The 72,089-nt window shown below is 47.0% G+C and overlaps 1 protein-coding gene and 1 long non-coding RNA gene across 2 annotated transcripts in view; both read right to left on the bottom strand.

Annotated features, from left to right (window-relative positions):
* Positions 1-39,209: 39,209 nt before the first annotated feature.
* LOC123099971 (uncharacterized) lies at positions 39,210-40,744 on the bottom strand. The gene is made up of 3 exons (XR_006448318.1): positions 40,616-40,744; positions 39,933-40,120; positions 39,210-39,283 (listed from the first exon to the last, which is right to left on the bottom strand). It is a non-coding gene; the product is annotated as an uncharacterized lncRNA (long non-coding RNA).
* A 25,097-nt stretch (positions 40,745-65,841) lies between these two features.
* The window catches only part of LOC123097693 (acetate--CoA ligase CCL3), a 6,526-nt gene continuing 278 nt past the window's right edge, over positions 65,842-72,089 (bottom strand). Inside the window, exons 1-3 of the mRNA XM_044519506.1 lie at positions 71,897-72,089; positions 68,797-69,387; positions 65,842-66,964 (exon numbers count right to left, since the gene is read on the bottom strand). The exon at positions 71,897-72,089 is cut by the window's right edge and continues 278 nt beyond it. Coding sequence (XP_044375441.1) covers positions 66,068-66,964; positions 68,797-69,387; positions 71,897-72,089 — 1,681 coding nt within the window. The 3' untranslated portion in view covers positions 65,842-66,067. The remainder of the gene's footprint in view (positions 66,965-68,796; positions 69,388-71,896) is intronic.

The raw sequence follows: 72,089 nt of genomic DNA, 5'->3' as shown, positions 1-72,089 counted from the left end.
GTAATCCTTCAAAGTTTGCCTCATCCATAGCAATTGTGCACAACAACTTGCGGCGGCTACATACTCGGCCTCGGTGGAAGATAGAGACACACGATTTTGATTCTTTGAAGACCAACTCACCAAAGAGCGACAAAGGAATTGGCACCCTCCGAAAGTTGAATTCCTCTCCACACAATCTCCCGCCCAATCCGAGTCCGAATAGCCCATGAGATCAAAGCTTGCTCCTTTGGGGTACCATAAGCCAAAGTTTGTGGTATGAGCCAAATATCGAAAGATTTGCTTGACCGCCACATAGTGGCTTTCCTTAGGTGAAGCTTGAAACCATGCACAAATTCCCACACTCAACATGATATCCGGTCTAGATGCACAAAGGTAAAGCAAGGATCCAATCATGGAGCAATATACCTTTTGATCCACCGCTTTACCATTGGGATCACTGTCAAGCTTGCATTTGGTGGGCATGGGAAACTTGACGGGCTTGACATCTTCTAGCTTAAATTTCTTGAGCATGTCTTGGGTATACTTGGCTTGGTTGATGAACGTTCCTTCTCTTCTTTGCTTAACTTCGAACCCAAGAAAGAACTTCAACTCTCCCATCATAGACATCTCAAACTTCTCGGTCATTAGTGCGGCAAGCTCATTAGTGAAGGATTTGTTAGGAGAACCAAAAATAATATCATCACCATATAGTTGGCATGTGAACAAATCCCCTTTGACCCTCTTAGTAAAAGAGTGGGATCAATTTTCCCAATTTGAAACCCACGATCTTGTAACAACTCGGTAAGATGCTCATACCACACACGTGCGGCTTGTTTAAGGCCATAGAGCGCCTTCTTAAGTTTGTATACATGAGTGGGGAACTTGGGATCCTCGAAACCTGGAGGTCTTTTGACATATACTAACTCATTTAAAGGACAATTAAGAAAGGCACTTTTCACATCCATTTGTTGCAACTTAAAATCATGATGCGATGCATATGCAAGCAACATGCGAATAGATTCAAGATGAGCAACGGGGGTAAAGGTTTCACCGTAGTCGATAACCTCGACTTGGGAGTAGCCTTATGCCACCAATCTTGCCTTGTTTCGAACAACCACCCCATTCGCATCTTGCTTGTTCTCGAAGATCCACTTAGTTCCAATGACATTGTGTTCCTCTGTTGGCCTTGGCACTAATTCCCATACTTGGTTGCGCTCGAACTTGTTGAGTTATTCATGCATGGCTTCAAGCCAATCCTCATCATCGAGCGCCTCATGTACCTTTTGGGGTTCAACACACGAAACAAACGCATGATGCTCACAAAAGTTTGAAAATTGTTTACGAGTAGTTACGCCTTTTTTCAAGCTTCCAAGCACATTTTCCATGACATGTTGTTGTCGTTCGAGCTTGGAAGCCACCTTGGCGGCATGACGCTCCAAAAGTTCCTCGATGGGCATTTGAGGATCATCTTGTTCATCTTGAGCACCGTCTTGGGTTTGCTCTTGATCTTGAGCACCATCTTGAGCTTTCTCTTGATCTTGAGCGAGCTCGGGGGCATGAACTTGATCTTGGACATCATTTGGTGCATCGCCATCTCCACGGGATTGATCTTGCCGTTGATCTTGCTCATTGGGTCGAGGGCCTTCACTTTGTTCTTCAGAAGCGTGTGGGTCTAGCGTAGGTGATGGCTCCACTTGAGTAGAGCATTGTCCTTCTCCTTCGGCCACAAGGGGTTCCTCAATGGGGAGTATTTGACCAATCTCCATTCTTCTTATGGCTTGGGGAGGAATTTCATCACCTATATCACAGAGACCACTTTGCTCCACTTGGGAGCCATTATTTTCATCAAACTCCACGTTATGAGTCTCCTCAATGAGTCCGATGGACTTGTTGAGGACACGGTAAGCATGAGAGTTTGTAGCATAACCAACAAACGAACACCTTTCTTGAGAATGAAACACTTACAACTGAACACCCGAAAGTACTTGAGGTTGTACTTGTTGCCGGTAAGTATTTCATATGGAGTCTTGTTCAAGCCTTTGTGGAGGTAGAGCCTATTAGATGCATGACATGCGGTGTTGATGGCTTCGGCCCAAAATTTGTACGGAGATTTGAACTCCGCCATCATGGTCCTTGCCACGTCCATCAATGTCCAGTTCTTCCTCTCTGCCACACCATTTGTTGAGGGGTATAGGGTGCGGCATATTGGTGCTTGATCCCCTCATCACTAAGAAACTCATCCAATGTGTAGTTCTTGAACTCGGTGCCGTTGTCACTTCTAATCATCAAAATCTTTGCTTCATGTTGACGTTGAGCTTCATTTGCAAAGTTGATGACGGTTTGTTGAGTCTCACTCTTCCTCTTGAAGAAGTATACCCATGTATATCTTCAGTAGTCATCCACAATAACCAAGCAATACTTTCTTCCACCAAGACTATCAAAGGATGGAGGACCAAAGAGATCCATGTGAAGGAGCTCCAAGGGCTTCTTTGAGTAGATGATAGTCGAGGGTCGGTGAGCCGTTTCATGAAGCTTTCCTTTGATACAAGCACTACAAGCACGGTCTTTGGAAAAAATCATATTTGTTAGTCCACGGGCGATGCCAAAGCCAACCCACATCAACTTTAGCCATTAGGCAAGTTGCGGTCTTAGTGGGTCGCTCCGAAAAGTTCACCACATAGAGACCGTTCTCGACATGCCCAACAAAGGCTACTTTAAGAGTCTTGCTCCATAAAAGGCCACAATATCAAGATCAAAGAATGTTGCAAAGCCCATAAGTGCAAGTTGACGAACGAAAGTAAATTGTATGCAAGGGACTCAACAAGCATGACCTTCTCAATAGATAAATCTTGAGAGATGACCACCTTGCCAAGTCCCAATACCTTAGAAGTTGAAGCATCACCGAATTGGACATGGGTGGGCGTAGATGGAATTGGATGCACGTCCACCACCAAGTCCTTGCTCCCGGTCATATGATTTGTTGCTCCACTATCGAGCAACCATGACACCCCACTGGAAGCAAACTCCTACAAGAGATCAATGCTTGGATTTAGGTACCCATTCTTGAATGGGTCCTCTGAGGTTAGTAGCAAGGGTCTTAGGAACCCGAATAGACCATTCAATGTACTCATAATAAGAACCAACGGATTTAGCATAAACATGCCCATCACTAGCACGACATAGAACATAAGAGGGGTTAAAGTCGCCAACTTTGTTGATAGGGGAGGTTTTGCCCTTCTTGGCACTACCACCCATTTTTGTGTTCTTCTTCTTCTCATGAGTACCCTCACCCACCTTGACAAAAGTTTCCTTGAGAGGGAGAGGTAGCTTCTTCTTCTTCTTCTTCTTTGACTTGGGAACAAACCCAAGTCCTTCCTTACCTACAACTTCCTTTTGGTTACTCAGAAGATCATTGAGGTTCTTTTCGCCTTGTATGCATGTCAACAAAGCCCTTCTCAAGTTGCTCTTTCAACTTGGCATTTTCCTCCAGAAGATGCACATGCTCACAACAAGGGTTAGTAGCATGGGCATTATCAATTAGAACGAAAGGAGGGCAAGTGGAAATCTCCTTGGTTAGATTCACTTGGAGTTGATCATGAGACTCTTTGAGAGAAGCATGAACACCCTTCAAGACCTTGTGAGCCTTGTCGCGTGTATCAAATTCTTCCTTGAGTTTATCATGGCCAACCCCAAGTGCGACTTTATCGGATTTAAGCACACGAGTAAGAACAATAGCATGATCAAGATATTTTTGCAATTTAGCATGATCAACATTGTGTGACTCCTCAAGAGTCAAACGGTGATCTCACTCTTCCTCTAGAGCAATGGAAAGATCCGCAATCTCATCGGCATAGTCACGACTATGCCCCTCCAACTTGGAGATAGTATCCTCATGCGACTCAATGATATCATTGGCCTCATCAAGTTGTTCCAAGAGAGCAACAAAGTGCTTCTTGGATTCACCCTTGAGCTTGCTCACGAACTTGGTGAACTCATTCTCATCAACTTTCTCCACCTCACTATCATCAACACAATTTAACAATGAAGGGGTAGTAATGATGGTGGTTTTGATGTTAGGAGTTACCTTGTTGATACCTTTGGCCATGAGACACTTGGCAATGGTGTTTTCGTTGGGGGCACCGAAGAGAGACACCTTGGAGGGGGAACATGTAGCAATGGCAATGGTTGCCGTTGCCATTCCTTCTCCACTTGTATCTTCCTCATCATCATCAGAGGTGTCTCTTCATGTGCCACCAAGCCCTTTGGAGGAGTCTTCTTGGTGAAGTTGTTATTGCTGGGAAAGACTTGGCTTTGTCTTTGCGAATGAGTTTGCCACCATTGTCTTCCCTCTTCTCGTAAGGGCACTCCGCCACAAAGTGACTCACATTGTCCCAATTGTAGCAACTCCTTACTCGTTGATTGTTCTTTGACCCACTTGAGTTGTTCTTGGTGAAGTTGGTCCTTGAGTCCCTCTTGTTGCTCCAAAATTGCCTTGAAGCAAGAGCCATGTGCTCATGGTAAGCATATTTGGTGTCCTCGGGGCAACACTCCTCTTCTTCTTCCGGAATGGCCTTGACCTTCAAAGCAAGGGTGGTTGAGCTTTTCTTTGACCGGACATGAGCAAGAGCATTGTCAGCGGTCTTGCTCGTGATGTTCATGGCAATAAACTAATCCAACACTTCACTTTGAGGTTAAGGTGTGAAAGTTCGGCCTTTGAAGAATCACGGAAGACATGGCCTTGTTGAATGGCATGATGGCCTTGAGAAACTTGCGCTTGATCCAACTGTCATCCGTATCCTTGCTCCCATGGTCTTGGAGAGCAACCGCAAGAGTAGTCACCCTCTGGTAGAGATCACGCGGATCCTCGTCTTCTAGCATCATGAATTCATCAGCCTCATCAAGGACCACTTCAAAGTTGGACAGTTGGATGCTTGAGCTCCCTTTGTACATAGATACAATGTGTTCCGAACAATCCTTTTCAGGAGTGAAGGGGCGTAAGTGGGATAGATCTTCGGGTGGGACCGCATCTTGAAGGATGAACAAAACGGAGTGATTGTATTGATTGTCCACTTCTTCTCTTGGGGTGAAGTTGTTTGGATCATGCGGGTAGAAGCCTTGCTCAATAATAATCCAAAGTTTTGTTGAGCTGTGATTCAAATGAGACTTGATGCGAAACACCCAATTAGCAAAATCACCTTTAACAAGCTTGGGAGGAGGACCATGATTATTAATGCAAGGTGTAGGGACCGGTCCTCCATAGACCGGGGGAGGGGGACCGAGGCAAAGGTTTCCGTCCCATTCTTGTCATGAGGGGAAGAAACATGAGTACCTTTAGCCGCTTCCTTAGCGGAATTGGCCTCCGACTCCGATGTGGTAGGATTAACCACAAGCAAAGGATCGGGAGAAGCTTTCATCCCCTCAAGAAATTCTTTAAACATGGACTTGACTTCGGTCGTCATAGACGTCTTAAGTGAAGCCATAGCTTCATTTCAGTCGTCTTGTGTGATCGAAGTCAACTCCACGGCCTTGGGCACTTCATCCTCAGTGTCAACCATACTCTTCGGGTGGTGAAACCCTTAGTAAAGAGACGAGGCTCTTATACGAATTGAAAGGATCGATATGGTTGACTAGAGGGGGCTGAATAGGCAACTACCAATTTTTAGCTTTTCTTCACAAATTAGGTTTAGCAAAAAAAAGGTTGTCTAGATGTGCAACTAGGTGAGCAACCTATATGATGCGAATAAAAACAACAACAAGAGCAAGCAAGAATATACCACAAGTAAAACTTGCACAAAGTAAAGGTAAGAGATAACCACAAGTGGAGTTGGTGAAGACGAGGATGTGTTACCGAAGTTCCTTCCCTTTGAGGGGAAGTACGTCTCCGTTGGAGCGGTGTGGAGGCACAATGCTCCCCAAGAAGCCACTAGGGCCACCGTATTCTCCTCACGCCCTCACACAATGCGAGATGCCGTGATTCCACTAGTGGTGCCCTTGAAGGCGGCAACCGGACCTTTACAAACGAGGTTGGGGCTCTCTCCACAACCAAATTGGAGGCTCCCAACGAAACCACAGAGCTTCACCACAATGGAATGTGGCTCCGAGGTGACCTCAACCGTCTAGAGTGCTCAAACACCCAAGAGTAACAAAATCCACACAAGAAAGTATGGGGGAATCAAATTTCCTTTGGTGGAAGTGTAGATCTGGGTCTCCTCCTTCAATCCCTAGAAAATCAACGAGTTTGAGTGGCTAGAGAGAGAGATCGGGCAAGAAATCTTAAAAGGCATTAATGGAGGAGAGAGAGAGAGGCAAGAGGTAAGGAGGTAGGTGGAAGAAACCCCCTTTATATAGGCATCCCAAAATTCCAACCGTTACAACAGTTTTTACACTGCAGCAGTACAACCGCTCCTGACACCGGTACAACCAGGATTCACGGGTAAGCTGCAGAAACCCTAACAAGCGATACAACCGGTCGCACGAGCGGTAGTACCAGTTAACAAGAATAACCGGACTAACCGCTCGCCTACCGCTCAACAACTGCCTTGAACCAGAAGGGAGTCACCCCTACGGGCGGTGGTCAAGCAGTAGTTTCACCGGAACTACCGCCTGGCCCTAGAACCGGAGGTGGCTAAGTCCCAAGCGGCAGAACCGCTCTGGACACCGGTAGTACCGGTTAGCAGAGCATAACCGGGACAACCGGGCCACCACAGCCCAAGGACCGCCCCATCAAAGAAGCAAATCCGGTGGTTGGGCGGTACCCGGCTGGTACAACCGCCCATGAAGCAACTCCTGGGTTTTCCAGTGTAGAGGTGGTACCACCGCCCGGGGGCAGCGGTACAACCACTGGGCATGTACCTGGGAGGTGCAACCCCAGGGTATCACCCCTGGGGCGTTGGTTGAGCCGATATAATAGGTCGGCGGACGGTACAACCGTTATGAGGAGAAAGCACTGTTTCAGAAGGGAACTAGGGGACCTCTCTCTACTCAAACGGAAGGGAATGGTGGGTGAAGACAAGTGTGTACATGCATTGATTCACCCAATACCTTCCGATGTGGATTGCCTCTTAATAGTATGGGTTTCCTACACCATAGAAATAAACACTAGAAAATGCCGTCTTCGATCTTTTCCGTCCAGAGGGAATGTTTAGCCGATTTGTACCTAAGCATAGAGTACCTGAAGAACTTGGCATACGATTAGACCACTAGGAGAGTTGTCATCATCACCCAAAACACAAAGATGGGAAATGCCCTAACAACGTGGATATTAATAATTTGGACATTTCTGCGCTAGAGAGTTTTTGCGGCGGATTATTGCCTACTTCGGATGCTGAAGGGGAGGCACGGGGATTGGAGTCCGAGGGACTTACGGACCCACCTAAGTTTGTGTCGGATGCACGAGAGGTTACTAGCCATGTGGATGAGGGGTTGGTAGTGGATAAACCCAAACGTTCCTCGAAGAGGAAGATATATCCAACCTCGGCTATGCGTAGAAGTGCGAGAGTCAAGCTCAAGAAAAAAATCCATGATGACTAATGAAAGGAATCTTTTGGAATAGCAGTGTCGGCGTCCTTGGAACGGGAGTGCCTAGACTTGCCTGCCTGCCGCCCACGGCGTGGCTCCACCAACAGCCCGGTACGGCCCAGCTTCGGCAGCTACTACTCAAGACCCTCGTGAGGGGCCAAGCCTCGCGGGGTGGACGACACCAAGGCCTCCCGAGGGGCGGCCTCACTAGGCTGGCTCCCGAGGAGCGGAGATATCTATGCAGGGGGCACCTCGCGAGGTTCACATGACGTGAGCCGTGACGACCAAGGCCAGGCGGGCGCCAGCGGGCGCAGTGTACCAGTTTCCTCTTTGGTGCTAAAGAGGCAAGAGCAGACAAGGAGTCCCGAGGCATCAGGCAAAGGTTTCCATATTGGTGCAAAAAGACCAAGACCAGCAGGACGGCAGGAAGGAGGTCATCGCGGAGCCCACAGCAACGTCACCACTAGAGCCTTTGGCAGGCGAAGACCACTTTTGTCAAGATAGCTTGTACTAGTTGTCTCCCTTCAAAATTAGCCGTTGTGGGATCCCTTCCTGCCTACATTTGGGAAGAGGACCAGGGCCTCTATAAATAGGACTAGCCACCACCGTAGGAGAAGACGGATCTGGGATCGAACCCATTCCATCCTCACACCCACAGGCTCATCAAGCTCAAGAACACCTCTCCTCCTGAGGCTGTTCATCCACTGTACTAGTTCATCCTTAGCCCTCTCACTACTGGAATCAGCTAATTTGCCATCTGCCAGCTCTTTGCCGTCTGCTAGCTGACGGCAAAGAAGCTCTTTGCCATCAGCTACCTAAAAGCAGACGGCAAAGAAATGGCAGACGACAAAACAGGTCTTTGCCATCTGCGAGCTCTTTGCCGTCTGCTAGCAGACGGCAAAGAATCTTTGCCGTCCGCTGGCAGACGGCAAAGAGAGAGGTGGCCCCCACCCCCCGCCCGTTTGGAAAAAACTTAACGCCCCACCTCTTTGCCGTCTGCTAGCAGACGGCAAAGAGACAAAAAGGCGGACGACAAAGATTGGTGGACGGCAAAGAGGAGAGTACCTAACGGCCCGTACCCCTCCCCCCCCCCGCCCGTTACTCTCTGTTCTCTCCTCTCTCTCCTCCCCGACGCGCCCCGCCACCACATCCCACCCCACCGCCGCCGCCGCCCCCGCCCCCCGCCGCCGCCCCGTCGCCCCCTCCGCCCCGTCGCCCCCCACCCGCCGCCCGGCGCCGCCCCGTCGCCCCCTCCGCCCCGTCGCCCCCCCACCCCTCCGCCCGGCCAGCGCCACCCCCGCCGCCCCTCCGTCGGCGAGCGCCACCCCGCCGCCCCTCCGTTGGCGAGCGCCCCGCCGCCCCTCCGTCGGCGAGCGCCCCACCCCTGCCGCAGGTGAGCCCCACCTCTCTTCTCCTTTTTTCTGTTTTTTCTGTTTTTTAGTTTAGATTACTTTTAGTTTAGTTTTAGATTTAGTTTAGTTTAGTTTTTTAGTTTTAGATTTTTTTCTGTTTTTCTGTTTTTTAGTTTAGATTACTTTTAGTTTAGTTTTAGTTTTGTTTTAGGTTACTTAGTGCTAGGTTTAAGAAGAGGAAAAAGGAGAAGAAGAAGAAGAAGAAGAAGAAGAGGAGGAGGAGGAGGGGGAGGAGGAGAAAGAAGAAGAAGAAGAAGAAGAAGAAGAAGAAGAAGAAGAAGAAGAAGAAGAACAAGAAGAAGAAGAAGAAGAAGAAAGAGGAGAGGAGGAGGAGGAGGAGGAGGAGGAGGAGGAGAAGAAGAAGACCACCGACACCCCGACCTCGACCACCGACACCCCGACCCCGACCACCGACACCCCGACACCTGACACCCCGACCACCGACACCCCGACCTCGACGACCGACACCCCCCACCCCGACGCGACACCCCGACACGACACCCCGACCCCGACACGACACCCCGGCACGACACCCCGACACGACACGACACGACACCCCGACACGACACGACACCCCGAGCCCGACATGACACCCCGACACCACACCCACCCTTACCCCGACACCGAAACGGCACCCCGACCCCGACCCGGCACCCCGACCCGACACCCCGACCCGAGACCCCGACCCCGAGCCTGACCCGACACCCCGACCCCGACACCGACACGGCACCCCGACCCCGACCCGACACCCCGACCCCGAGACCCCGACCCCGACCCCAAGACCCCGACCCCGAGCCTGACCCGACACCCCGACCCCGACACCGACACGGCACCCCGACCCCGACCCGGCACCCCGACCCGACACCCCGACCCCGAGACCCCGACCCCGACCCCGACCCCGAGACCCCGACCCCGAGCCTGACCCGACACCCCGACCCCGACACCGACACGGCACCCCGACCCCGACCCGGCACCCCGACCCGACACCCCGACCCCGAGACCCCGACCCCGACCCCGACCCGACCCCGACACCCCGACCCCGAGCCTGACCCGACACCCCGACCCCGACACCGACACGGCACCCCGACCCCGACCCGGCACCCCGACCCGACACCCCGACCCCGACCCCGACACGGCACCCCGACACCGACACGACACCCCGACCCCCGACACCTCCCGAAAAGGTGTTCTTTGGCCTTCGAGAAGCCGACGAGGTCATATATTTGTGAATTATTAGTTAGGTCATATATTTTTGATTTTGTTATGAAAAACATCATATATAATTGTGTTGATCGGGTAGTTTTAAATGTGCAGTTGTTTCATCGCTGCGAGGTTTGGTGTTCGACGACCTCGCCGTGCGTTTGACGAGCTCTGCCCCTTCGTTCGTGGGTGAGCACAAATGACATGTCCTCCTCCCCCATTAATTATTTGATCTATTCCGATGAAACTTGATAGCTAGCTATATATGTGTCTTGAATCATCAGTATGCATAACCAATATGTGTCTCCCGTTCGAAAGCGTCATAGTTATAAATATGCATGCATTTGCATATTTATAACCTTGATTCTTTCGAATTGTCCAACGCTATCCATGGACAGCCCGAGTATGTTTAGATTGGGTTCGTTTTCCCATATGCTTTGCTCCGGATCCGACGCATAAATTTCGTCAGTGCCTCCCCTGTTGTTCTCCGGGTACACATCCTCTCTGTTTATTGCAGAGACGTGTATCAGGAGAACAGCGGGGAGGTGCTGCCGAAATTTTGCGTAGGATCCGGAGCATAGCATGGGAAAATGAACCCAATCTAAACATACTCGGGTGGGATTAGGACCTATCATTACCTATTAGAGTGTAGGTTGCATGGACGTAATAAAATTTACAATCAACTGATGAATATATACATGGTGAATTTTATATATATATATTTGTTGTGTGTCTAGTAGCTCTGAAAGTCAAGATGAGTGATCGTGCGTGGATGTACACCGGTCACACTGGTCAGAACAAATGGAGCACTGAATGGTTCACAAAAACCAAGGGGTTTGTGCGAGCCGCATTTGCAAATGGCCAGAGGAAAACCTGGTACCCCTGTTTACGGTGCGGCAATTGGGAAAAGAGGACAGAGGCTGAAATGGGCAAACACCTGCAGAAGAGTGGTTTTACGCCCGATTATACGGTGTGGACATTTCATGGTGAGTCTGCCCAACGTGACCGAGCTGAGGTGGATCGTCGTCGCACCGACGAGCATGGTACCGGGATGGAAAACATGGTGCAAGACTTCAATGATGCTCGGGATTTGCCGTCAGCCGCCAGGAAGCAGACGGAAAAGTAGCTCTTTACCGTAGCCTACTTTGCCGAAGCCTTTTGCCGTCCGCGGCTGACGGCAAAGGTCTTTGCCGTCCGCCGTTCATGCCTTTGCCGTCCGCCGGTGCAGACGGCAAAATAGCTGATTCCTGTAGTGTCTAGGCAATCCACCACCACACTGGAGTAGGGTATTACACCACACAGTGGTCCGAACCAATATAAACCTGTGTCTCGTGTTCTTTGAGTTCGTGGAGCTAGGCCGGGGAATTGTTGGGTAGGCAGGCTGGGGAGAAAGAGTCCTTCGTGCGCACCCCAGAGTACGAACCTCTCAAGGGTCTGCGGAGCCCCGAACCCGACATTTGACGCGCCAGGTAGGGGTGCACCGAAGCTTCGCCTCTCCGTCTGCTCTGCCTCTCCGCCTGCTTTGTCTCTCCGTCCAGCTCTCATGGCAGGTGCCGGTCCTCTGGCTGGATCGACGAGCGCGCGCGAAGGCGCCATGGGCCTCCGGGCCTTCACCCCCGCCCTACGACAAGTGCAGTGTGATACGTCTCCAACGTATCTATAATTTTTTATTGTTCCATGCTATTATATTATCTGTTTTGGATGTTCAATGGGCTTTATTATACACTTTTATATTATTTTTGGGACTAACCTATTAACCGGCGGCCCAGCTCAAATTGCTGTTTTTTGCCTGTTTCAGTGTTTCGAAGGAAAGGAATATCAAACGGAGTCCAAACGGAATGAAACCTTCAGGAACGTGACTTTCTGAACAAACGTGATCCAGAGGACTTGGAGTGGACGTCAAGCAATCAACGAGGAGTCCACGAGGCAGGGGGCGTGCCTACCCCCTGGGCGCGCCCTCCACCCTCGTGGGCCCCTCGTAGCTCCACCGACCTACTTCTTCCTCCTATATATACCTATGTACCCCGAAAACATCAGAACAGGAGCCGAAACCCTATTTTCACCGCCACAACCTTCTGTACCCGTGAGATCCCATCTTAGGGCCTTTTCCGGCACTCTGCCGGAGGGGGCATTGATCACGGAGGGCTTCTACATCAACACCATAGCCTCTCCGATGATGTGTGAGTAGTTTACCTCGAACCTTCGGGTCCATAGTTATTAGCTAGATGGCTTCTTCTCTCTCTTTGGATCTCAATACAAGGTTCTCCTTGATTTTCTTGGAGATCTATTCGATGTAATCTTCTTTTGCGGTGTGTTTGTCGAGATCCGATGAATTGTGGGTTTATGATCAAGATTATCTATGAACAATATTTGAATCTCCTCTGAATTCTTTTATGTATGATTGGTTATCTTTGCAAGTCTCTTCGAATTATCAGTTTGGTTTGGCCTACTAGATTGATCTTTCTTGCAATGGGATAAGTGCTTAGCTCTGGGTTCAATCTTGCGGTGCTCGATCCCAGTGAAGGTAGGGGAAACAACACGTATTGTATTGTTGCCATCAAGGATAAAAAGATGGGGTTTATATCATATTGCATGGGTTTATCCCTCTACATCATGTCATCTTGCTTAAAGCGTTACTCCGTTCTTATGAACTTAATACTCTAGATGCATGCTCGATAGCAGTCGATGTGTGGAGTAATAGTAGTAGATGCAGGCATGAGTCGGTCTACTTGTCACGGACGTGATGCCTAGACACATGATCATACCTAGATATTCTCATAATTATGCACTTTTCTATCAATTGCTTGACAGTAATTTGTTCACCCACCGTAATACTTATGCTATCTTCAGAGAAGCCACTAGTGAAACCTATGGCCCCGGGGTCTATTTTCCATCATATTAATCTCCCGCCAACAAGCTATTTCTGGCGCCGTTTATTTTGCTTTCTTTACTTTTAGTATTTATCATGAAAATACCAAAAATATTATCTTATCATCTCTATCAGATCTCACTTTTGCAAGTGGCCGTGAAGGGATTGACAACCCCTTTATCGCATTGGCTGCAAGGTTCTTATTTGTTTGTGTAGGTGCGTGGGACTTGAGCGTGGTCTCCTACTGGATTGATACCTTGGTTCTCAAAAACTGAGGGAAATACTTACGCTACTTTACTGCATCACCCTTTCCTCTTCAAGGGGAAAACCAACGCAGTGCTCAAGAGGTAGCACAATGGCCGCACAAGTTCAAGCCGGAGATGCCGCCTCGCTACGATGGTGCGGCAAATCCAGCAGCCTTTCTGCTGGTGTACGAGGAGGCCGTTCTGGAAGCCGGAGGCGACGACAGGGTCATGGCCAACTGGTTTCCCATGGCCCTCGCCGGCGTGCCACGCGCCTGGCTGCTCAACCTGCCAGGATCTTCTGTGGCCTCCTGGGAAGAGCTACGCGGTCTTTTCATCGCGCGCTTCGCAACGCCAGCACGCCTCACCGTTGCGGCCCTCCTCGGCGGCTCGCAGGCACCGCCCTCGGATCGCCACACCAAGCAGTTCTTCCGCCAAATGGGCGCCGCCTCTGTGCAGCAGGGGGCTCCTCCGGGGATGGGCGGCGCCCAAGGCCGACCTCACCTTCGACTCAAGGGACCATCCGGCGACCACCGCTAGCTCGGGCGCGCTCCCGATGCTCTGCACACCCACCATCTGCAACGTGGCGGTGACCAAGACCCTCATCGACGCGCGGGGCTGGCCTTAACGTGCTCTTCGTGGAAGCTTTTGGCTTGCTTCACGTACCACACGGCCGGCTCCGTCCCACCAAGCCCTTCTCCGGAGTTGGCAGCAGTTCCACCAGCCCCCTAGGGCAGATCCGTATCCCGGTCACCTTCGGTACCCGCACAACTACCGCACCGAGCTTACCAACTTTGACATCGCCCGCATCATCCTCCCGTACAATGCCATCCTCGGGTACCCTGCCCTGGCTCAGTTCATGGCGGCGATCCATCCGTCCTACAACCTCATGAAGATGCCGGGAAGCAGCGGCATCCTCACCGTGGCTGGAGACACCAAGGAAGCCCTGACAGCCCTCAAGCTCGCCCTCAGGGCCGTAGTGGCAGCGCGCCCGGCCGACGTAGCCGCCCTAGGGTCTAAGGGGGCTGCGCCGGCAAAGAAGAAATAGTTGTTCTCTCAAGATCGGGCCAAGATGAAGCAGGTCCTTGCTTCGTCGTTAAGGCTAGTCCTTTATCTACTCCTTTGTCTCCCGAGTTCGAAGTTCTTCACTTCAAACGAAAACAAGGAGAAAATCTAAAAGATGCTTGGTATAGGATGATCGAATCCTATCGTGGTTGCACTATAGAGGGAGATTTCAAGGTTTTACTTCGCAATTTTTATGTTGGGCTAACCGTATCCCATAGACAACTCCTTGATTTTGCCGCCAAAGGGAATTTTATTGAAACTGATTCTAGTTTTGCTTATGAAATTATAGAGGGGATAGTAGGAATACTTACCCGACAAAAGGGACCAACTCTTACTCAAGAGGGAACCCAAATCTTAGAAAAACTATGCGAATTGCAAAAGTCTCTTGAACCTCTTAAAAATGTTGGAGGAAACCTTAACCGCATGAATACCTTGATTACACTTTGCAACAAACGGTTGGATGCTCTAGATATAAGAATCTCCGAGTATGAAGGGAAACGTAAGGAACCTCCCGGATTCGAGCATAACTCCACTAAAAAGATAAATACCAAAGACGGCAATACCTAGATTTATCCTCGCTTTTATGCCTAGCTAGGGGCGTTAAACGATAGCGCTTGTTCGGAGGCAACCCAATTTTATTTTAATTTTCTTGCTTTTTATATCTGTTTAGTAATAAATCTTTGATCTAGCCTCTGGTTAGATGTGTTTTTATGTTTTAATTGGTGTTTGTGCCAAGTGAAACCTATAGGATCTTCTTGGATGATGGTTATTTGATCTTGCTGAAAATTCCAGAAACTTTCTGTTCACGAAAACAATTGTTTAAAATCACCAGAACGTGATCAAATACTGATTCCAATTGCAGTAGATCAATAAACAAATTATCTAGGTCGTCCTATTTTGGTAGATTTTTCTGAGTTCCAGAATTTTGCGTTAGATACAGATTACTACAGACTATTCTGTTTTTGACAGATTCTGTTTTTTGTGTGTTGTTTGCTTAGTTTGATGAATCTATGGCTAGTAAAAGAGCTTATAAAAGTTGGAATAAAGTAGGTTTAACACCAATATAAATAAAGAATGAGTTCATTACAGTACCTTGAAGTGGTGGTTTGTTTTCTTTCGCTAACGGAGCTCACGAGATTTTCTGTTAAGTTTTGTGTTGTGAAGTTTTCAAGTTTTGAGTAAAGATTTGATGGATTATGGAACAAGGATTGGCAAGAGCCTAATCTTGGGGATGCCCAAGGCACCCCAAGGTAAAATTCAAGGACAACCAAAAGCCTAAGCTTGGGGATGCCCCGGAAGGCATCCCCTCTTTCGTCTTCGTCTATCGGTAACTTTACTTGGGGCTATATTTTTATTCACCACATGATATGTGTTTTGCTTGGAGCGTCTTGTATGATTTGAGTCTTTGATTTTTAGTTACCACAATCAACCTTGCTGTACACAACTTTTGAGATATACACACATGATTCGGAATTTGTTAGAATACTCTATGTGCTTCACTTATATCTTTTGAGCTACATAGTTTTTGCTCTAGTGATTCACTTATATCTTTTAGAGCACGGTGGTGGTTTTATTTTATAGAAATTATTGACCTCTCATGCTTCACTTATATTATTTTGAGAGTCTTAAACAGCATGGTAATTTTCTTTAATTGTGAAATTAATCCGAATGTGATAGGCATCCAAGATGAGCATAATAAAAACTTCATATTGAGTTCATTGAATATCATGAGAAGTTTGATACTTGATAAGTGTTTTGAGATATAAAGGTGGTAATATTAGAGTGTGCTAGTTGAGTAATTGTGAAATTGAGAAATACTTGTGTTAAGGTTGGCAAGTCCCGTAGCATGCACATATGGTAAAAGTTGTGTGCCAATTTTGACACATAAGGTGTTCTTTTATTGCTTTCCTTATGAGTGGCGGTCGGGGACGAGCGATGGTCTTTTCCTACCAATCTATCCCTCTAGGGGCATGCGTAGTAGTACTTTGCTTCAAGGGCTAATAAACTTTTGCAATAAGTATATGAGTTCTTTATGACTAATGTGAGTCCATGGATTATACGCACTCTCAACCTTCCACAATTTTCTAGCCTCTACAGTACCGTGCACTGCCCTTTCTCGCCTTGAGAGTTGGTGCAAACTTTGCCGGTGCATCCAAAACCCGTGATATGATACGCTCTATCACACATAAACCTCCTTATATCTTCCTCAAAACAGCCACCATACCTACCTATCATGGCATTTCCATAGCCATTCCGAGATATATTGCCGTGCAACCTTCCACCGTTTTGTTTATTATGACACGCTTCATCATTGTCGTATTGCTTTGCATGATCATGTAGTGGACATTGTATTTGTGGCAAAGCCACCATTCATAATTTTTTATACATGTCACTCTTGATTCATTGCATATCCCGGTACACCGCCGGAGGCATTCACATAGAGTAATATTTTGTTCTAAGTATTGAGTTGTAATTCTTGAATTGTAAGTAATAAAAGTGTGATGATCATCATTATTAGAGCATTGTCCCAAGTGAGGAAAGGATGATGGAGACAATGATTCCCCCACAAGTCGGGATGAGATTCCGGACTAAATAAAAAAAAGGCCAAAGAAAAAAAAGAAGAGAAGGCCCAACAAAAAAATGAGAGAAAAAGAGAGAAGGGACAATGTTACTATCCTTTTTCCACACTTGTGCTTCAAAGTAGCACCGTGATCTTCATGATAGAGAGTCTCCTATGTTGTCACTTCCATATACTAGTGGGAATTTTTCATTATAGAACTTGGCTTGTATATTCCAATGATGGGCTTCCTCAAAATACCCTAGGTCTTCGTGAGCAAGCAAGTTGGATGCACACCCACTTAGTTTCTTTTGTTGAGCTTTCATATATTTATAGCTCTAGTGCATCTGTTGCATGGCAATCCCTACTCCTCTCATTGACATCAATTGATGGGCATCTCCATAGCCTATTGATTAGTCGCGTCAATGTGAGACTTTCTACCTTCTTGTCTTCTCACATAACCCCCATCATTATACTCTATTCCACCCATAGTGCTATATTCATGGCTTGCACTCATGTATTGCGTAAGGGTTGAAAAGGCTGAAGCGCGTTAAAAAGTATGAACCAATTGCTCGGATTGTCATCGGGGTTATGCATGATGAGAACGTTTTGTGTGACGAAATTGAAGCATGGCCTAACTATATGATTTTGTAGGGATAAGCTTTCTTTGGCTATGTTATTTCGATAAGACATAATTGCTTGGTTAGCATGTTTGAATTATTATTGTTTTTATGTCAACACTAAACTTTTATCTTGAATCTTTCGGATCTAAATATTCATGCCACAATAAAAAGAATTACATTGAAAATTATGCTAAGAAGCATTCCACATTAAAACTTCTGTTTTTATCATTTACCTACTCGAGGATGAGCATGAATTAAGCTTGGGGATGCTTGATACGTCTCCACCGTATCTATAATTTTTGATTGTTCCATGCTATTATATTATCTGTTTTGGATGTTCAATGGGCTTTATTATACACTTTTATATTATTTTTGGGACTAACCTATTAACCGGAGGCCCAACCCAAAATGCTGTTTTTTGCCTTTTTCTGTGTTTCGAAGGAAAGGAATACCAAACGGAGTCCAAACGGAATGAAACCTTCGGGAACGTGATTTACTGACAAACGTGATCCAAAGGACTTGGAGTGGACATCAAGCAATCAACGAGGAGGCCACGAGGCAGGGGGCGCGCCTACCCCCCTGGACGCGCCCTCCACCCTCGTGGGGCCCTCGTAGCTCCACCGACCTACTTCTTCCTCCTATATATACCTACGTACCCCGGAAACATCAGAACAGGAGCCAAAACCCTATTTCCACTGCCGCAACCTTCTGTACCCGTGAGATCCCATCTTGGGGCCTTTTCCGGCGCTCCGCCGGAGGGGGCATTGATCACGGAGGGCTTCTACATCAACACCATAGCCTCTCCGATGATGTGTGAGTAGTTTACCTCAGACCTTCGGGTCCATAGTTATTAGCTAGATGGCTTCTTCTCTCTCTTTGGATCTCAATACAAGGTTCTCCTCGATTCTCTTGGAGATCTATTCGATGTAATCTTCTTTTGCGGTGTGTTTGTCGAGATCCGATGAATTGTGGGTTTATGACCAAGATTATCTATGAACAATATTTGAATCTCCTCTGAATTCTTTTATGTATGATTGGTTATCTTTGCAAGTCTCTTCGAATTATCAGTTTGGTTTGGCCTACTAGATTGATCTTTCTTGCAATGGGAGAAGTGCTTAGCTTTGGGTTCAATCTTGCGGTGCTCGATCCCAGTGACAGTAGGGGAAACAACACGTATTGTATTGTTGCCATCGAGGATAAAAAGATGGGGTTTATATCATACTGCATGAGTTTATCCCTCTACATCATGTCATCTTGCTTAAAGCGTTACTCCGTTCTTATGAACTTAATACTCTAGATGCATGCTCGATAGCAGTCGATGTGTGGAGTAATAGTAGTAGATGCAGGCAGGAGTCGGTCTACTTGTCACGGACGTGATGCCTATATATATGATCATACCTAGATATTCTCATAATTATGCACTTTTCTATCAATTGCTTGACAGTAATTTGTTCACCCACCGTAATACTTAATGCTATCTTGAGAGAAGTCACTAGTGAAACCTAGCCCCCGGGTCTATTTTCCATCATATCAATCTCCCGCCAACAAGCTATTTCTGGCGCCGTTTATTTTGCTTTCTTTACTTTTAGTCTTTATCATAAAAATACCAAAAATATTATCTTATCATCTCTATCAGATCTCACTTTTGCAAGTGGCCGTGAAGGGATTGACAACCCCTTTATCGCGTTGGTTGCAAGGTTCTTATTTGTTTGTGTAGGTGCGTGGGACTTGAGCGTGGTCTCCTACTGGATTGATACCTTGGTTCTCAAAAACTGAGGGAAATACTTATGCTACTTTACTGCATCACCCTTTCCTCTTCAAGGGAAAACCAACGCAGTGCTCAAGAGGTAGCACAGTGGCCGCACAAGTTCAAGCCGGAGATGACGCCTCACTACGATGGTGCGGCAAATCCAGCAGCCTTTCTGCTGGTGTACGAGGAAGCCGTTCTGGAAGCCGGAGGCGACGACAGGGTCATGGCCAACTTGTTTCCCATGGCCCTCGCCAGCGTGCCACGCGCCTGGCTGCTCAACCTGCCAGGATCTTCTGTGGCCTCCTGGGAAGAGCTGTGCTGTCTTTTCATCACGCGCTTTGCAACGCCAGCACGCCTCGCCATTGCGGCCCTCCTCGGCGGCTCGCAGGCACCGCCCTCGGATCTCCACGCCAAGCAGTTCTTCCACCAAATGGGTGCCGCCTCTGTGCAGCAGGGGGCTCCTCTGGGATGGGCGGCTCCCAAGGCCGACCTCACCTTCGACTCAAGGGACCATCCGGCGACCACCGCTAGCTCGGGCGCGCTCCCGATGCTCTGCACACCCACCATCTGCAACATGGCGGTGACCAAGACCCTCATCGACGCGTGGGGCTGGCCTCAACGTGCTCTTCGTGGAAGCTTTTGGCTTGCTTCGCGTACCACACGGCCGGCTCCATCCCACCAAGCCCTTCTCCAGAGTTGGCAGCAGTTCCACCAGCCCCCTAGGGCAGATCCGTATCCCGGTCACCTTCGGTACCCGCGACAACTACCGCACCGAGCTAATCAACTTTGACATCGCCCGCATCGGCCTCCCGTACAATGCCATCCTCGGGTACCCTGCCCTGGCTCAGTTCATGGTGGCGACCCATCCGTCCTACAACCTCATGAAGATGCCGGGAAGCAGCGGCGTCCTCACCATGGCTGGAGACACCAAGGAAGCCCTGACGGCCCTCAAGCTCGCCCTCAGGGCCGTAGTGGCAGCGCGCCCGGCCGACGTAGCCGCCCTAGGGGCTAAGGGGGCTGCGCGACAAAGAAGAAACAGTTATTCTCTCAAGATCGGGCCAAGACGAAGCAGGTGCAGGTCGACGAGGACGGGGCCTCGGGGGCCACCTTCACCATAGGTGTCGACCTCACCCCGGACCAAGAGAAGGAATTGGTGAATTTCCTGCATGCGAACAAGGAAGTGTTCGCCTGGGAGCCCAAGCAGCTGGTTGGGGTCCCAAGGGGAGTGATCGAGCATCACCTAAGGGTATGCCCTAACGTGCGCCCAGTGAAGCAGAAGGCACGACGGAGTCCATGGAGAAGCAGTCCTTCATCGTCCAGGAGACCCGCAAGCTGCAAAAAGCATGTGTCATTTGCGAGGTGCGGTACCCGGAATGGCTGGCAAACCCAGTCGTCGTGCCCAAGAAAGGCGGGAAGGAGCGCATGTGCGTCGACTTCATCAACCTCAACAAAGCTTGCCCTCAAGACCCGTTCCCGCTTCCGCGCATCGACTAGATCGTCGACTCCACCGCCGAGTGCGACCTGCTATGCTTCCTAGATGCCTTCTCGGGCTACCACCAGATCAAGATGGCGGTGCAGGACATCGAGAAGACCGCCTTCCTGACCCCGTGTGGGGTGTATTGCTATGCCTGTATGCCGTTCGGGCTGCGCAATGCTGGGGCGACTTTCCAGCGACTGATGCACATCGCTCTAGGCCAACAGCTCGGGAGGAATGCTGAGGCCTATGTCGACGACATTGTGGTGAAATCTTGGGAGGCAAGGACCCTCATTCAAGACCTGGAGGAGACTTTTGCCAGCCTGCGCAAGGTGGACCTGCGGCTCAATTCGGAGAAGTGCATATTCGGTGTCCCCTCCAGCAAGCTGATGGGTTTCCTCGTGTCGCACAGGGGAATCGAGGCGAACCCGGAGAAGGTCAAGGCAATAAAAGACATGAGCCCGCCGCAAACCCTCAAGGAAATGCAAAAACTCGCAGGCTGCGTGACCTCACTAGGGCGCTTCATCTCTAAGCTGGGGGAGCGCGCCCTACCGTTCTTCAAACTGATGAAGAAGAAGGGCCCATTCGAGTGGACCTCGGAGGCCGACGTGGCGTTTCAAGACCTCAAGAGATACCTGACCAGCCCACCGGTGATGGTGGTGCCTCGTCCCCTTGAGCCCCTGGTGCTTTACCTGGCCACCACGCCTCATTCCGCTAGCGCAGCGCTGGTGGATGTCCGGGAGGAGCGCCAGGCCAAGGGCCTGCCGCACAATGCCGCACCTTCGGTTGGGATGGTGCGGCACCAAGACGGCGCCCCTGAAGCTACAGCGGCGCCAGCAGATGACCAGGGTCCACAAGACGGCGCTCCTGAGGCCGCGGTAGCCCCGATAGGCGACCAGACTCCTAAGGTCCCCCGGCCCCAGGAAGCGCCCAGGCCTCCGAAGACCTTGGACTCCACCGACGCTCCCGCCCTTGTCGAGCAGCCGGTGTACTTCGTCAGCACGGTGTTACGGGACGCGCGGGCATGCTACCCCATGCCGTAGAAGCTTCTACTCGCGCTTCTCGTGGCCTCACGCAAGTTCCGTCACTACTTCCAAGGCCACCCTATTAAGGTCGTTTCGGCTTTACCCACTGGAGAGGGTGCTCCGGAGCCCCAACGCCGCGGGAAGGGTCGCCGAGTGGAACATCGAATTGCAGGCGTTCCATCTGGAGTTCAGCACCACCAGGGTCATCAAGGGAGCCGCCCTCGCCGACTTCGTGGCGGAATGGACCGATGCTCCAGAGCCCGAAGCAGGCGAGAACGGGTCCCTCTCGCCGGGAAGTGAAGCGCCAGATGGCTGGGTCATGTACTTCTACGGGCCTTCGCGCCGTCAGGGCGCGGGGGCTGAAGCCGTGCTCATCTCACCCACCCAGGACAAGCTCTACTACGCCATGCAGCTCTGCTTCCAGCAGGGTGAGAAGGTCTCCAACAACACCGTGGAGTACGAAGGCTTGATCGCCGGCCTTAAGTTTGCGGTGGCCTTGGGAGTGAAGCGCCTCACCATCAAGGGTGACTCACAGCTCCTCGTCAACTTCTCCAACAAGGTAAATGAGCCGAAGGACAAGCATATGGAGGCATACCTCGCGGAGGTACGCAAAATAGAGAAGCAATTCTTTGGCCTGGAACTGCAGCATGTGCCCCGCGGCACGAACAAGGAAGCCGATGATATCACCAAGAGGGCGTCCAGGCGCCAGCCCCAGGAGCCTGAAGTCTTCGAGGAATGGCTCCTCAAGCCTTCGACAGCCCCTCCAGCTGTGAAACCAGCGCCACCTCAGCAGGAGCTCCCCCCACCACCAGCCTCGGGAGCCCCCGCTTGCTGCCCGAACTCGGGAGCACGCCTTCTTCTAGCGCTCGAGCCCCAGGAGGGGTGCTGGACCGAAGAATTAGGGCATACCTGACGCAAGGAACACTGCCAAAGAAGGAGGAAGACGCGGAGCGCGTGGCCCGGCAGGCTACAGCATATTGCATTCAGGATGGTGAGCTGTATCGAAAATGGCCGAATGATGTTTCCTTGCGATGTATCTCCAGGAAGCAGGGGTGCGAGCTGTTAGCTGACATACACGACGGGGACTGCGGGCATCATTCGTCGTCGTGCACCTTGGCAGGCAAGGGGTTTCGCAGCGGATTCTACTGGCCCACAACGCTCAACGATGCAACCGAGCTGGTGAGATCTTGCGAGGCATGCCAGTTTCACGCCAAGCAAATCCACCAACCGTCTCAGGTCCTTCAGACTATTCCGCTCTCATGGCCATTCGTGGTCTAGGGGCTGGATATTTTGGGTCCATTCCCTCGAGCGCCCGGGGGCTACCGCTACCTCTACGTCGCCATCGACAAGTTCACCAAGTGGGCGAAGGTGGAGCCAGTATGTACCATCCCTGTCGGCTCAGCGGTCAAGTTCATCAAGGGCCTCGTCATCCGGTTCAGAATCCCAAATCGTATCATCGCCGATAACGGCTCGCAGTTCACTAGCAATCTCTTCAAAACATATTGTGATAATCTTGGAACACAAATATGCTACGCCTCAGTAGCACACCCCAGGAGCAATGGCCAAGCTGAACACGCCAACGCGGAGGTCTTGAGAGGCCTCAAGACAAGAACCTTCAAGAAGAAGCTCGAGGCCTATGGCAGGGGCTGGCACGACGAGCTCCAGTCCATGTTGTGGTCCATCCGCACCAGCGCCACCAAGCCGACGGGATAGACTCCATTCTTCCTCGTCTACGGAGCCGAAGCGATTCTCCCTCACGAGGTCAAGCATCGCTCCGCGCGGGTCTTGGCGTTTGACGAGGCACCTCAAGAGGCCATGCGGTGGATGGACCTCGTGCTTGGGGAGGAACGCCGCCGCCAAGCCTCGCTCCGAGCGGCAAGGTACCAACAGGCGTTGTGGCGGTACCATTGCCGCAGCGTCCGCTCCAGGACACTCGAGGTGGGCGATCTCGTCCTGAGGCGGGTGCTCTCCAGGGATGGGCTGCATAAGCTCTCACCCATGTGGGAGGGCCCGTTTAGGATTGCCTGCGTCTCCAGGCCTGGCACCGTGCACCTGGAGACACAGGACGGGATCCCCATCCAGAACACCTGGAACATCCAGCTCCTCCGGAAGTTCCACCCATGAAGCAAGGCCTAGTGCCTGTGAAGGTCTCCGCTCGTGACACTCTCACGTAATAATGAGTGGGGCTGTACACTCCCCGGAGTCTCCGGAGTGCCGCCCTCGGGCCTCGGGGGCTCCCTCCCACGTCCTAGTGGCAACACTTAGCTCTGTGCTGGTGAGAAGACTAGACTAGGTGCTGGACGCGGCTGTTCATTTGCTTTCTGTAGCTGGTTTGCAACCTTCTTAATGGAATTTGGAGTTTTGGTGTTTTCGATTGCTTGGTTGAAGTTTTCCCTTTTTACCTCGCTTGCTTCTTTGTCTTGCGTCAGGGAGGGTGGCAGTTGCCCGACACTCTCCCTCGTATGCCTCACGCGGGGACTGGGCAGGTGCGTGCGTGCGCTAGGCCAACCTAGACCGCGGACGGACGCACCTCGCCAAAGCCCTGTGGCCCTAGAGCTTCGGCTCCCTTGATCTTCGCAAGGCGCCCTCGAATGAGCTCGTGATTGGCGCACCCCCCATAAGTCCGTGCCCCACGAGTACCGCGACGCGGTGCGCTAAGCCGTGACTAGCTCATACCTGAGGGCTCATGCAAGGAGGAACAAGACACCCGACAGATGTCCTAACAAATTGTGCAGCTTCGCGATGCCTCCTGAGGTTAGCGGCTCCCGAGTTGGCCACAAGGAGACCTCATCAGATGCCAGAAGGTGCGCCCTCACGAGATGGGAAACTACCGTGAGCATACCAAGCTAAGTTATCCCTCTACGTCTACATGGAGCATGAATATCACAACACAAGGACAATAAACATAGCATAATGGCATGGATACCACGGTTCATTACATGCCCCAGCAGGGCTATCTACTTTTTCAAAATGCAGGAAGAAATGAAAGGTTAAACAAAGCGGGTGCACGACCACGGCGCTCCTCGAGCTCAGCCGGAGCCTTCCTCGCGCTTCACCGGAGCGCGGCGACGGGACGGCCCACCACCATCCTCAATGAAGGAAACATGCCCTAGAGGCAATAATAAAGTTGTTATTTATATTTCCTTATATCATGATAAATGTTTATTATTCATGCTAGAATTGTATTAACCAGAAACTTAGTACATGTGTGAATACATAGACAAACAGAGTGTCACTAGTATGCCTCTACTTGACTAGTCCGTTAATCAAAGATGGTTAAGTTTCCTAGCCATGGACATGAGTTGTGATTTGATGAACGGGATCACATCATTAGAGAATGATGTGATTGACAAAACCCATCAGTTATCTTAGCACTATGATCGTTTAGTTTGTTGCTATTGCTTTCTTCATGACTTATATATGTTCCTATGACTATGAGATTATGCAACTCCCGAATACCGGAGGAACACTTAGTGTGCTATCAAACGTCACAACGTAACTGGGTGATTATAAAGATGCTCTACAGGTGTCTCCGATGGTGTTTGTTGAGTTGGCATGGATCGAGATTAGGATTTGTCACTCCGATTGTCGGAGAGGTATCTCTAGACCCTCTCGATAATGCACATCACTATAAGCCTTGCAAGAAATGTAACTAATGAGTTAGTTGCGGGATGATGCACTACGGAACGAGTAAAGAGACTTGCCGGTAACGAGATTGAACTAGGTATAGTGATACCGATGATTGAATCTCGGGCAAGTAACATACCGATGACAAAAGGGACAACGTATGTTGTTGTGCGGTTTGACCGATAAAGATCTTTGCAGAATATGTAGGAACCAATATGAGCATCCAGGTTCCGCTATTGATTATTGACCGGAGATGAGTCTCGATCATGTCTACATAGTTCTCGAACTCGTAGGGTCCGCACGCTTAATGTTCGATGACGATATGTACTATGAGTTTTGTGATTTGATGTACCAAAGGTTGTTCGGAGTCCCGGATGTGATCACGGACATGACGAGGAGTCTCGAAATGGTCGAGACATGAAGATTGATATATTGGAAGGTTATGTTTGGACACCAGAATGGTTTCGGATGAGTTCGGGCATTTTTCGGAGTACCGGGGGGTTACTGGAACCCCCCGGGGGCTTAATGGGCCTACATGGGCTTTAGTGGAAGAGAGAGGAGGCAGCCAAGAGGGGGGGCGCCCCCCCCCCAAGCCCAATCCGAATTGGGGAGGGGGCCGGCCCCCCTTTCCTTCTTCTCTTCTTCCCCTTCCTTCCCCCTCCTATTAGGACTAGGAAAGGGGGGAAACCTACTCCTAGTAGGAGTAGGAATCCCCCCCTTGGGGGCGCACCATGAGGCCGGCCAGCCCACTCCTCCCCTCCTTTATATACGGGGGAGGGAGCACCCTATAGACACACAAGTTGATTCTTAGCCGTGTGCGGTGCCCCCTCCACATATTTCCACCTCGGTCATATTGTCGCGGTGCTTAGGCGAAGCCCTACGTCGGTAACTTCATCATCGCTGTCACCACGCCATCGTGCTGATGAAACTCTCCCTCGGCTCAGCTGGATCTAGAGTTCGTGGGACGTCACCGAGCTGAACGTGTGCAGATCGCGGAGGTGTCATGCGTCCGGTACTTGATCGGTTGGATCGCGAAGACGTTCGACTACATCAACCACGTTACTTAACGCTTCCGCTTTCGGTCTACGAGGGTACATGGACACACTCTCCCCGCTTGTTGCTATGCATCTCCTAGATAGATCTTGCGTGATCGTAGGAAATTGTTTGAAATACTGCGTTTCCCAACAGTGGCATCCGAGCCAGGTCTATGCGTAGATGTTATATGCACGAGTAGAACACAAAGAGTTGTGGGCGATAATATTCATACTACTTACCAGCATGTCATACTTTGATTCGGTGGTATTGTTGGATGAAGCGGCCCAGACCGACATTACATGACCACGTTCATGAGACTGGTTCTACCGCCGTGCTTTGCACACATGTGGCTAGTGGGTGTCTGTTTCTCCAACTTTAGTTGAATCAAGTGTGACTACGCCCGGTCCTTGTTGAAGGTTAAAACAACACACTTGACGAAAAATCGTTGTGGTTTTGATGCGTAGGTAAGAACGGTTCTTGCTAAGCCCGTAGCAGCCACGTAAAATTTGCAACAACAAAGTAGAGGGCGTCTAACTTGTTTTTGCAGGGCTTGCTGTGATTTGATATGGTCAAGACGTGATGATATATAATTTGTTGTATGAGATGATCATATTTTGTAACAGTTATCGGCAACTGGCAGGAGCCATATGGTTGTCGCTTTATTGTATGAAATGGAAACGCCATGTAATTGCTTTACATTATCACTAAGCGGTAGAGATAGTCGTAGAAGCAATAGTTGGCGAAACGACAATGATGCTTCGATGGAGATCAAGGTGTCAAGCCGATGACGATGGTGATCATGACGGTGCTTTGGAGATGGAGATCAAAGGCACAAGATGATGATGGCCACATCATATCACTTATATTGATTGCATGTGATGTTTATCCATTATGCATCTTATTTTTCTTAGTTCGGCGGTAGCATTATAAGATGATCTCTCACTAAATTTCAAGGTACAAGTGTTCTCCCTGAGTATGCACCGTTGCGACAGTTCGTCGTGCCGAGACACCACATGATGATCGGGTGTGATAAGCTCTACGTTCACATACAACAGGTGCAAGCCAGTTTTGCACACGCAGAATACTCGGGTTAAACTTGACGAGCCTAGCATATGCAAATCTGGCCTCGGAACACTGAGACCGAAAGGTCGAACGTGAATCATATAGTAGATATGATCAACATAGTGATGTTCATCATTGAAAACTACTCCATCTCACGTGATGATCGGACATGGTTTAGTTGATTTGGATCACGTGATCACTTAGATGATTAGAGGGATGTCTATCTAAGTGGGAGTTCTTAAGTAATATGATTAATTGAACTTTAATTTATCATGAACTTAGTACCTAATAGTATTTTTGCATGTCTATGTTGTTGTAGATCAATGGCCCGTGCTACTGTTCCTTTGAATTTTAATGCGTTCCTAGAGAAAGCTAAGTTGAAAGATGATGGTAGCAACTACACGGACTGGGTCCGTAACTTGAGGATTATCCTCATTGCTACTCAGAAGAATTACATCCTGGAAGCACCACTAGGTGCCAGGCCTGCTGCAGATGCTGCTGATGACATTAAGAACGTCTAGCAGAGTAAAGCTGATGACTACTCTATAGTTCAGTGTGCCATGCTCTACGGCTTAGAACCGGGACATCAACGACGTTTTGAACGTCATGGAGCATATGAGATGCTCCAGGAGTTGAAGTTAATATTTCAAGCAAATGCCTGGATTGAGAGATATGAAGTCTCCAATAAGTCCTACAGCTGCAAAATGGATGAGAATAGTTCTATCAGTGAACATATACTCAGAATGTCTGGATACCACAACCACTTGACTCAACTAGGAGTTAATCTTCCTGATGATAGTGTCATTGACAGAGTTCTTCAATCACTGCCACCAAGCTACAAAAGCTTCGTGATGGACTATAACATGCAAGGGATGGATAAGACAATTCCCGAGCTCTTCGCAATGCTAAAGGCTGCGGAGGTAGAAATCAAGAAGGAGCATCAAGTGTTGATGGTCAACAAGACCACTAGTTTCAAGAAAAAGGGCAAAGGGAAGAAGGGGAACTTAAAGAAGAACGACAAGCAAGTTGTTGCTCAACTGAAGAAGCCCAAGTCTGGACCTAAGCCTGAGACTGAGTGCTTCTACTGCAAAGGGACTGGTCACTGGAAGTAGAACTGCCCCAAGTATTTGGCGGATAAGAAGGATGGCAAAGTGAAAGGTATATTTGATATACATGCAATTGATGAGTACTTAACTAATGCTCGTAGTAGCGCCTGGGTATTTGATGCTGGTTCTGTTGCTAATATTTGCAACTCGAAACAGGGGCTACGGATTAAGCGAAGATTGGCTAAGGACGAGGTGACGATGCGTGTGGGAAATGGTTCAAAAGTCGATGTGATCGCGGTCAGCACGCTACCTCTACATCTACCTTCGGGATTAGTTTTAGACCTAAATAATTGTTATTTGGTGCCAGCGTTGAGCATGAACATTATATCTGGATCTTGTTTGATGCGAGACGGTTATTCATTTAAATCTGAGAATAATGGTTGTTCTATTTATATGAGTAATATCTTTTATGGTCATGCATCCTTGAAGAGTGGTCTATTTCTATTGAATCTCGATATTAGTGATACACATATTCATAATATTGAAGCCAAAAGATGCAGAGTTGATAATGATAGTGCAACTTATTTGTGGCACTGCCATTTAGGTCATATTGGTGTAAAGCGCATGAATAAACTCCATTCTGATGGACTTTTGGAATCACTTGGTACTTGCGAACCATGCCTCATGGGCAAGATGACTAAAACGCCGTTCTCCGGAACAATGGAGCGAGCAACAGATTTGTTGGAAATCATACATACTGATGTATGTGGTCCGATGAATGTTGAGGCTCGTGGCAGGTATCGTTATTTTCTCACCTTCACAGATGATTTGAGCAGATATGGATATATCTACTTGATGAAACATAAGTCTGAAACATTTGAAAAGTTTGAAGAATTTCAGAGTGAAGTGGAAAATCATCGTAACAAGAAAATAAAGTTTCTACGATCTGATCGTGGAGGAGAATATTTAAGTTACGAGTTTGGTCTTCATTTGAAACAATGCGGAATAGTTTCGCAACTCACGCCACCCAGAACACCACAGCGTAATGGTATGTCCAAACGTCATAATCGTACTTTACTAGATATGGTGCGATCTATGATGTCTCTTACTGATTTACCGCTATCGTTTTGGGGTTATGCTTTAGAGACGGCTGCATTCACGTTAAATAGGGCACCATCTAAATCCGTTGAGACGACACCTTATGAACTATGGTTTGGCAAGAAACCAAAGTTGTTGTTTCTTAAAGTTTGGGGCTGCGATGCTTATGTGAAAAAGCTTCAACCTGATAAGCTCGAACCCAAATCGGAGAAATGTGTCTTCATAGGATACCCAAAGGAGACAGTTGGGTATACCTTCTATCACAGATCCGAAGGCAAGACATTCGTTGCTAAGAATGGATCCATTCTAGAGAAGGAGTTTCTCTCGAAAGAAGTGAGTGGGAGGAAAGTAGAACTTGATGAGGTAACTGTACCTGCTCCCTTATTGGAAAGTAGTTTATCATAGAAATCTGTTCCTGTGACTCCTACACCAATTAGTGAGGAAGCTAATGATGATGATCATGTAACTTCAGATCAAGTCACTACCGAACCTCGTAGGTCAACCAGAGTAAGATCCGCACCAGAGTGGTACGGTAATCCTGTTCTGGAGGTCATGTTACTTGACCATGATGAACCTACGAACTACGAGGAAGCGATGTTGAGCCCCGATTCTGCAAAATGGCTTGAGGCCATGAAATCTGAGATGGGATCCATGTATGAGAACAAAGTGTGGACTTTGGTTGACTTGCCCGATGATCGGCAAGTCATCGAGAATAAATGGATCTTCAAGAAGAAGACAGACGCTGACGGTAATGTTACTGTCTACAAAGCTCGACTTGTTGCAAAAGGTTTTCGACAAGTTCAAGGAGTTGACTACGATGAGACCTTCTCACCCGTAGCGATGCTTAAGTCCGTCCGAACCATGTTAGCAATTGCCGCATTTTGTGATCATGAAATTTGGCAAATGGATGTAAAGACTGCATTCCTGAATGGATTTCTGGAAGAAGAGTTGTATATGATGCAACCTGAAGGTTTTATCGATCCAAAGTATGCTAACAAAGTGTGCAAGCTCCAGCTTCCATTTACGGACTGGTGCAAGCATCTCGGAGTTGGGATAAACGTTTTGATAGTGTGATCAAAGCATATGGTTTTATACAGACTTTCGGAGAAGCCTGTATTTACAAGAAAGTGAGTGGAAGCTCTGTAGCATTTCTAATATTGTATGTAGATGACATATTGTTGATTGGAAATGATATAGAATTTCTGGATAGCATAAAAGGATACTCTAATAAGAGTTTTTCAATTAAAGACCTCGGTGAAGCTGCTTATATATTGGGCATCAAGATCTATAGAGATGGATCAAGACGCTTAATTGGACTTTCACAAAGCACATACCTTGATAAAGTTTTGAAGAAGTTCAAAATGGATCAAGCAAAGAAAGGGTTCTTGCCTGTGTTACATGGTGTGAAACTGAGTCAGACTCAATGCCCGACCACTGCAGAAGATAGAGAGAAAATGAAAGTCATTCCCTATGCTTCAGCCATAGGTTCTATCATGTATGCAATGCTATGTACCAGACCTGATGTGTGCCTTGCTATCAGTTTAGCAGGGAGGTACCAAAGTAATCCAAGAGTGGGTCACTGGACAGCGGTCAAGAACATCCTGAAATACCTGAAGAGGACTAAGGATATGTTTCGCGTTTATGTAGGTGACAAAGTGCTCGTCGTAAATGGTTACGTCGATGCAAGCTTTGACACTGATCCGGATGACTCTAAGTCACAAACCGGATAGGTATTTATTTTTAATGGTGGAGCTGTCGGTTGGTGTAGTTCTAAGCAAAGCATCGTGGCGGGATCTACGTGTGAAGCGGAGTACATAGCTGCTTCAGAAGAAGCAAATGAAGGAGTCTGGATGAAGGAGTTCATATCCGATCTAGGTGTCATACCTAGTGCATCAGGTCCAATGTTGGGCAAGTAACATACCGATGACAAAAGGAACAACGTATGTTGTTGTGCGGTTTGACCGATAAAGATCTTGGTAGAATATGTAGGAACCAATATGAGCATCCAGGTTCCGCTATTGGTTATTGACCGGAGATGAGTCTCGATCATGTCTACATAGTTCTCGAACCCGTAGGACCCGCACGCTTAATGTTCGATGACGATATGTATTATGAGTTTTGTGATTTGATGTACCGAAGATTGTTCGGAGTCCCGGATGTGATCACGGACATGACGAGGAGTCTCGAAATGGTCGAGACATGAAGATTGATATATTGGAAGGTTATGTTTGGACACCGAAATGGTTCCGGATGAGTTCGGGCATTTTCCGGAGTACTGGGGGGTTACCAGAACCCCCCGGGGGCTTAATGGGCCTACATGGGCTTTAGTGGAAGAGAGAGGAGGCGGCCAAGAGGAGGGGCGGACCCCCCAAGCCCAATCCGAATTGGGGAGGGGGTCGGGCCCTCTTTCCTTCTTCTCTTCTTCCCCTTCCTTCCCCCTCCTATTAGGACTAGGAAAGGGGGGAAACCTACTCCTAGTAGGAGTAGGAATCCCCCCCTTGGGGGCGCACCATGAGGCCGGCCGGCCCCCTCCTCCCCTCCTTTATATACGGGGGAGGGGGCACCCCATAGACACACAAGTTGATTCTTAGCCGTGTGCGGTGCCCCCCTCCACATATTTCCACCTCGGTCATATTGTCGCGGTGCTTAGGTGAAGCCCTGCGTCGGTAACTTCATTATCACCGTTACCACGTCATCGTGCTGACGAAACTCTCCCTCGGCCTCAGCTGGATCTAGAGTTCGTGGGACGTCACCGAGCTGAACGTGTGCGGATCGCGGAGGTGCCGTGCGTTTCGGGACTTGATCGGTAGGATCACGAAGACGTTTGACTACATTAACCGCGTTACTTAACCCTTCCGCTTTCGGTCTACGAGGGTACGTGGACACACTCTCCCCGCTCGTTGCTATGCATCTCCTAGATAGATCTTGCGTGATCGTAGGAATTTTTTGAAATACTGCGTTCCCCAACACTCAAAGCGACCCCGGCGACGTGGCGGATGGTCATAGTTGCCGCTGCTTGAGCTCTCACCGGAGGAGGAGCCGCCGCCGCTGGATGAGCCACGGCCGTCGCCAAGGGCGAGCTCGCCCTCGGTGTCGTCACGACCGTCATCAAGGCCAAGCTTGCCATCACCACCGCTGTCCTCGGGGCAACACCCTGCGCGGCGACCGTCTTCCCCAAATACCCTCACGTAGAGGGTCGCGACGCCGCCGTATTTGAAGTGGAGGGTGCACCGTCTGCTCAGGCCGCGCGCGCGGGCGATCGTCTACCAGCCGCGGGCCAGGACCGCGTTGCCCGCGGCGGAAACCTCCACCGCAGCCCACGAGGCCCTACTGCAGCAGCCGTCTGCCTACAGCCAGAAACCGTTGAGACCCGCGGCCGGCAACTCGCCGGCAAAGGAGCGCGGGAGCTGGAGCCAGGTGCCAGCCAGCTGCTCCGACCACACGACGAACTCCGGGAGCACCTCCGCCGAGTGGAAGCGTGGCCGAGGGGGCCGGGCGACCACGGCGCGCCTCCCCTCGGCACAAGGGTTGCTCCGCCTAGAGTGGCCCCCGCCGTGGGAGGGGGCACCGCTGCGGCCACTGAGGACAACACCGGACCCCGAAGGAGTACGTCTGCGCCCCCGAGGAGCAACAGCAGGGGTCGCAGCGTGCTTGCAGGGGCGACCACGCCCCCTCTTGGGCGGTGGCGAGCCAGGCCCCTCCTGGCGAGCCTTCCCTTTTTCCGCAGCCGAAAACCTCTTCGTTGGCGCCATGAGTGTCGCGGCGAGACAGCAAGGCAAGGGGGAAGAAGAAGGAGCGGGCGGCGAGAAGAAGGAGATGAGCAACGGGGGCTCCGCCCCTCTCCTCATTTATAGCCAGGAGGAGGCCAACCGTCGGCCTCCACGATCGCACGCAATGATGGTTTTTCTTCTGCATGCAGCAGGGTCTCGTCAAGTCAAGGACGGTTGCCGAGGCAGCATGGGGAAGCTAAGGCGCACAAGTCCCATCAATCGCCACGCGTCGACCGAGGCCGCAGGCGGTTGGGGCCCGCGGCGCTCCGCACTTGCCCTTTGGCTTCGGCTCGAAGCCAAGTTCGGGCGCGCCTTGGGCCCGGGGGCTACCGTCGGTGTCCTGGGAATGGGGGTGCCCAGACTTGCCTGCCTGCAGCCCACGGCGTGGCTCCACCAAAGGCCCGGTACGGCCCAGCTTCGGCAGCTACTACTTAAGACCCTCGCGAGGGGCCAAGCCTTGTGGGGCGGACGACACCAAGGCCTCCCTGGGGGCGGCCTCACTAGGCTGGCTCCCGAGGAGCGGAGATATCTATGCAGGGGGCACCTCGCGAGGTTCACATGACGTGAGCTGTGACGACCAAGGCCAGGCGGGCTCCAGCGGGCGCAGTGTACCAGTTTCCTCTTTGGTGCTAAAGAGGCAAGCGCAGATGAGGAGTCTCGAGGCATCAGGCAAAGGTTTCCATATCGGTGCAACAAGACCAAGACCAGCAGGACAGCAGGACGGAGGTCATCGCGGAGCCCACAGCAGCGTCACCACCAGAGCCTTTGGCAGGCGAAGACCGCTTTTGTCAGGATAGCTTGTACTAGTTGTCTCCCTTCAAAATTGGCCGTTGTGGGATCCCTTCCCGCCTACATTTGGGAAGAGGACCAGGGCCTCTATAAATAGGACTAGCCACCACCGTAGGAGAAGACGGATCTGGGATCGGACACATTCCATCCTCACACCCATAGGCTCATCGAGCTCAAGAACACCTCTCCTCCTGAGGCTGTTCATCCACTGTACTAGTTCATCCTTAGCCCTCGAGGCAATCCACCACCACACTGGAGTAGGGTATTACACCACACGGTGGCCCGAACCAGTATAAACCTCTATGTCTCGTGTTCTTTGGGTTCGTGGAGCTAGGCCGTGGAATCGTTGGGTAGGCTGGCTGGGGAGAAAGAGTCCTTCGTGCACACCCCAGAGTTCGAACCTCTCAAGGGTCTGCGGAGCCCGGAATCCGACAAGCAGAGGTCTGGCAGACTTGGCTAAGAGAAGGTTCCTGGCTGAAACATCCATTGAGGATAAACTTGATTTCATTGCACTTCTTGAAACGGGTAGAGTTAACTTTACCTCGCAATTCCTCGGAACTTTGGCTGGAGGAATTGATTTTGACTGGCACTATTTACCCCCTAGAGGAAGATCCGGTGGGATTCTTCTGGGGGTAAAGTGAGAAACACTTGAGGTGTTAAATGTAGAGTGAGGGGATTATGCAGTTAAGTTTCGGGTAAGGTCGAAATTGGATGGATTTCGATGGGCTCTTGTGGCGGTGTATGGCGCAGCCGAACCCAAATTTAAGCCTGATTTCTTAGCCGATCTGGTTAGAATATGTGGAGATGTGAGGTTACCGATCTTAGTGGGAGGGGATTTTAATATCATTAGGAGGAAAGAAGAGAAGAATGGTCATTTATGTTCAATATGATCACTGAGAGTCCTAATCTGAGAGAGATTGAACTCACGGGTTGGCAGTTTACATGGGCAAATTCGTTACCGACTCTTACTTATGAGAAGCTAGACAGAGTGCTTGCAAGTGTAGATTGGGAACAGAAATACCCACTGGTATCGGTGCACACGATGCAGAGGGCAATCTCAGGCCATACACCATTGTTGGTGGACTCGGGTGAAGCAACACATATTGGCAATACAAATATTTTTCTTTCGAGCTTAGTTGGTTTGAAAAATATTTTTTTTAGAGATTGTTGCAAGAGAATGGGCTAAGCCTGTTACGGGCGGATCCAGCATGGAGCGCTGGCAAAATAAGATTAGACATCTGAGACAATTTCGGAGGGGTTGGGCCAGAAATGAGAGCAGGATTTATAAACAAGAAAAGAACGGCTTATCTAGTCGATTCATGCTCTAGACTTGAGAGCGGAAACGAATCTGCTACACGAGATAGAACAGGCCACAAAGTCCGAAGTAGAGTTGAAATTGCGTGCTCTTCTTCGAGAAGAAGAAAAGAAGTGGGCCTTGCGCGCTAAAGTTCTCAAGGTCGTCCAAGGGGAGGATAATACTCAATTTTTTCATATGATTGCAAATGGCAAACATAGGAAAAAGAAAATCATCCAGCTTGAGCAAGATGAAGGAACAGTGGTGGGACACAAGAATCTCAAAATGTACATCTCCAATTATTACAAGCAACTATTTGGGCCTTCGGTAGATAACATGGTGTCCCTAGATGAACTTGTAGTGGGGGACGTACCTCAGCTCAGATCAGATGAGAATGAGATTTTATCTGCACCTTATACTGAGAAAGAGGTTTTCGAGGCGATCTCTCATATGAAGCCAAATAAAGCACCGGGACCAGATGGGTTTCACGCGGAATTCTATAAGAGATGTTGGCATATTGTGAACAATGACCTAATGCCTATGTTTCATGATTTCTTTAATGGCCATCTACAACTCTTTCATTTCAACTTTGGCACCATAACGTTGTTACCAAAGAAAGAGGAAGCAATTCGAATAGAGCAATTCAGGCCAATATGTCTTTTGAATGTGAGTTTCAAGATTTTTACGGAAGTGGCCACTAATAGATTGACATGGATTGCCCATTCGGTGGTGCAACCTAGTCAGACTGCTTTCATGCCTAGAAGACATATCCTAGAAGGGGTTGTTGTCTTGCATGAAACTTTACATGAAATCCATTCGAAGAAATTAGACGGGGTTATCTTCAAGGTGGATTTCGAGAAGGCATATGATAAGGTCAAATGGCCATTCCTTCAGCAAGCATGCATATGAAGGGTTTTAATGGGGCATGGAGGGATCAGGTGGATTCTTTTGTCCAAAAAGGTAGTGTCGGGATTAAGGTGAACGATGACATTCGTCATTATTTCCAGACGCATAAAGGACTAAGACAAGGTGACCCGATGTCCCCTATTCTCTTCAACATTGTGGCAGACATGTTGACGGCGCTCATAGGTCGGGCCAAGAAAAAAGGCCTGGTAGGTGGTCTTGTCCCACATTTGGTGGATGGGGGCGTTTCTATCCTACAGTATGTTGACGACACAATCATATTCATGGAGCATGACCTTGCAAAAGCGAGAAATATGAAACTAGTATTGTGCCTGTTTTAACAATTGTCAAGTCTAAAGATTAATTTCCACAAGAGTGAATTATTTTGCTTTGGTAGGGCCAAGAGGAACAAGATAACTATAGACAATTGTTCGTTTGTGAACTGGGATCACTACCTTTCAATTATCTAGGCATTCCAATTCACCATCGAAAATTAACCAATAAAGAGTGGAAACGTATCAAAGATCGATTTGAAAAAAACTAAGCTGCTGGAACGGTAAGCTTATGTCTTATGGAGGGCGGCTAGTGCTGATTAATTCAGTACTGACCAGTATGCCGATGTTCCTTCTATCTTACTTTGAGGTACCGAAAGGGGTAAGAAAGAGACTAGACTTCTATCGATCTCGTTTTTCTGGCAGTCAGGCGAGGTTAAGACAAAATATCGCTTGGCAAGATGGGATATTATTTGTCGACCCGAAGACCGGGGGGTCTCGGGATTAAGAACCTCGAGACTAAAAATAAATGCCTGTTGAGCAAATGGCTGTATAGGTTATCTCAGAAATCGAAAGGCATGTGGGCACAAATTCTACGGAATAAATACCTGCACTCTAAAACTCTGGCTCAGGTTATCGTAAGACCTACTGATTCACCATTTTGGAAGGGGCTCATGAGAACAAAAGAGACTTTCTTCCATAGGGTGAAAATCATTGTTGGGGACGGAACGACAACAAGGTTTTTGGAGGATACTTGGCTAGGCGAGGCACCGCTAGCCCCCCAGTACCCTACCCTGTATAATATTGTACAACGTAAGGAGGATTATGTGGCAACAGTATTACAGACGGTACCTTTGAATATCTAGTTCCGGCGGGCTTTAGTAGGGGAACGATGGAACTCCTAGCTACACTTGGTGCGGAGGTTGATACGTTCAACTCTCAGACCAAGCAGACGCCGTAAACTGAAAGTTAACGGGGAATGGAATGTTTTCGGTTAAATCTATGTACTTAGACCTCACTAACTCTGGCCCAATCCCAAGATTGATACACATTTGGAAAGCTAAGATTCCCTTGCGCATCAAAATTTTCATGTGGTTTGTGCACAAGCAGGTCATCCTTACCAAAGATAACTTACTAAAGCGACGATGAGTCGGTAGTTCACGATGTTGTTTTTGTGTTCATGACGAAACAATCCAACATTTATTCATTGATTGCCCCGTAAAGTTACTTTGGCGATCAATTCATATAGCCTTTAAAATAACCCCTCCATCTAGCATAGATGTGTTGTTTGGGACATGGCTAAATGGAGTACAATTGGACATTGCGTCAAATATTCGATTGGAATATGCGCACTTCTTTGGGCTATATGGAACTGGAGGAACGATATGATTTTTAACAGGCTATATATTCTAAACTTCTTGCAGGTTATTTTTAGAGCTACGGCATGGATCCGTATGTGGTTGCTACTCACTCCTACGGTCTCCAGGGAGCATTTAGCTACTGGGTGCAACCGATGGGAGGTGGTAGCACGGGCTATTTTCAACCGGTTTTGATGACGGTCGCATAATAGGATAGGTCCTTGATGTCCACTTCGTCCAGCCGGTTGTGGCTTTGCTTTATTTTATTAGCCTATATTATTTTGTGCTCCCTCTGTGAGCTGTATTTCAGATACCATACTTTGTGTTTGCTGAATTTTTTTCAATAATATGGCTGCATGCATCTTTCGGATGCAGAGGCCGGGGGAAATCCTCCTTTCCAAAAAACAACAACAATTGGATGTCACTAACCTCGGTCAATTCGTTGGCATTGCATCATATGCATATGTCATTCGCCTATCAAATACGCTAGGTTGTGGTCTATCTGAAACAAAGCGAAACTGTCCTGCTATTTGCGACTTGTGTGGCATTGTTGATGCACGCTCCTACTCGGCCTCCACTTTGCTCTAGCTTCGTGTTGTTCTTTTTAGCAGCACCAATCATCAAACCCAGGAAATCTTTCTGTTCCGTGTCTCCGAACTGGTCTGCTCCGGGCTCATTCATCATATACTAGATTGGCACCGCGCCTTGGCGCGAGGGTGCCAGTCCAACCGACATGGGCAAACAGCCGAAGATCAAATCGCATGATGCATTAGTAGGAAGGCAAGTTTAGCACATGTAATAGAACAACTGATTTTCTGGTTCATGGAAAAGAACAAACATTTCAGGAGCGTAACATCATCGAGTTCAACAAAGTCATGAGATTATAAAAACTAACCGGCCGCAGAAGTAAGGCAACATCAAGTTCAATGCAGCCATGATATTACAAAATCTAATTAGTTGAATTAAGTTCAGTAGTACAAGTAGAAATATTAGAGAGCAAAATCCAACACAGTGGCAGTGGATGCGCTAAAACTACGAAGCCATAGTTAGGCGTACTGATAGATAGCTCTGGTTCAACTACCGCCATGAGTGCCATTCCATATGAATCTGGTGTGAATAGTTCGTAATATAGATGACCACATGATGGTTTTGTATAGAAAATACACTTGTGATTTCCTTCTAAAGCGTATGGACAGGACAGTGAGCAATAATTTCCCCTTATAATCTTGAAGGCGAGATCCTTATGAGTATATGTTATTCTTTTATTCCCGCCGCCTTGACAAAATCTGCCCAATTGGTACTGTGGCCCTCTTCTCTGTAGGAAAATATTCCAGAGCAGACATGGAAATGAGCTCCGGATGGAAAATAATTAGTGTATTTATGGGTGACATTGGCAAACATGACTTCATCTCTTAATCATGAAATACAAAAACTTTCTTGATCTGGTTATAAAACACAATTTATCAAGAAGAGTACGCCTAGCTTTCAATTTGAGACCTCTTGAGCATATATATTAGCGGCATTAGTATGAGAATTCCACATCTTTAGGAATTGCAATGACGGTGATGCCTACAGCACATGAACTAAATTATAGTGGTAGAATAGGATCAGTGTATTTCTGTTAATAAGGAGACTATTTCTGTTAAATGTGATAAATACTTGTTGTTAATAAATAACAGTCCTCATACTCGAAAAGAATTCTAATGTCTTCCACTAAAATTATCACTAAGGCTAGGTTGAGATACAAATTTTGAAGTACACGATACAACAGAAATACAAAACATGATATGAACCACTAATTTCTGATATCGGTGGAAGACACTAATTTAGAAGATACGAGCTAAAACACATTCACTTCTCGTTGATATAATATGCTAAGGCATAACATCTAAAACTATTACGAGGGCAAAAATATTTAACGGCTCCAAAAATGAATAACAAAGAGAGCATTACTTTCCACATACCACAAAAGAAGAGCATTACTTTGCCAGACCACACAAACACACATCTTGTGATATGGTTTGGTTACCTAATCATCACCGGATGCCTGGAAAAAGATTCCTGACCGTGACACCTTTTGGAGCCTTTTCATATTGTGACAACTCTTGTAGGGGACTAACAACCAACCGGAAGATAAAACCAACATAACCACCTGCAGACAACACGTACATAACATGGATAACTGGGACCATATTGGTGATTGAGAGGAAGTGTACATAAATAGAAGACATATTTTATCACTAAGTTGCATTAAACTGTTTAGCAAAACAAAAATACATTTTGGGGCATATCCATATCGAACTCGACAGGGACAGAAGTAGTATTCCAAGTGTAGAAATATGGGGCACAGCATATCTTTTTGGTGCTCGGCTGAAAAGTGCATTGAGACCAGCCAGAAAAGGGGAAAGCAAAGCAAGGGGTGGAATAAGCAGTACGGCAATGAAAGCTCCATCAGATATCCAGTAGTACTGTACAAACATAAGCAAGGTACTAGTAAAATCACCCAAAAGTATAGAATACAAATAAGCAACTACAATGTTTCTGAAATGCCAAAGCAAGGTCACAGTTAAGATAAATAGGTAACAATCATTGTCATGTACATCATCAACACTTATGTGCTTGTAGAAAGGGTCCAATGGTTGCTTACCACATAACCAATAGGCCTGCAATTTTGCAAGAGCAACGACATTGGGAATAAATAATCTGTTTTGCTGTCCAGTGACTTCATTGTTTCTTCGTTTATGACCCCAGCAGTCACTCCACCTGTCAATCACTCTTTAGCTTGCGCAAGGCTGATCATGAATTGCCTGCTTGGAATCCAACAGTGGAACTACAAAATTCTTCCTGTAGAATTAGAAACACAATGGTCATTTAGAAGCATAGAAATGTTGCTGTAAAACATGTTATTCTAGTCGGCGTTTATTTTCATACCTTGAGCACTCACCCAATTCTGGGGCATGGACATGATGGTGATGAGTCGTGTAGAAGTTTCCGATCACTCCCACAATACTACCTAGCTTGTAATAACCAGAAGCAGAGGCCTGTATTTCGACAAAATAGTGGTTAATGGATGGACATATTACGGTGCTAGCAGACACCATATTTTTTCAGTTTGACATAAAAGCACATTTCCAGTTCACCATGAAGCAAATTAAGGTATGCCTTGCTGCCACGCAACGATATTTCTTGTGCTTTCTCACGAAGCCATTGCCTTATTATAAGTGTTTTTTATTTTCTTTTTTCTCAAATCCCTACAAAAGAACAGATAACCGAGGATATCCTCTGAAACTTAAAATGGGACCATATATATTCCGTAATCAAGACTTCTGGACGGATGCTAGGTATGTATTAGTTTGGTTTGGTTTCATCTCAAAGATTCAGCGCAACAGACCCTGCTGTTACCTCATGAATAAGCTGAATATTTCTGCTGCTAGCGAGTAACAGCCTAACATGTCATGTATTTTGTCTATCTAATTTACCGCAGAGCGGCGACTGCTTTGATGTGCACTACATCCTCGATGTCCACCGTGTGTTGTGCCTCTGGTGCGCCCACCAACGTGGTAGCTGTGTCCACTGCCGCTAGCTCTGCTTACTCTGTATCCTACGTCAACCGCCTTGCTATCTTCCGCTCGGGAACTGCTCAACATCGTAATTTGGTGGTTGAGAACATGCCTCTTTCGCCTTGTCAGCCTCCATGCCCTTAAGTGCTGCGCTGGCAGCACCATATGTTCATCTCCCTCCAAGGGCAGAAATGAACATGGCAGCATCATAATTAATTAATACTAATAAGATGGATTAATGTTAAAAATATGAATGGGGAAGTAGCTCAAATGATAACTGAAACTCCAGATCATTCATATATCCCTCTAAACCTTCGTAACTGAAACAAAATCTGTCTAAAATCGGTAACTACATGAATGGTTCACGGAGCTTGTATCCCTATAATAAGGATATAAAACATCTTAGTGCAATACTCTCTCAAAAATAGAATAACTTAGTTCAATAAAGCAAACATCTTATTTCTGAAACCTGCGAAGTTATAAAGAGAGTTGAAAAGATTACTAATTTGAATATGAGCTCTACAATTTAGAAGGAGAAGAAAATGGAAAAGAAAGAATGAGACATGAATGCTCCTATGAACACAGGTTATATATATATGTGAAAATCAATAATCTCTATTTTAGAAACACCACTCCTAACTGGAGCATAAAACATGACAGTAGAAGCATGAGCCTCCAATGCTTCTGAATTTTCTTTTAAACTCTACTACTAAGTTTTTTAGTCTACTGTGATCATCACTTTGATCGATATACACACATCGACTTCTTAAAGAATAGAACTGGACAACTGCCATGCCATCCAACATCACTATGACAATTAAGGTGCGGCTCTACATTTTTTGTTGACAGAAATACAAAAGGAATGAAACATAAAAGGCCGTATGGCCACAATAAAGCATACCAGAGGAATAACTTTGCATACCTAGTCCATATGGTAATGATAGATCCACACATTGATTCTTCATCGCCGCTTGGTCGCTGTACAATCTGTGGACACCGCTCGCCAGCTTCTACTCAAATCCTCTAATGCCCTGCAACCAAATATGTTAACTCTCCAACTGTCAGAGTCGCTGCCTCCTCCACTAAAATGAGTAGTGTTGTTGTGTACAAAAAATATTAATTTCAAAAGGGAGAATATAGTGAAATCAAAGCTTCTCTAAATTGTGATGTCAATAATCTGTTGTGGGAGACAGTCTATAAATATCACACTGAAGACCGTCTGTGATGAAGTTTCTCTTAAATGTTATTTTCCATGGAAGTGAACATATAATTCCTAGGATAGAGAGATATGATGAGATTCTCGAAGAACACAGTGATAGAAGCACCAAACCCGCCACTAAATATGCCAGTTCAGCATGCAAAACAAACCGAATGATAACCTCGGAAGGACAAAAAAAACAGGCCAATAAACTTGGGATACAAAAAACAGGTCAACAAACTTGGAAGGAGACCTGTCATGATGCAGGCATAAATATCTCTCAGTAGTGAAGTCTTGTTGCTATTTTATACGATAACAACACATAACCTATCAGATTTCCTTATCGGTAAATGTCTGTTTTTATAGTTAATTTTGAACTCAGCTTGATCAGAACAGATATTGCATTTGTTACTCCTTTTGTAATAGCTTATTTGGTGGCAGAAATTAAAAGTAATCCTGGCAGAGCCTCTACACCATCTTAGTCACCCAAGAAACTGCATATATCTAAAAGTACATAAAAGTAACCATATGTAGAATACATGTTTACCTTCTCCAAAGTCTGACCTTAACTTTTACTGATTGTCACTTTCCTGTAGTGTGAAGGGCCATTTAGAAACAGAAGAATTGAGCATTATCCATGGTAATTGGCACACATACACACGTTGTTCTTCGTTATTTCTTGTCGCAATCTCTGCATTGTAAACCGGTTCACCTACACATTAGAAATACATCCCCTGGAAAGTCAATATCAAGCGTTAAGATTCTAAAATGCAAACACAAACAGTATCAGTAGATGCATATTGTCATAAATACCATCCTGACCCAAAAGTTATAAAGCACAAATTGTCAGCTCAATTTGTCATAATCCATATCATAGATTAATATGAAGAAAAACTAGAAGAAAAGATGCAACAATCTGAATAGCTGAGTGAGTATTTGACAACTGAAGAATATAAGATATGGCAGGGATCTCCATCTTGTCAACTCCATGGAGAAGAGCAGGCGTCATCAGCACACACAAAAGAAGAAGGAGCCTCTGAAAACTGAAACGAGCATGGGGATGGGGGTGCTGCCTTGCTTACCCGCGCTAGGAGCTCGTCGAGGCGGAGGTACACGACCTCGTCGTTGGCCAAGCTCGGCTGCACCACGCCGGAGCAGACGAACGCGGCCATGGCGAGCGCTCTTCCGTCGAGCTCGACCATGTGAGGGGCGCCGTCGTCGCTGTGGTGGTCGTCCTCGTCCATGGAGGGTGGCTGCTGCTCTGGATCGAACAAACAAGTGAGGGGGTCAGGACAGAATGAAGAAGAAAAGAGCAGAGGAGACGATCTGAATCGAGGTAAGGGGAGGGGATGTTAGGCACACCACCATCAGGGACAGCGGCGGCGCGACGACAGGGGTGTGCGGCGGCGGCGCGACGACAGGGGTGTGCGGCGGCGGCGCGACAGCGCTCATCCTCCTGCCCAGTCCCGATGGGGAGGAGGAGGGAGGTGACCCACGAGCTGGGCGGCAAGAGCTGCTGGTAGCTGGGCTGTCCAGCGGCCACCGCGGCCCCCTCCTGCCGGCGGCGGAGGCGGCACGCCACCCAGAGCAGCGGGAGGAAGACCGCCAGGAACCCCGCGCCACCAAACTCGGGCTGAGCTCCGGGAGGCGAAGGAGATGACGGCGGCGGGGCAGGGAGGCCGGCGCGGGTTAGGGTTTGGAGGGAGAGAGAGAGGCGGGGCGGGAGGGAGAGAGGCGCGGGGGAAGCGCGAGTGCGGGAGGGAGGAGGCGGCTAGGTCATCCCACGGCAGCGGCACCCTTTTTATACCAAGTACGCGAAATGACCGAAATACCCTCGGCGGGGCAGCGAAATTACAGGCGGTGGCACAAACGAGAGGGAACTATTCATTGTAGGAGTGTCTGTTTTCGATCCGGCGGCCCAGATCGTCCGGAAGAGAGATCCGACGGTCAAAATCGCATCAAAAAATCGATCCGACGGCCGAGAGTCACTAAGCTATGAGAACGCTCATGTTCTGCCAACTAACATAGTAGTCTGATTCGCCGTATCCGTGAAGTGACCCCAAAAGAAATTGACCGGAATATATTCCTGGATTTGCGACGGGTGAAAAGGAGTCCACGCAACGAGCATGTCGACGTTGCAAGATGGAGAGATGCCCTTGCTTCATTGCGCCGAAACCAAATGACAACTTATGTCGGACGGGTTGGTAAAACCCTATGAAACCAAGCGTCCATGCACAGTACTCGCTTTCCCGTGTTTATTCCGTACCTGCAAACTGCATACTGCTGTCACTGTGCCTGCCACGAGTATGATGAGATGCACACGTCTTTTTACCCTTTTCATGGTCGCTGCATCTGCGTGTCCGATGTCACCCGCGGCCGCGGTGTCGGCCGGACGAGCAGTCCACGAGAGCAACGAGAGATTTTTACCTGAGGAGAAGAGAATTTCCCGTGCACGAGGCGCTGCGCGCATGCAGAAAGAGCGCTCGCTTTTGCGCCTTTTCCTAGGACGTGAAGCGAGGCTGGAATTGATGGACGTTTCTGCCCAGAGGATCGACAGGCACGCTTTGGTTGTCCCGGTGGGCGCAGTTCACTGAACTAGCTGTTGGTTTCGCGCTAGCTGCGGCTGTTTTTTATCGCAGGCCCTGAGGCTAATGGGCATCTTGCTGATCCATAAATTTGGCCGGGCAGCTGTCCGCGAATACGGATATGGACCCGGCCATTCATCCTTGCTCGGATATATTTTGAATCAAGTGTTAATTAATAGGACGAAATTCATGCAAACACAACAGATTTTCGTATAAAAAGAAAGAAATTCATTACATCACGAACATTTTTCATTAAAAGAGTGGCCGGACCCTAAACCTATCCGACGGCGGCGTCCGGCGTCAACCTTCTTTGTGGAGTATTTCGCATCGGCGACCACGTCCTCCATCTGTCGTCTTTATGAACGGCGGTGAGGTTCAAAAGGTCGACGATGGACGTGGATGGTCCGTCACTGTCGACCTGCCACATACGCCCTCGAAAGTTGCACGGCGGCGTGTTGGACGCACAGCCGGCGGCATTGGAGTCCTCGACTGCCTGCGCCGCCAGCGCGTGTGCGGCTGCGTCCGCGTCCGGCTGCGCCGGCTCTGCGTTGCAAGCGGCGCCTTGAGCACGCGCGGCCTCGTAGAGCGCTCGCTGCTTCGCAACGAAATTCGGGTTCGTCGTGGTCATAGCGGTCACGGCCACCTTGCTTGCACACTCACCGTAGATTTGGCCCTCCGCCAACCGATGCTGCTCGAGGAGGAAGAGGTTGTGCCTCTGCTCCTCCTGCGTCTACTGGAACACCGACATAGGAGTCGGCGCATGCTGCTCCTCTCTACCATGGGGACGTCGTAGTGCGCCTCACCTACTCCAAGGTCAGGCCGGCATGCACCGACGCGGGTTACGTCGCCGTGTCTTCGGCAGAGCCCATAGGGTCGTCGTCGGAGACCTCGGGCGAGCTGGCTGGCATGTCGTGCTTGATCCGCCGGGTGCAGCGGGGCTGTCAGGCGGCCGCAAGGGAGGCCACCTCGTGCTTCTGCTCCAATGACAGGCTCTCCCACATCGCGCTAGAGCTTGCGGTCATGGTGGATGCAGTGCAAGGGAGGAGGATGTGGAGCGGAAGTGTTGTGGTGTGGAGTTTAGTCGGGTGTGGCCGCCTTTAAATAGAGGATTCCAACAAGGCTAAGCATTCGGATGCGTCAATACATGGCGTCGGAGTTGGTTCCTTCACCGGCGAGCCTGCTTAATGGCATCATGCGGACGGACGGGCATTGAACGGGCATGGTAGATATTCGTCCCATCCCATACAGCAAACGTCGCTCCGGCATTGAACAGGTGCGGATACCGAGGACGCAGCACGGGCGGCTCTCTCGGGCGGCACGCCACTTCAATGTTGGCGCTAATGAGACGTCGTGTCCGCTCTGTGCCAGCAGCGGCGCGGAGAGGCCGCTCTACAGAGGAATGAATGAGGGTAGCTGGCGCCAGGCGGGTACGCGCACGAGCAAGGGAGGAGTTTTTTCGGTGGGCCAAGATAGTCAAGAGCGGCGTGGCAGCGGTCCGGACGTCCGCAAAGCCTCCACTTTGTCTCCGGTTTGCAGGAAAAAGCGCGTCCGGACCGGCCTACAGACCGATACAGGAACATGTTGGATGGCAGAACACGTCCGAATCGTGCGATCCGAACATTTGCGAGTGGTTTGAAGGTCCGTGTTGGAGATGCCCTCAAGCTGGAAAGGACGCCGATGTTCAACCGGTGTTTAGGAGATAGATTTTTTACATGCCTTCACGGACTCACTTTTTCGAATGCGCAAAAGTTGTGTATCTTTTCATTAATAGAAGAAGAGTGTTAGCATGGGATTACATATACTCACAAAGCCATGTGCTATAGAGGCATGGTTGGAGTGTTGGAGCAAACAGATCAAAGGGGTTGCTCATCTCCAAAACATAAAAATGGCTAACTCTTGAGAATTATGTTCCTTGTCTCTGTGGCATCGGCCTTGGCCCAAAGGCGCGCCTCGTCCTTGATGATGGTGGTTAATTGAGAGACCGATGGCCGGCCTTCACGGCCTCACTTCACTAGTGATATTTAGTTTTCATGTGATTTTCTAGAGAGGGTCTTAGTTACAAGTGAAGTGCATTAAAAAAAGTAATAAAAATTAACAAATGATCTGATTTTGTTACTAGTGAAGTAGTAATTGACTAGATGGATAACTCGTCAGATAAAAAAAGATTATACCAAACAAGGAGCAATGATCCTAAATGTTACATTAAAGTTCTTTGAAGTCGTCTTCTCTAGCTTCACCTTCTTCGGGCATTCATATATATATTTCGTGCAGAAATCGTGAATGACCACACCTGCACAAGCTGGACTAACAACAAATGTTTGGAAAGTCGAATGAGCCATCCACTCTAGCAGATGAGAACCTTAAGTCATTGAGTGCACTGTGGTCAAGAATGCACCCCTTGTAAGATAAACTACCGTATTGTCGCTTCATCATCGTATTATTATGGAAGAAGATCGAGAACACGAAAGGGAAATAGGAGAATCACCAACCAACCAGAATTGACACAAACATCATCTCCATCACCATCGAGATAGGCCTAAACATCAGACGACAAACCACTAGATCAACTGGGTGATGGTGCGCGAGACCAAAACACCACATGCTCTCCAATGTTTCTATCGGTTCGCACATAAATCTCACATAGAAGAAGCTTAATCTACACTTGAATACGGTGATTCTTGGTTCCTTCACCTTCCATTGTCGAAATGGCCACAAGGGCAAGGGAACCGACGTCCAGGCTTACCTATGGCTAGGGTTTTCTGCCACGAGTCTCACTACTAGAAAAATGCTAATAGGTAGGGTCACATTAGAGGCGGGCGGGCTCAGGACCCCGCCACTTGTAACCTGGCCACATACTAGTGGCATGTTCTAAATTATGCCCGTTGTTGTAGTTATTTATCAGTGGCAGGCTATTAAAACCACCCACCACTATAATTATGGGTTAAGATTAGACGTACGCCATAATTATCAGTGGTGGGCAACTCACATGTGACGGCGACCGTGACCAGTAGTTTCTGAAGTGGTGGTCACTAAGTCTTGCCCTCCACTGCACAAATTTGCAGGTATTTTGGTTTTCTATTTTTTAGACTTTAGTCTATTGTTTTCTATGACTGTGGTATTGCACGAATTTTTTTTTGAACTTTATAGGTTTTATTATTTGCTATATTTTGGACATTTTATTAATAAATTTGTATTTCATTTTATATAAAAATTAAATTGAATTGCAAATACAGTTAACTTTTTTCAAAGATTGGAAGAAAGATCCTAAGTAAAGTAGTTAACATATATTTAGTTCTTTTGTGACTAAAAATTTCATACTTTCAAATGTGTGTACTTGAAAATTCAAGTACACGAATTTAATTATAATTGTGTACATTTTTTTGAACTTTTAGAATATTTAAATGTTTTCTGAAACCTACGAACATTTGCATGGCATCATCAAATGACATGTAGAGTATGTGGTATGTTTTGGCCAATATTTAGGCATTTTTTAATGTACATGTAGTTCAAATTTAATTTCTGTCATGAAATCATTAGAAATGCATTAAATGCCCAATATCATATTAACCTAGAATACTCATAAATTTTACCATGGAACTTGCAATGATGTATATTCAACATAAAAAAAGTTTGAAGGAAAAAAATCTGAAAAAGGTAAAGTTCCCTTCAAACCCGAATGTTTTCCTTCGAAACTCTAATACTTCCCTGGAGACTCTTCAGTTTCTGCACGATGTGTATCCGAATTTTCCTCAAGTCTCTCAACATTTTACCACACCCTCTAGGGACCATGCCAAGTTACACCATTTTCAGACTTCATTTACATCTAGTTTTAAATCATTTTTTATTTTTAATCGGTAGAAATTTATTTAATGCCCTAAAAATAGAAAATCAACCTAAAAGTGACAAAAACTTCCCTTGACTCTTCTTATGAAGTAGCTTCAACTCCAAAAAAACCGTAACAAAAATCTACCCCCAAAACACTAAAACCATATGATTATAAAAAAAAGTGGCACGCACAAGGAAACACCTTCCGTTAGGGACATATTTTTTCAATGTACTAGTAGACTACCTTTATGATCTCCTAGTTACAGGAAACGTTTGGCAAACCCAAAGCAACCATCTGGCATCAAGGTCTACGATATTCTCATTGTCTCGGGACATGACTAAACATTAACTTATTATATGATAATACTGACAACTAAGTGATGACGAGATCTCATAATATATAATAAGTGTTGGGTCTATCCAACACCATTGTTTTGCCAAGAATGTGTTCTCATTACTACCGACATTCTTGTTACTTTAACAATTCCATGATTAGGAAAACATGATCATCAACAATACATGAGCTAGTCTTAGAGGCGAGACTAGGGATGTATTTTGGCATTTATGTTTTCACACATGCAAATGAGTTTTCCTCTTAATCTCTCATTTAAGAACCATTGCAATTATAGCACAGAAATATAAACTTAATTTTGAACATGGAAATAAAATAATAATCTTGCCTCTAGGTTATATTTCCAACAAATATCCCGGCACTACTTGAGCCACTGATTTGAGAAATACCTCTTTGTCTCTCGAGAGAGGTTTCCCTGTCCATCCTTGTATCTTGTTACATAACCGACCCTTCAAATATTTAAAGATGCCATTGGAACTATCATCTTTCAACTTAGTTTTCACTAGGAACAAATAAAACAGGGGAGCTATACGCGAGCTATTGATCTACAATATAGATATGCAAAAACTATCAGGACTACGTTCATGATAAGTTAGGTTCAGTTAACCATATTACTTAAGAACTCACATTTAGATAGACATCCCTCGAGTCATCTAAATAATTACGTGATCCAAATCAACTAAGCCATGTCCAATCATCACGTGAGGTGGAGTAGTTTTCAATGGTGAACATCTCTATGTTGATCATATCTACTATATGATTCACGTTCGACCTTTCGATCTCCAGTGTTTCGAGGCCATGTCTATACATGCTAGGCTCGTCAACTTTAACCCGAGTATTCCGCATGTGCAAAACTGTCTTGCACCCGATGTATGTGAACGTAGAGCTTATCACACCCGATCATCATGTGGTGTGTCGGCACGACGAACTGTCGCAACGGTGCATACTCAGGGAGAACACTTATACCTTGAAATTTTAGTGAGGGATCATCTTATAATGCTACCGCCGTACTAAGCAAAATAAGATGCATAAAAGATAAACATCACATGCAATCCAAATATGTGACATGATATGGCCATCATCATCTTGTGTCTTCGATCTCCATCTCCAAAGCACCATCATGATCTCCATCGTCACCGGCTTGACACCTTGATCTCCATCGTAGCGTCATGGTCATCTCGCCAACTATTGCTTCTACAACTATCGCTAACGCATAGTGATAAAGTAAAGCAATTACATGGCGTTTGTGTTGGGGAACGTAGTAATTTCAAAAAAAAATCCTACGCACATGCAAGACCATGGTGATGCATAGCAACGAGAGGGGAGAGTGTTGTCCACGTACCCTCGTAGACCATAAGCGGAACCGTTATGACAACGCGGTTGATGTAGTCGTACGTCTTCACGATCAACCGATCCTAGTACCGAACGTATGGCACCTCCGCGATCTGCACACGTTCAGCTCGGTGACGTCCCACGAACTCACGATCCAGTAGAGCTTCGAGGGATAGTTTCGTCAGCACAACGGCGTGATGACGGTGATGATGAAGCTACCGGCGCAGGGCTTCGCCTAAGCACTGCTATGATATGACGAGGTGGATTATGGTGGATGGGGGCACCGCACACGGCTAAGAGATCAATGATCAACTTGTGTGTCTATGGGGTGCCCCCTCCCCCGTATATAAAGGAGTGGAGGAGGGGAGGAGGCCGGCCTCCTAGGCGCGCCCCAAGGGGAGTCCTACTCCCACCGGGAGTAGGATTCCCCCCTTCCCTAGTTGGATTAGGAGAGAAGGAAGGGGGAGGAAGGAGGAAGGAAAGGGGGGCGGCCCCCCTCCCAATTCGGATTGGGCTTGGGGGGGGAGCGCCCCCTCCTTTGCTCCCTTCTCCTCTCTCCCACTATGGCCCAATAAGGCCCATATACCTCCCGGGGGGTTCGGGTAACCTCCCAGTACTCCGGTATATTCCCGATCTCACCCGGAACCATTCCGATGTCCAAATATAGTCGTCCAATATATTGATCTTTATGTCTCGACCATTTCGAGACTCCTCGTCATGTCCGTGATCATATCCGGGACTCCTAACTATCTTCGGTACATCAAAACACATAAACTCATAATACCGATCGTCACCGAACGTTAAGCGTGCGGACCCTACGGGTTCGAGAACTATGTAGACATGACCGAGACTCATCTCCGGTTAATAACCAATAGCGGAACATGGATGCTCATATTGGTTCCTACATATTCTATGAAGATCTTTATCGGTCAAACCGCAGAACAACATACGTTGTTCCCTTTGTCAACGATATGTTACTTGCCCGAGATTCGACCGTCGGTATCTCAATACCTAGTTCAATCTCGTTACCGGAAAGTCTCTTTACTCGTTCCGTAATGCATCATCCTGCAACTAACTCATTAGTTACATTGCTTGCAAGGCTTATAGTGATGTGCATTACCGAGAGGGCCCAGAGATACCTCTGCGACAATCGGAGTGACAAATCCTAATCTCGATCTATGCCAACTCAACAAGTACCATCGGAGACACCTGTAGCGCACCTTTATAATCACCCAGTTACGTTGTGACGTTTGGTAGCACACAAAGTGTTCCTCCGTATTCGGGAGTTGCATAATCTCATAGTCATAGGAACATGTATAAGTCATGAAGAAAGCAATAGCAATATACTAAATGATCAAATGCTAAGCTAACGGAATGGGTCAAGTCAATCACATCATTCTCTAATGATGTGATCCCGTTAATCAAATGACAACTCATGTCTATGGCTAGGAAACTTAACCATCTTTGATTCAACGAGCTAGTCAAGTAGAGGCATACTAGTGACACTCTGTTTGTTTATGTATTCACACATGTACTAAGTTTCCGGTTAATACAATTCTAGCATGAATAATAAACATTTATCATGATATAAGGAAATATAAATAACAACTTTATTATTGCCTCTAGGGCATATTTCCTTCAGTCTCCCACTTGCACTAGAGTCAATAATCTAGATTACACAGTAATGATTCTAACACCCATGGAGTCTTGGTGCTGATCATGTTTTGCTCGTGAGAGAGGCTTAGTCAACGGGTCTGCAACATTCAGATCCGTATGTATCTTGCAAATCTCTATGTCTCCCTCCTTGACTTGATCGCGGATGGAATTGAAGCGTCTCTTGATGTGCTTGGTTCTCTTGTGAAATCTGGATTCCTTTGCCAAGGCAATTGCACCAGTATTGTCACAAAAGATTTTCATTGGACCCGATGCACTAGGTATGACACCTAGATCGGATATGAACTCCTTCATCCAGACTCCTTCATTTGCTGCTTCCGAAGCAGCTATGTACTCCGCTTCACACGTAGATCCCGCCACGACGCTTTGCTTAGAACTGCACCAACTGACAGCTCCACCGTTCAATATAAACACGTATCCGGTTTGTGACTTAGAGTCATCCGGATCAGTGTCAAAGCTTGCATCGACGTAACCATTTACGACGAGCTCTTTGTCACCTCCATAAACGAGAAACATATCCTTAGTCCTTTTCAGGTATTTCAGGATGTTCTTGACCGCTGTCCAGTGATCCACTCCTGGATTACTTTGGTACCTCCCTGCTAAACTAATAGCAAGGCACACATCAGGTCTGGTACACAGCATTGCATACATGATAGAGCCTATGGCTGAAGCATAGGGAACACCTTTCATTTTCTCTCTATCTTCTGCAGTGGTCGGGCATTGAGTCTGACTCAACTTCACACCTTGTAACACAGGCAAGAACCCTTTCTTTGCTTGATCCATTTTGAACTTCTTCAAAACTTTATCAAGGTATGTGCTTTGTGAAAGTCCAATTAAGCGTCTTGATCTATCTCTATAGATCTTGATGCCCAATATATAAGCAGCTTCACCGAGGTCTTTCATTGAAAAACTCTTATTCAAGTATCCTTTTATGCTATCCAGAAATTCTATATCATTTCCAATCAACAATATGTCATCCACATATAATATTAGAAATGCTACAGAGCTCCCACTCACTTTCTTGTAAATACAGGCTTCTCCAAAAGTCTGTATAAAACCATATGCTTTGATCACACTATCAAAACGTTTATTCCAACTCCGAGATGCTTGCACCAGTCCATAAATGGATCGCTGGAGCTTGCACACTTTGTTAGCATCCTTTGGATCGATAAAACCTTCAGGTTGCATCATATACAACTCTTCTTCCAGAAATCCATTCAGGAATGCAGTCTTTACATCCATTTGCCAAATTTCATAATCATAAAATGCGGCAATTGCTAACATGATTCGGACGGACTTAAGCATCGCTACGGGTGAGAAGGTCTCATCGTAGTCAACTCCTTGAACTTGTCGAAAACCTTTTGCAACAAGTCGAGCTTTGTAGACAGTAACATTACCGTCAGCGTCTGTCTTCTTCTTGAAGATCCATTTATTCTCGATGGCTTGCCGATCATCGGGCAAGTCAACCAAAGTCCACACTTTGTTCTCATACATGGATCCCATCTCAGATTTCATGGCCTCAAGCCATTTTGCGGAATCTGGGCTCATCATCGCTTCCTCATAGTTCGTAGGTTCGTCATGGTCAAGTAACATGACCTCCAGAACAGGATTACCGTACCACTCTGGTGCGGATCTTACTCTGGTTGACCTACGAGGTTTGATAGTAACTTGATCTGAAGTTACATGATCATCATCATTAGCTTCCTCACTAATTGGTGTAGGAGTCACAGGAACAGATTTCTGTGATGAACTACTTTCCAATAAGGGAGCAGGTACAGTTACCTCATCAAGTTCTACTTTCCTCCCACTCACTTCTTTCGAGAGAAACTCCTTCTCTAGAAAGGATCCATTCTTAGCAACGAATGTCTTGCCTTCGGATCTGTGATAGAAGGTGTACCCAACAGTCTTCTTTGGGTATCCTATGAAGACACATTTCTCCGATTTGGGTTCGAGCTTATCAGGTTGAAGCTTTTCACATAAGCATCGCAGCCCCAAACTTTAAGAAACGACAACTTTGGTTTCTTGCCAAACCATAGTTCATAAGGTGTCGTCTCAACGGATTTAGATGGTGCCCTATTTAACGTGAATGCAGCCGTCTCTAAAGCATAACCCCAAAACGATAGCGGTAAATCAGTAAGAGACATCATAGATCGCACCATATCTAGTAAAGTACGATTACGACGTTCGGACACACCATTACGCTGTGGTGTTCCGGGTGGCGTGAGTTGCGAAACTATTCCGCATTGTTTCAAATGAAGACCAAACTCGTAACTCAAATATTCTCCTCCACGATCAGATCGTAGAAACTTTATTTTCTTGTTACGATGATTTTCCACTTCACTCTGAAATTCTTTGAACTTTTCAAATGTTTCAGACTTATGTTTCATCAAGTAGATATACCCATATCTGCTCAAATCATCTGTGAAGGTGAGAAAATAACGATACCCGCCACGAGCCTCAACATTCATCGGACCACATACATCAGTATGTATGATTTCCAACAAATCTGTTGCTCGCTCCATTGTTCCGGAGAACGGCGTTTTAGTCATCTTGCCCATGAGGCATGGTTCGCAAGTACCAAGTGAGTCATAATCAAGTGATTCCAAAAGTCCATCAGAATGGAGTTTCTTCATGCGCTTTACACCAATATGACCTAAACGGCAGTGCCACAAATAAGTTGCACTATCATTATCAACTTTGCATCTTTTGGCTTCAATATTATGAATATGTGTATCACTACTATCGAGATTCAATAAAATAGACCACTCTTCAAGGGTGCATGACCATAAAAGATATTACTCATATAAATAGAACAACCATTATTCTCCGATTTAAATGAATAACCGTCTCGCATGAAACAAGATCTAGATATAATGTTCATGCTCAACGCTGGCACCAAATAACAATTATTCAGGTCTAAAACTAATCCCGAAGGTAGATGTAGAGGTAGCGTGCCGACCGCGATCACATCGACTTTGGAACCATTTCCCACGCGCATCGTCACCTCGTCCTTAGCCAATCTTCGCTTAATCCGTAGTCCCTGTTTCGAGTTGCAAATATTAGCAACAGAACCAGTATCAAATACCCAGGTGCTACTGCGAGCATTAGTAAGGTACACATCAATAACATGTATATCACATATACCTTTGTTCACCTTGCCATCCTTCTTATCCGCCAAATACTTGGGGCAGTTCCGCTTCCAGTGACCAGTCCTTTGCAGTAGAAGCACTCAGTCTCAGGCTTAGGTCCAGACTTGGGCTTCTTCACTTGAGCAGCAACTTGCTTGCCGTTCTTCTTGAAGTTCCCCTTCTTCCCTTTACCCTTTTTCTTGAAACTGGTGGTCTTGTTGACCATCAACACTTGATGCTCCTTCTTGATTTCTACCTCCGCAGCCTTTAGCATCGCGAAGAGCTCGGGAATTGTCTTATCCATCCCTTGCATGTTATAGTTCATCACGAAGCTCTTGTAGCTTGGTGGCAGTGATTGAAGAATTCTGTCAATGACACTATCATCAGGAAGATTAACTCCCAGTTGAATCAAGTGATTGTTATACCCAGACATTTTGAGTATATGCTCACTGACAGAACTATTCTCCTCCATCTTGCAGCTGTAGAACTTATTGGAGACTTCATATCTCTCAATCCGGGCATTTGCTTGAAATATTAACTTCAACTCCTGGAACATCTCATATGCTCCATGACGTTCAAAACGTCGTTGAAGTCCCGGTTCTAAGCCGTAAAGCATGGCACACTGAACTATCGAGTAGTCATCAGCTTTGCTCTGCCAGACGTTCATAACATCTGGCGTTGCTCCTGCAGCGGGTTTGGCACCTAGCGGTGCTTCCAGGACGTAATTCTTCTGTGCAGCAATGAGGATAATCCTCAAGTTACGGACCCAGTCCGTGTAGTTGCTACCATCATCTTTCAACTTAGCTTTCTCTAGGAACGCATTAAAATTCAACGGAACAACAGCACGGGCCATCTATCTACAACAACATAGACATGCAAAATACTATCAGGTACTAAGTTCATGATAAATTAAAGTTCAATTAATCAAATTACTTAAGAACTCCCACTTAGATAGACATCCCTCTAATCATCTAAGTGATCACGTGATCCAAATCAACTAAACCATGTCCGATCATCACGTGAGATGGAGTAGTTTTCAATGGTGAACATCACTATGTTGATCATATCTACTATATGATTCACGCTCGACCTTTCGGTCTCAGTGTTCCGAGGCCATATCTGCATATGCTAGGCTCGTCAAGTTTAACCCGAGTATTCTGCGTGTGCAAAACTGGCTTGCACCCGTTGTATGTGAACGTAGAGCTTATCATACCCGATCATCACGTGGTGTCTCGGCACGACAAACTTTCGCAACGGTGCATACTCAGGGAGAACACTTGTACCTTGAAATTTAGTGAGAGATCATCTTATAATGCTACCGCCGAACTAAGCAAAATAAGATGCATAAAAGATAAACATCACATGCAATCAATATAAGTGATATGATATGGCCATCATCATCTTGTGCCTTTGATCTCCATCTCCAAAGCACCGTCATGGTCACCATCGTCACCGGCACGACACTTTGATCTCCATCGTAGCATCGTTGTTGTCTCGCCAACTATTGCTTCTACGACTATCGCTACCACTTAGTGATAAAGTAAAGCAATTATAGGCGATTGCATTTCATACAATAAAGCGACAACCATATGGCTCCTGCCAGTTGCCGATAACTCCGTTACAAAACATGATCATCTCATACAATAAAATTTAGCATCATGTCTTGACCATATCACATCACAACATGCCCTGCAAAAACAAGTTAGACGTCCTCTACTTTGTTGTTGCAAGTTTTACGTGGCTGCTACGGGCTGAGCAAGAACCGTTCTTACATACGCATAAAAACCACAACGATATTTCGTCAAGTATGTGCTGTTTTAACCTTCACAAGGACCGGGCGTAGCCACACTCGATTCAACTAAAGTTGGAGAAACTGACACCCGCCAGCCACCTGTGTGCGAAGCACGTCGGTAGAACCAGTCTCGCGTAAGCGTACGCGTAATGTCGGTCCGGGCCGCTTCATCCAACAATACCGCCGAATCAAAGTATGACATGCTGGTAAGCAGTATGACTAGTATCGCCCACAACTCACTTGTGTTCTACTCGTGCATATAACATCTACGCATAAACCTGGCTCGGATGCCACTGATGGGGAACGTAGTAATTTCAAAAAAATTCCTACGCACACGCAAGATCATGGTGATGCATAGCAATGAGAGGGGAGAGTGTTGTCCACGTACCCTCGTAGACCGTAAGCGGAAGCGTTATGATAACGCGGTTGATGTAGTCGTACGTCTTCACGATCGACCGATCCTAGTACCGAACGTACGGCACCTCCGCGATCTGCACACGTTCAGCTCGGTGACGTCCCACAAACTCACGATCCAGTAGAGCTTCGAGGGAGAGTTTCGTCAGCACGACGGCATGATGACGGTGATGATGAAGCTACCGGGGCAGAGCTTCGCCTAAGCACTGCTATGATATGACGAGGTGGATTATGGTGGATGGGGGCACCGCACACGGCTAAGAGATCAATGATCAACTTGTGTGTCTATGGGGTGCCCCCCTCCCCCGTATATAAAGGAGTTGAGGAGGGGGAGGAGGTCAGCCTCCTAGGCGCGCCCCAAGGGGAGTCCTACTCCCACCGGCAGTAAGATTCCCCCCCTTCCCTAGTTGGATTAGGAGAGAAGGAAGAAGGAGGAAGGAGGAAGGAAAGGGGGGGCGGCCCCCCTCCCAATTTGGATTGGGCTCGGGGGGGCGCCCCCTCCTTTGCTCCCTTCTCCTCTCTCCCACTATGGCCCAATAAGGCCCATATACCTCCCGGGGGGTTCCGGTAACCTCCTAGTACTCCGGTATATTCCCGATCTCACCCGGAACCATTCCGATGTCCAAATATAGTCGTCCAATATATCAATCTTTATGTCTTGACCATTTCGAGACTCCTCGTCATGCCCGTGATCATATCCGGGACTCTGAACTACCTTCGGTACATCAAAACACATAAACTCATAATACTGATCGTCACCGAACGTTAAGCGTGCGGACCCTACGGGTTTGAGAACTATGTAGACATGACCGAGACTCATCTCTGGTCAATAACCAATAGTGGAACCTGGATGCTCATATTGGTTCCTACATATTCTACGAAGATCTTTATCGGTCAAACCGCATAACAACATACGTTGTTCCCTTTGTCAACGGTATGTTACTTGCCCGAGATTCGATCATCGGTATCTCAATACCTAGTTCAATCTCGTTACCGGAAAGTCTCTTTACTCGTTTTGTAATGCATCATCCCGCAACTAACTCATTAGTCACATTGCTTTCAAGGCTTATAGTGATGTGCATTACCGAGAGGGCCCAGAGATACCTCTCCAACAATCGGAGTGACAAATCCTAATCTGGATCTATGCCAACTCAACAAGTACCATCGAGACACCTGTAGAGCACCTTTATAATCACCCAGTTATGTTGTGACGTTTGGTAGCACACAAAGTGTTCCTCTGGTATTCGGGAGTTGCATAATCTCATAGTAATAGGAACATGTATAAGTCATGAAGAAAGCAATAGCAATATACTAAACGATCAAATGCTAAGCTAACGGAATGGGTCAAGTCAATCACATCATTCTCTAATGATGTGATCCCGTTAATCAAATGAAAACTCATGTCTATGGCTAGGAAACTTGACCATCTTTGATTCAACGAGCTAGTCAAGTAGAGGCATACTAGTGACACTCTGTTTGTCTATGTATTCACACATGTACTAAGTTTCCAGTTAATACAATTCTAGCATGAATAATAAACATTTATCATGATATAAGGAAATATAAATAACAAGTTTATTATTGCCTCTAGGGCATATTTCCTTCAGTTTGCATTTCATACAATAAAGCGACAACCATAAGGCTCCTGCCAGTTGCCGATAACTTTTACAAAACATGATCATCTCATACAATAACGTATATCACATCATGTCTTGACCATATCACATCACAACATGCCCTGCAAAAACAAGTTAGACGTCCTCTACTTTGTTGTTGCAAGTTTTACGTGGCTGCTACGGGCTTCTAGTAAGAACCGTTCTTACCTATGCATCAAAACCACAACGGTGATTTATCAAGTTTGTTGTTTTAATCTTCAACAAGGACCGGCCGCAGTCAAATTCGATTCAACTAAAGTAGGAGAAACAGACACCCGCGAGACACCTTTATGCAAAACTAGTTGCATGTCTATCGGTGGAACTGGTCACATGAACGTGGTCATGTAAGGTTGGTCCGGGCCGCTTCATCCAACAATACCACCGAATCAAAATAAGACATTGGTGGTAAGCAGTATGACGATCACCGCCCACAACCCTTTGTGTTCTACTCGTGCATATCATCTAGGCATAAACCTGGCTCTGATACCACTGTTGGGCAACGTAGCATGCAATTTCAAAAAAATTCTTACGCTCACGCAAGATCTATCTAGGAGATGCATAGCAACAAGAGGGGGAGAATGTGTCCACATACCCTCGTAGACCGAAAGCGGAAGCGTTTGACAACGCGGTTGATGTAGTCGAACTTTTTCTTATTCCGACCGATCAAGCACCGAACGTACGGCACCTCCGAGTTCTGCACATGTTCAGCTCGATGACGTCCCTCGAACTCTTGATCCAGCAAAGTGTCGAGGGAGAGTTTCGTCAGCATGATGGTGTGGTGACGGTGATGGTGTAGTGATCCGCGCAGGGCTTCGCCTAAGCACTATGACAATCTGACCGGAGGCATAAACTATGGAGAAGGGCCCATATAGCTTGCCGGGGGTTGCCCGGAACCCCTTCCGGTGACCCGATACGTACTCGGTACCCCCAGAACACTTCCGGTGTCTGAATACTATCGTCCTATATATGAATCTTTACCTCTCAACCATTTCAAGACTCCTCGTCATGTCTGTGATCTCATCCGGGACTCCGAACAACATTCGGTCACCAAACCACATAACTCATATAATACAAAATCATCATCAAGCGTTAAGCGTGCGGACCCTACGGGTTCGAGAACTATGTAGACATGACCGAGACACCTCTCCGGTCAATAACCAACAGCGGAACCTGGATGCTCATATTGGTTCCTACATATTCTATGAAGATCTTTATCGGTCAAACTGTAATGACAACATACGTTATTCCCTTTGTCATCGGTATGTTACTTGCCCGAGATTCGATCGTTGGTATCTTCATACCTAGTTCAATATCGTTACCGGCAAGTCTCTTTACTCGTTCCGTAATGCATCATCCCGCAACTAACTCATTAGTCATATTGCTTGCAAGGCTTATTATGATGTGCATTACCGAGAGGGCCCAGAGATACCTCTCCGATACTCGGAGTGACAAATCCTAATCTCGATCTATGCCAACCCAACAAACACCTTCGGAGATACCTGTAGAGCATCTTTATAATCACCCAGTTACGTTGTGACGCTTGATAGCACAAAAGGTATTCCTCCGGTATTCGGGAGTTGCATAATCTCATAGTCAAAGGAATATGTATAAGTCATAAAGAAAGCAATAGCAATAAAACTTAACGATCATTATGCGAAGCTAACAGATGGGTCTTGTCCATCACATCATTCTCCTAATGATGTGATCCCGTTCATCAAATGACAACACATGTACTCCCTCCGTCCAGAAATACTTGTCGGACAAATGGATGTATCTAGACATAATTTAGTTCTAGATACATCCATTTCTAACAATTTCCACGACAAGTAATTCCGGACGGAGGGAGTATATGGTTAGGAAACTTAACCATCTTTGATTAACGAGCTAGTCTAGTAGAGGCTTACTAAGGACACGGTGTTTTGTCTATGTATTCACATATGTATCAAGTTTCCGGTTAATACAATTCTAGCATGAATAATAAACATTTATCATGATATAAGGAAATATAAAATAACAACGTTATTATTGCCTCTAGGGCATATTTCCTTCATATATATACATATTTTATAGTGTAGATTCACTTATTTTTCTTTGTATGTAGTCCTTTATTGAAATCTCTAAAAAGACTTATATTTTGTTCAGTACCCACTCTCCAAATACACCCCCTTTCAAAAGTTTGGACTCCTACAAATGTACTCTCCGATGTATTCAAAGTGGAGGACTTCAAAATGTAACCATCTAAAAAATATTTTGCGCCAAGAACACGTGTACATAAATATTCTGGATTCTGAATTAGTCACCGACAGTGCTTTGCCAACATAGCAAAATTAAAGCTAGAAGGTACCTAACACCCATATCTTATATCCTCCTCGGAATTCACATCTTTCACCACGCCATCCAATGTACTTTTTTCTTCAAATCATCATCTCCCACAATTCAACCAGAACACTGAGTCCTCTAGTCATGTAAATTGTTTGTAATGTTGCGACACATATTCTAGCTAGATCTTCCGAGTCCTCCGGTGACTCTATATTTCATGGAACCCTGGATTGTATCCGGGAGGCACTCTCTCTTGATTATCCTTAATCAATAAAATGTGATATTCCTAAAAAAAGGAAAAAACTAACGCCCACACGTGTGGCATCTTGCACATCGCCCACACGCCTCCATTACCACTCATTTTGCCACGTGTGAACAAATGATATCAGCAGGAATCTTTTTGGTTTCAGCTTAAAAATGTGTTATCTCTTAATTAAAAATTTGAATTAAAAATCCGTTTTCACCATTAAATCTGTCTCGACGAGATCTTCAAAACTAGACCCCATGTTGACATGTTCCGACGAATTTTCCCCCCCAAAAGTTGCCATCATGTTTATAGTGTAGTTGTCATAGTGCTTAAACTAAAGTTGCCATGTGGCAATTTTAGTTTTTTTGATGGCAATTCCAGTACTTTGACCATGAAAATTATTTTTTGTATGAACCATGGCAATTTTAAGTGCATGTATCATGGCAATTTTAGTTTATGGTTCATGGCAAGTCTAGTTTCTTAGTTCCCCGTTTTATAATATGTCAAAATTTACTTTTAAATATAGAAGAAAATAACTGAAACATATCATGGCAAATTCAGTGTAAACACCATGACAATTCATGTGCAATAGATATGGCAACTTTTAACCCCAAAAAAATCGTCAAAATACATTGATATGAGATCTAGTTTCGAAGATCTCGTCGCGAGGGATTTATTGGTGAAAACGGATCTTCAATCGGATTTTTCATTTAAGAGATGAAATATTTTAAAAACAGAAAATCCAAAAAAATTCCCACATGCATGCATGCGGTGACGTGACGCAGTCTATGTATTATAGGACGTGTGGACGGGTTTCGCTCCCACCACACGTGTGGGCGTTAGCGTTGTCCTAAGAAAATAGAACACTAAGATTTCACTAGTCATTGCCTTACCAATTCCCAAGGGCAGATTAAATACTGACATAGCATAAGATGGGCTTCCTTGTGCCACAACTTTTAACAAGATCTTCCTTCCTTCTAGCCCGAATACGCAAGTTGTGTATCATTCCATTGATAGGTTGGGGGCGAGTACAAGGGTGAGCGTCTTAGGCCTCGTACACATGAGATGGCAGGCCTAGGCGCTAGTTGAGCAGCGAGGGAGGGAGGATGCTCAGCCTCAAAGTTTACATCTTATGTTACAGAAATGATCCTATCGAGCCCTTTGGCGCCGGCTCTTGCCCAGAGTTTCGCCTCCTGTTTTATGTCCTCGACAAGTTTGTTGTAGGAGGGTGCAGCATTGTCGAAGAGAGCTGCGTTGCGATGCTTCCAAAGTGCCCAAGAGGTGAGGATGATGATGGAGTTCGTCCCTTTGCGGAGGCAGGCTGGCACGCTGGCCGTCGTTGCCATCCACCAGTCGAAGAAGCTAGAAGCGCCATCAGGGGGAAGGGCGGGAATGCGGCACCATGGCATGATGTCGTGCCAAATGATGCGCGAGAAGACGCAGCCAACGAGAAGGTGGTGCAGTGTCTCGTTGTCTTGGCTGCACAGCTTGCAAAAGGGGTCATGAGGAAGGTTGTGGCGCGCTCTCCGGTCGGTGGTCCAGCATCTGTTGAGAGAGGCAAGCCAGAGGAAGATCTTCGCATTGGAAGGAGCCCAAGTCTTCCAGATGGGGCGCCAGAATGGTGCGGTGGTGGCGCCGATGAACAACGCGTGGTAGGCTGAACGCAGGCTGAACGCGCGGAGTAGCTCCCATCGGCCGTCCATTTCCAGGAGAGCTTGTCGGGTTCGTTGGAGAGCTGGATAGTTTGGAGCAGCCTCCATAGCTCGACATATTCGATGACCGCGCGGGGGTGTAAGGTGCCGTGGATGTCGGCGATCCAGCCTCTGTTGTTGAGAGCATCGCTGACAAGGCGTTGGCTTCGGCGGCGCCTCGGGATGAGGGCAGAAAGGGTAGGAGCAATCTCGGGGATGGAGCGCCCGTTGAGCCAGTGATCCTGCCAGAACTTGCAGGTGTTGCCATTGCCGATGGTCCAGGTCGTGGAAGCACGGAAGAGCACAGAGGCCTCGTGATCGGTCGGGAGGTGGAGATGCTTCCAGGAGCGGTCAGGGTCGGTTCGCTGCAGCCAAAGCCACCTGGTGCGGAGGGCGACGCCAGTACGGTGCAGATCGCGGATCCCCAGTCCACCAAGCGCGAGGGGACGGCACACCTTTTGCCATGAGACGATGCAGCAACCAGCATGGGCATCCTTGTTGCCGTGCCAAAGGAAATCTCGAATGAGCCTGTTGACCTTCTTGAGGATCGCTGGGTGTAGCGCTAGCGCTAACAGGATATGCACATGCATGGCGGTGAGGACATGTCTGACAAGAGCAAGCCGTTGGCCACGGGACAGCAGAGAGGCTTTCCAGGTGGCGAGCTTCATGGCAAGCTTGTCGACAAGCGGAAGGAGGGCGGAGGCCGGCACTTTGCGAGTTGAGAGCGGTAGCCCTAGGTATTTGATGGGAAATTCCGCCAGCGGGCAGGAGAGGGAGGCGCCAATGGTGGCGTGGTGGTTGTCGCCGCATCTGATGGGTGAAGCGGAACACTTGAGGAAGTTGGTTCGAAGACCCGAGGCGTTGCCAAAAGTGTCGAGCAGCATTCTGATGGCGGAGAGCTCATGGGCGTCGGGGTGGCAAAAGATGACCAAGTCGTCGGCGAACATGGATATGCTGGACGCGGCGTGGCGCGTGGTCAGCCGCTGGAGGATCCCTTGGTTTGTGGCATGCTCGAGGAGCGAGTTAAGCTTGTCAATCACCAGGGTGAACAGCATGGGGGACACCAGGTCACCCTGGCGCAGCCCTTGGGCATGAGCAATCGGCGGTCCGGGGGTGCCGTTGAGGAGAACACGAGTCGAAGCTGTGGAGAGGAGGATCGAAATCCACTCACACCAACGCATGCCAAACCCCAAGTGTCGAAGCGTCTCGAGGAGGAATGGCCACGCCACGGTGTCGAATGCCTTGGCGATGTCCAATTTAAGAAGAACGCGCGGTGCCTTGAGGTTGTGGAGGAGCCGGGCCGTTTGTTGGACGAGAAGAAAGTTATCATGCGCACTCCTTCCGGCGATGAACGCACTTTGGTTCGTGGACACCATCTCCCGGAGACGCGGCGCTAGCCGGAGGGAGAGGACTTTGGCGAAGAGCTTGGCAATGAGGTGTATAAGGCTGATCGGCCGGTAATGCGCGAGGGTCGATGCATCTTGTCTCTTGGGCAGTAGGATGAGTAGCGCCTCATTGAGTTTGCGAAATCCCATGCCGTTCATAGTGTAGAGTTTGTCGAAAGCGGCACATATGTCATCTTTGACGATGGCCCAACACAAGCGTAGGAATTCCGCCGTGAAGCCGTCCGGTCCCGGCGCCTTGCCAAGCGGCATGGGCCTTGATTGCATTCCATATCTCGTCCTCGGAAAAAGGCTCATCAAGCGGTAGCAGGTCGAAGCGGCGTTGATCGAACAGGCACAGGTTGAGCGCGTGATCACGCGTGGACTGGGATCCAATGGTGGCAGTGAAGTGGTCGAACGCAGCCCGAGCCATGCCAGGAAGATCGCTGACAAAGTGGCCGTCCTGATGCAGCCCCGTCATGTGGCTCTTTTGGCGTCTATGGGCGGTGTGGATCTTGAGAAATGCCGTATTGGTGTCTCCCTCCTTATCTTCCTTCCTTCTAGAGATGGCATTATCTCTTTCCAGCCTTTTAATTCCTGACAAACTCGATCAGCAAGATATATGCAACTAAACTGAAGGAATCGCCTATTCTAAACCCCTCCACAAGAAAGAGCTGTCAGTAGTTGCCCGGCCTAATTTTCAGTTTTCACCAACACCATGAAAAATCAGTGCGTCTCTGCCTTCCAGAAGACTTACAACACTCTAATAAGTACATACGGCATATACACGATAAGCAGCCAGTAAGAAACAATTCAGCAAGCACCTTAGTTCGTACAGAAGCCAGGTGATATAACAAAATACAGTGTGGTGTCCTAAGAATACAGTACACCGACGCCAAACGACAGCTCTGGAGTGGACGAGGGCACAAGGAGTTCTAGCCTAGCTCACATCCTGCTCTTCCGGACCGGGCCCAGCTCCTTGGCCTTAGCTCTCAGCTCATGCTTCTTGATCTTACCCGTCGCCGTCTTGGGCAGCGGCCCGAACACCACGGACTTGGGGACCCAGTAGCCGGGCAGGCGCTCGCGGCAGAACTTGATCACGTTAGCAGCCATTGCTGCTTCGTCGGAGCCGTCCACGCCGTCCTTGAGCGTGACAAAGGCGCATGGCGACTCCCCCCACTGCTCGTCGGCCCGCGCCACAACGGACGCCTCCAGCACAGCCGGGTGCAGGTACACCGCCTTCTCCACCTCCAGGCTGCTGATGTTCTCCCCGCCGGAAATGATGATGTCCTTGGCTCGGTCCTTCACCTCGATGTAGCCGTCGGGGTGTCGAACGCCCAGATCGCCGGAATGGAACCACCCATTTTCGAATGCCTCGGCGTTGGCCTTGGGGTTCTTCAGGTAACCCTTCATGACGGCGTTGCCTCGCATGACAATCTCTCCGAGGGTGGAGCCGTCCGCTGGGACTGGCGCCATGGACTTGGGGTCGACCACGTCGAGCCCCTCCAGGCCTACATAGCGAATGCCCTGGCGAGCTTGGAGGCGGGCACGCTCGTCATCTGGCAGGATGTCCCACTCTGGCTTCCATGCACACACCGTGGATGGCCCATATGTCTCCGAGAGGCCATACGTATGAGAGACATGGAAGCCGAGCTTCGACATTGCCGCAAGGACTGAGGGCGGTGGAGCAGCGCCAGCAGTCATGACATCCACAACGCGAGGCAGCGGGAGAATGGTGTCAGCTGGAGGGGCGTTGATGAGGGTGTTGAGCACAACTGGCGCCCCACAGAAGTGAGTCACTCCTTGGTTGGCTATCGCTGAGAAGATAGCCTTCGCTGTGACCTGTAAATAAATATGGGTCAACACAAGAGAACCATATATGCTTGTGAGACGAGATAGTTAAATTGCTCACTATACTGAACACAAGAATGAATAATCCAGTGAGTTGCCAATAACATTTACCCTCAAAGTTCAAAATCAATACAAGTGGTTCAAAGTGAACTCATGTAAGTGATTCTTTGTTTCAGCCACGGGGCTGTTGTCAAACTTGTTTTGCTTTCCCGTCTGTTTCTCATTTTGAATATTTCGTATGAACATTGTGGCTCAGTGTATCCTACTGAGCGGCAAAAAAAAGTTCAGCCAAGCTATATCCCTTAATGTCCAAGCTTACACATTCTAGGCATCGACATCCTTGTATCAAAACAACAATCAAGTATGCCCAACTTGTTTCAAGCAGTTCATGACAAAGCAAGTTCTTGTTACTAGCATGTGGATAACAAATCATAAGCTAAGCGTGCAGTCTTGTTAAAAAAAAGTGTGCAGTAAAGCCAATCGTTGAACATCAAGTTGGCAACGAACTGGGTGCATAATCACATGACATAAACAGCAAGGGTCCAAATTCCAAAGTTTTCAACCTATGTAATATAGTGTGTTATCTTATTCATTCATTTATGTGGCAACTGCATCACATACAAAGGCATCAAGGCCGTCTTCACGGTTCATTTTATCTGGGAGGCAATTTACAAATGAGCATTTGTTTACATGAATCTCCATCAGAAGCTTCCAGTGAAAAAGAAAGATGATCTACAATTCTCCTCCGATTAAAAAAATCAAGATATCAGGAAAGTAATCATCTTAAATTGCAGACAGGTATTGCATTGATAATTCTACTACTTGTACTTGGTTTCTTGCGAGGCCATCCTTTTTATCTTCTTTCATGTATCTTGGTGGGAGAGGATTTTTGGGACCTGGGTACGGAACCCACTTCATAAAACTTGGCAGAAAATGTATTTCTATGTTTTGAAAAATTCCGAAAAAACCATGCAGATAGGTATTTGTTAGAAACTTACCCATGTAGTAAATTTGTGTCAAATAATATGGCCATCTGTAACCTAGATAAAAAAAGAGAAAATGATAGTGCTACACTTTATGTTCCGAAACTTAAACTGTAGCATTCTCATTTTATCATTTTCATACCGGTAGTGAATCGTCATATTATTTGGAGAAATTTTACATGGGTAAGTTTTAACTCGATACCTATGTGCCTGATTTTTTTCCAGAATTTTCCGAAAACATAGAATTACGTTTTTCTTTTGCTAAGTTTTGGAGAATGGGTACACCAGAACCCAGGATCGTTCTAGTATTTTGCATATCTTGGTGTAATATTTTTTATGATTCAACTGCGAGCTACTGCAGGTTTAGTGTTCAAAGTAAGGCTGATACAGTGAATCAAGCTAGTTATAATTTGTCTGTGAGTATTCATACTCAATGACTCGATGGATGATTACTTTCAGTAGAGTAGCATCATTTATTGTTAGAATTCATCATGGTATTTTACATTTATTGCATCAACCTATGAAATATACTTCTCAACCAGATCATCGTGGTCTCACACTTACTGTCCTATACATAAATAACTTCCATTCATATAGAAACAAATATTCCCGGAAGCATTAGGTTTCGTGAGTACTCCCTCCGTAAAGAAATATAAGAGCGTTTAGATCATTAAAGTAGTGATCTAAACGCTCTTATATTTCTTTACAGAGGGAGTAGCTCATATGTGTACATTCTAAAATAAATTTTAGTACTTAAGTTCTGTGCCAGGGTTTATGTTAAAGACATTTCACAGTAAGAAGGTCTCTAATGAAGCATGATTACAAGATAGTGAGGCATACCTGACGAAGACATATGCTTGTTCCACAGATAGCAGCAAGCGTCCATGTATAGCACCAGCCATTGCAGTGGAACATCGGCAAAGTCCACAGGTAAACCGCGCCATCGTTCATTTTCCATACAAGAGCACCACTGAGTGACATTAGGTAAGCACCCCTGTGATGCAAAACCACACCCTTTGGGCTAGATGTCGTTCCAGAAGTATAACCTAAGGCAATGCTCTTCCATTCATCCTGCGGTGGTTTCCATGCAAATTCAGGGTCGCCAGTTTCCAAGAACTTCTCATATTCGATTGCCCCTGTTCTCAAAGCATCTTGGAGGGCTGAAGGATCACAGGTATGATCACCAATAACTATTACAAGTGGCTTTTTGAAAGAACCTTTCTTTTGATCTGCTATAATCCTCAAAGAATCCTCTGCCAGGGAGAAAAATTCTTGGTCAACCATCACAACTTCAGCTGACGAGTGCTCCAACAGAAATGCAACAGTGGGAGCATTTAATCGAATGTTGACACAGTTGACCACTGCTCCAGCCATGGGGACTCCAAAATGAGCTTCATAAATTGCTGGGATATTTGGAGCTATTACAGCCACCTAACAGATATAAGAGAAGATAATCAATATAAACATAACAGAATATACTCTATGCATGCTGTAGTATTAGCTAGCACGAAATAGTCAATCAAACTACTATAGTAGCACTTGAAGAGAAATTACTGTCTTCAAGGTGATTTCTGCAGTTAATCTTCTGTATAATGCAAATCTATTGAATGTTTGAACTTTGAAAACACAAGTTTTGGTGTCGACAAGATGAATAGAGTGATGGGAGTAATAGGTTGTAAATCTTTTGCTCAAAATTTCTGTTGCTAATTGGGGTCTTTTCCCATCAAATACTTGGGTGTTCCACTGCACTATGATAAATTGCGTAGAGAAGATCTACAACCTATTATTGATAGGATAATTAGAAACATCTCTGGCTGGATGGTAGGACTCTGTCCTACAGGGGCAAATTAATTTTACTATGTGCCTGCATTGTGAGCATCCCTGCATACCTAATGGCAATTATTAAATTTCCAAAATGGGCGATAAATGTAATCAACTACCAGATGGCCCACTTCTTTGGGGGGGAATATAGGTGATAATCATAGATATCACCTTGCCAACTGGGAATTGGTGTCCAGAAGGAATGATTTTGGTGAACTGGGTGTTCCAAATATTAGAGATTTTAATATGGCTCTTCTAGCCTCTTGCCGGAAAAGATATTTTGACAGTGAGGGGAGGAATTGGAGAATTCTGATTGATCATTAGTACAACACAGAAAACCCTAATGTATTGGCCTAGAAATGGGGTTGGATCTCCATTCTGGAAAGGCATTACCTGGGCTTTAAGTGCCTCTAACACATTTTACAAATGGAATGTGGGGAATGGGAAAAGTGTTAGCTTCTGGCATGGCACATGGCTGGGGGATTGTTCCCTTAAAGTTAAATATTGGCCTCTGTTTGAAATTTGTAACCAACCTCTCTGCTCACTAGCCCAAGCCTGGGATGGTGCAAACTTGAAACAAACTGGTTGTACAGAAACATGGAAATGTTGAAATACATTGTCCACCCTTCTCCATCAGTTCGGACTTTTGGATGAACTGGCTGCTGTATGCCATTCATTCAATAGAAACGATAACAGCATGTGGATACAGCAATACGTGAAACAATATCCTTTACAACTTCATTTTGAGAAGTATGCCACTCCATTTCTGTATTCATGTGAACCATCAAATCTCAGCATGTGTTTGTTTAATTGAAATGCACAAGACATGTGTGTTGAAAGGAGAAGCTTTTAACATGCCTTCCTATCATACGAGAAGTTGAGGGCTGAAGAAGCGCAACATTCACCCACCCATCTATTAATAGTCTATCAAATGATGGGACCTCATATCTGTTACAAGAAATCCAGGAGCTGAAAGCTCATTTATGACCACAAATAGCTACGTATATAACCTTTTGAAGGTAGCATAAGGGAATAACGAGAATATATATATTTCTGACTCTCCGAAAATAACGTTTTACCGCTCAAGGCAAGTTTGAATGATCAAATGGAAAGTTTCTATGTTATGTTTTTTGGAATAAAATTTTGAAGGTAGCGTAAGTGAATAACGAGATGCTATCTATTCCTGACTCTCCGTAAATAACATTTTACCGCTCAAGACAAGTTTGAACTTTGAATGATTGAATGGAAAGTTTCTATGTTTTTTGTCCGGATAGAATGCGTATAGCCAGGTCCTTACACTTGTGTGAACTTGAATCTAAACATTTCAGTCGATTATTTGTAAGTAGAGATGGTATGACACCTGAGCTAAATCCCAATTGAAATTTACCATGCGCTCAAAATTGAAATCAACGAGGAACTGTTATATGGAATTCAAACATTTGCTGAAAGTTTTACAAGATCTGGTCAATCTGATTAAGCAACTACATGGTCAAACATTGGGTTCAATAGGATTAAAGTGTCATAGGGTCACTGGTTGATAATCAAAACTGTTTCGGGTCTCTACTGACACAGTCAGAAAATAACGTTTTACCTCTCAGGGCAAGTTGAATGACCAAATGGAAAGTTTCTATGTTTTGTTTTTTCGAATAGAGTGCGGTATAGCCAGGTCCTTACACTTGTGCGAACTTGAATCTACACATTTCAGTCTATTATTTGTAAGCAGATATGGTACGACACTTGAGCTAAATACCAACTGAATTTTATCATGTGCTTACGAGTGAAATCAACGGGGAACTGTTATATGTAATTCGAATATTTGGTGAAAAAATTGCAATATTTGATCGATCTTACTAAGCAACCACATGGTCAAACTTTGGATTCTGTAGGGTTAAAGTGTCACAGGATCATTGTTTGACAATCAAAATAACTTCGCGTCTCTACTGACACACGTATACAAGTTCGTAGGACCTGATGTGTGAAGTTGATAGGACACGAGCGTGCAAGTCTAGGGAGGTACGGCCTATGGCACAGTTCCCTCAGAACACACCGGACCAGAGGCACACCTAGAGGAAGGGGGGAGAGGGGAGAAATGGAGGAGAAGGGAGATGGCATCCCGTACCGTGCTCCCGTGGGCGACGGAGCGGCGGGCGAGGGCGGAGGCGAGGCGGCGGCAGCGGCGGTAGGTGTCGGCCCAGGTGTAGCGCAGGGCGCCGTGCACGAGGGACGCGCGGGCCGGGTGCGCCAGCGCGGCGCGCTCGAGGAACCAGAGCGGCGTGAGCGCCGTGTAGTTGGCCGCGTTCCGCGGCAGGTCG

This window comes from Triticum aestivum, chromosome 4D, assembly GCF_018294505.1.
Source record: "Triticum aestivum cultivar Chinese Spring chromosome 4D, IWGSC CS RefSeq v2.1, whole genome shotgun sequence".
Classification (NCBI taxonomy): domain Eukaryota; kingdom Viridiplantae; phylum Streptophyta; class Magnoliopsida; order Poales; family Poaceae; genus Triticum; species Triticum aestivum.
The sequence above is the reverse complement of the archived record's forward strand: the minus strand, read 5'-3'. Positions and strand labels throughout refer to the sequence as shown.